This window comes from Delphinus delphis, chromosome 7 (genome assembly GCF_949987515.2).
Source record: "Delphinus delphis chromosome 7, mDelDel1.2, whole genome shotgun sequence".
Classification (NCBI taxonomy): Eukaryota; Metazoa; Chordata; class Mammalia; order Artiodactyla; family Delphinidae; genus Delphinus; species Delphinus delphis.
The window spans coordinates 3,160,832-3,232,121 of NC_082689.1; the positions used below are offsets into that span (position 1 = coordinate 3,160,832).

At 50.7% G+C, this 71,290-nt stretch overlaps 2 protein-coding genes across 2 annotated transcripts in view; both read right to left on the reverse strand.

Annotated features, from left to right (window-relative positions):
- Window positions 1-6,231: 6,231 nt before the first annotated feature.
- RAMP1 (receptor activity modifying protein 1) lies at window positions 6,232-53,749 on the reverse strand. The gene is made up of 3 exons (XM_060015847.1): window positions 53,388-53,749; window positions 37,221-37,359; window positions 6,232-6,850 (listed from the first exon to the last, which is right to left on the reverse strand). The coding sequence occupies exons 1-3, from the start codon at window positions 53,437-53,439 to the stop codon at window positions 6,595-6,597; spliced, it is 447 nt and encodes a 148-aa protein (XP_059871830.1). The 5' UTR covers window positions 53,440-53,749; the 3' UTR covers window positions 6,232-6,594.
- Window positions 53,750-67,177: 13,428 nt separating this feature from the next.
- The window catches only part of RBM44 (RNA binding motif protein 44), a 19,561-nt gene continuing 15,448 nt past the window's right edge, over window positions 67,178-71,290 (reverse strand). The window contains exons 13-14 of the mRNA XM_060017065.1: window positions 67,437-67,582; window positions 67,178-67,301 (exon numbers count right to left, since the gene is read on the reverse strand). Of these exons, the coding sequence (XP_059873048.1) occupies window positions 67,178-67,301; window positions 67,437-67,582 (270 nt within the window). The remainder of the gene's footprint in view (window positions 67,302-67,436; window positions 67,583-71,290) is intronic.

The window sequence follows — 71,290 nt, forward strand, 5'->3', positions numbered from 1 at the left end:
TTATTTTCTGGGGATTTCCATGACAAAGCTCTGGAGAAGGGGCCATTTACCTAGCTTGGGACACAAAGAAAGCCAGTTCATCTTATTTTTCAAATTAAAACTGTCCTCAGCTTCCCTGGCCAGCTTAGCGGAAATCTCTGTTGGCCTGTCAGGGAAGCCAAAGAAGGTTAGCTGCTTCCATGCAGCCCTCCAGGGGCCCACCTGCTCGGCTGGGCGCTCCTGGTGGGAAAACAGGAGGGTGATCGTTTGTGATGGTGTGTAATCCACCACTGTCCCTCTTTGACTTTACAGGCAGCCCCAGGGAAAGACTCATGAGAAGAGTGCAGAACACAGGTGGGCAGAGGGAGAGCAGTGCCCGGCGTGGTGATGTCACTTGTGCACATCACCCCTTGCCTCCCCAGCTCACCCTGGGCCTGAGCAGTGCCCCTCGGTGGGGAGGGCCCACAGCTCCTGCTTTCTTCCCTGACCCCACCCCACGGCGGACCCCTGAGCAGGGGGGCCCTGAGGAGCCCCACAGCTCCTGCCTGAGGTGGCCCTGGGGAGTCTGGCATCATCCCACGTGGCCCTGGCAGGTGCTCATTCTGCTGCCAAGGTTGGACGCCTCATGAGGCTCTTGCCCCCTGCCCGCACCTCTTCAGAGGATGGGCGACTCACAGGGCAATTCCAGGAACACTTCTCAAGGCATCTTAGAAACTCGTTTCCTGGAAAAGTCAACCATCTACTCAGTGACCCTCCAGGAGATAACGTGGGAGGGGCCCTCACAGCCCGGGGTGTGGGACGGAAGTGGTTGAGGGTGGCTTCTGCCCAGAGGACTAGGGCTGGGGGCCAGGACAGAGCTGCCAGAGGCCTCTGCTTACCTCACCCATGTGTGCACACACCCAGACATACGCACATTCATGGACACACACACACGCAAAGACACACACCCAGACATATGCACTGCACGGACACACACACACACGCAAAGACACACACTCAGACATACGCACATGCATGGACACACCCACCCACATGCAGACACACACCCAGACATACGCACGTGCACACACACACACACATGCAAAGACACACACCCAGACATACACACATGCACACACGCATGCACGTGCACACACACACACACGCACGGAGTGGTCCCTGGCTCTCAAAGGCAAACCTGAAGCAGCTGTTAGAGTGGTCTGTCTGTGGGAACAATGGCCTGTATCCTAGCCTTGGGGACAAGGCATTTTCTCAGGAGTTGCTGGGACACCCGGTCTCGTTCTATCACCTGATTGGCTGGGCTTTGGAAACAGCCTCTGCAGCAGGTTATTAGATGTTGTCCCCTCTCATGGCCCAGACAAAGGGGGGCCGAGGTGGCACCAGCTCTTGAGTGTGCTGGATTGAACAGTGTCCCCCCCCCAAATTCATGCTCACGTGGAACCTCAGCATGTGACCTTCCTTGGAAACAGGGTCTTTGCAGATGTAATTAGTTAAGTTAAAAAGAGGTCATGCTGGATTAGGGTGGGCCCGACCCAATGTGACTGGTGACCTTATAAGAAGGGATGACACGAAGACACACAGACAGAAGGTGGCAAGGACTGGTGGGACGCAGCTCGGAGCCGGGGAACACCGAGGAATGCCGACATGAGCAGAGGCTGGAAGAGGCGGGAGGGACCCTGCCCTGGAGCCCTGAGGGAGAGCGTGGCCCTGACAGGACCTCGATCTCGGGACGTCTAGCCTCCAGAAAACTGTGAGGGAAAACACATTCTGTCGTTTTTAAGCCACCTGGCTTGCGATAATTTGTTAAAGGCAGGCCTAGGAAACTACAATGGTCCTTTGGTATCCTCAGGGGATGGGGTCCAGGACCCCCATACATACCCAAATCTGCAGAGGCTCAAGCCCCTTGCAACTGACCCTCTATCTGAGGGTGCAGAAGGGCTGAGTGTAAGAAGAAAGTCATTTGTGTTTGTTTATATGTTTATTTATAATAAAATCTCAAACTAATAATACAAAAATTCTGCTTTGGCTTATTAATTCTCATTAAGCACCTTATTCACTGGTGTTGGGTTCTTTGCCCTCAGCCCCGTGATGTGCAGATGCCTGACCACAAACCCGGACTGGACGGAAAGCCCCTGGCGAGCAGAACCTGGCCTCCATGCCAGCCAAGACTGGTGACCTGACGAGGAAGAGGGAAACCTGAATGCTCTCTGGGTCCTCCTAAACCTCTACAGCAGAACTATTTCACTTGAAGGAAAGTTCCAGATCAGGTGCACATATACTCAAATGTACTTACAAACACACATTCCAAAGTCCAACCTAAATGTTTAAAAATTACCCACAATAGCCAAGCTGTGCAAACAACCTATATGTCCATCAAGAGATGAAGGGATAAACAAAGTGTGGTCTATCCATACAGCGGAATATTACTCAGCCTTAAAAAGGAGGAAATCTTGTCATATGTGACAACATGGATGAACCTTGAAGACATTATGCTAAATGAGATAAGCCGGTCAAAGAAAGACAAATACTGCAGAACTCTATTTACAAGAGGTACCGAAAATAGTCAAGTTCACAGAATCAAAGAGTGGGAGGGTGGTTGCCACGGGCTGGGGGGAGACGGAAATGGGAGCTGCTAATCAAGGGGCACAGAATTTCAGGGAAGCAACATCAATCAGTTCTGGAGACCTGGTGCACGGCATCGTGCCGACAGTGAACAAGACGCCACTGAACGCCTGAAACCGTGCTGAGAGGGTAGAGACCGCACGCCATGTGTGCATACAACAACGCAACATCTAGCGAAACTCTATCTAGCAAAAAAGATTCTGTCTCACACAGGTGGCCAACGGGCACATGAAAAGAGGCTCAACGTCGCTAATCATTAGAGAAATGCAAATCAAAACTACCTTGAGGTATCACCTCACACCTGTCAGAATGGCCATCATCAAAAAATCTACAGACAACAAATGCGGGAGAGGGTGTGGAGAAAAGGGAACCCTCCTGCACTGTTAGTGGGAATGTAAATTGATACAGCCACTATGGAGAACAGTATGGAGGTTCCTTAAAAACTACAAATAGAACTATCATACGACCCAGCAATCCCACTACTGGGCATATACCCTGAGAAAACCATAATTCAAAAAGAGTCATGTACCAAAATGTTCATTGCAGCTCTATTAACAATAGCCAGGACATGGAAGCAACCTCAATGTCCACTGACAGATGAATGGATAAAGAAGATGTGGTGCATATATACAAGGGAATATTACTCAGCCACAAGAAAGAATGAAATAATGCCATTTGCAGCAACATGGAGGGACCTAGATATTAGCATACTAAGTGAAATAAGCCATATAGACAAAGACAAATATCATATGACAGCACTTATATGTGGAATCTAAAAAAAATTATACAAATGAACTTATTTGCAAGACGGAAACAGACTCACAGACATGGAAAACAAACTTATGGTTACCAAAGGGGAAGGGGGGGTATAAATTAGGAGTCTGGGATTAGCAGATACAAACTACTATATATAAAATAGGTAAACAAGGTCTTACCGTATAGCACCGAGAACTATATTCAATATCTTGTAATAACCTATAATGGAAAACAATGTGAAAAGAATATATATACATATTTATAACTGAATCACTTTGCTATACACCAGAAACACAACATTGTAAATGAACTATACTTCAATAAAAAAAAATTTTGTCTCTAAAGACAAGACCCAATTTTTGTGTACTTTAAAACATATTTAATAAACCTGAAAAATACTTAAAAATGATCGATCACTGTTCTCTTCCGTTAGCTTGGATAATTTTAAAATAATGATATTGTTCAGCGTTAGTGACACGGGCTGTAAAACGTTTTAATACTAACAGCTACCATTGAGCGCGCAGCGTGTGCCTGCGCCCTGCGCGGGTAGTTTCTGAGGAGGAGCCCTCCATCACCGGGAGTGGGGCTGCCCCACGGCCCCCTGCCAGCCCAGCTACCCATCGGGCCTTTATCTGCAGGCCACACTCCACGAGGCCCTTCGCGAGAGCGGGGAGCGGGCGGGTCAAGGCAGGCCTGCTAGCCGGGGCTCCGGGCCGCGGGCTTTGGCGCAGGGACCCCCATGGCTTCCCTGACCCTCCTGAGATCCTCCTGGCATCTAGAACCTTCCCCAGCTCATAGGTGCCGTGCCAACAACAGCCTCACCAGAATCCCATGCGGGCGGAAACCTGGGGCTACGACATTTTACTTAATTAACGCATCCCCCTTCGAGGGAGACCCCATTACCCTCCCCACTTTATGGACGAGGAGGTGCGGGCACAGAGCCATGGGGGGGGACAGTAGGAAGGCTGTCGCGTGGCTGAGCTTGGCCTTTTCTGTCGGGTTTAACACCATTAGTCTTCATAGGCTATGATGGCAGGAAATACACTTCCAAAGGTTTGAAAACAGGTACCCAACTGTTTTTCCGGAACACGCGACATTCTGACTTCATGAAATTAGGGGACAGCTTTCAGAGCAGACCTTTCAGACGAGAACGCTCGGAAAACACATTCTTCCGATAAAACCGTCCTCTGCCTCGTAGGGACCAGCTCCCCTCAGTCCGTTTTCTTTCAAGTGAAAACGGTCATACGGGGCTACATATTGAAATGTGAGAAACAAGTGGCCTGCTGTCCCGCAGAAGGTTACTTTCCTTGGTCAAAACTGGAAAATCTCATTAACCTGCCGTCGGTGGTGCAGAAGAGAGTGGCCACTTAGGAAGACCTGAGGCAGGAGACGCCTTTCCACCAAGGACGACCCCGACCCCACCCCACGCACCTCCGGCCAGCAAAGCACGTGGGGAGGGACGGCCCGGTCCCTGAAGACGCCACAGTCGGAAAACTGACTCTGGAAGGACCCCTTGCTCAGCGCTGGGCCTTGGGCCGTGCGGCCTGCGGGCGAGGGCCTGCGGGGTTCGGGGGTCAGTGGTCAGGGGTCGGGCGCGCCCCGCGGTGCCGAAGGGGAGGAGTCCCCGCGAATAACCGCGAGCGGCAGGACTTGCAGGAGGGAAGCAGGGGCCGCGCTTCTGAAGCGCCGCCTCCGGCAAACGCACGTGTCACAAGTCACGGGGTGATTCCCCCGAGCCCGGCGGTGCTGTCCTTCCGCGTGCGCACCGCCGCCCTGCTGTCACTGGACAAGGCTCGTCGGGACCCGCCCCGCCCCCGGTCCCGCCCCCGGTCCCGCCCCCGGTCCCGCCCCCGGTCCCGCCCCCGGTCCCGCCCCGACCGCGGCACCCAGCTGCCGGCCCCGCCTGCTCCCGGCCGCCCCTCTGCCGGCCCCTTTCCGGGAGGAGGATCTACGCCCCCTGAGGCGTCTGCGTCCTCGGGGGCAGCTGCTCTGGCGCCGAGTCCGCGCCGTGGGGAGGCCGAGGAGCCGGGCCAGCCCGCCCTGGGCTCCGGAGTACGGACGCGGGACGCCCCGAGGGATGGCCCGTCGTCGCTGCAGGGGGCTGCCCAGGGGGACGGTCGGGGCTCTCGGGCCGGCGAGGCCCAGCCCCTGGCCCGTCGCCACTGGGGCGCCGTTGCGGGGGTCCGGCCCCTTCAGCCCCAGCGCGGGTTCAGCTAATGTTGAAGAGCTCGGGGGCCGTGGCCTTGGCCCCGTGTCTGGGTGGCTGTCCAGCTGGGAGGAGGGGAGGCCGACGCGGAGGGCAGTGGGCCTGAGAAGGGGCAGGTCCTGGGCCGGTGGCGCTGCAGCCAATTGGGGGCTGTAGGGACCTCAGAGGGGGGTTCTGAGCTCAGGAGCCATCTGGGAGGGACGGTGCAGGGAGCTCCCTTTGGAGATCCAGAACCTTCTGGAAGCTGGAGCTTGGGAAGCGGTGAATGTGGCGCAGCAGCAGCCTGGATGGGTGCAGAGGAAATAGCCGCTGAAACCCTGGGGGACAGAATGGAGGTGGGTGCCTGGACCGGGGGCTGGCGAGGCATCTTTGGGGAGGGGCCTCAGTAAAAACTGAGCAGACCTGGCCTCCTCCTGCCAGTCGCAGCCCATTAAGCCAGTAGTTCTAGACAGAGTGGCGGGGAGGGGGCCGGGGCCTCAGAATCCCGGGGAGCAGCTTCAGCGCACGCACAGCGCTCAGCCCCCCTGGGACCTCACCATCATCGTCCCCCATATAGGTACCTGTGAGGGCGCCTCTTGTCAGAGAAAGACAAAATCCAAAGGGGCTAGAGTTTCTCCCATCCTTCTACTCCTGAGGGTCCACATCCAGAAAGAATGACGCTTTCCAAATTCAAGGACATCCTTTAATCACAAACTACTTATCCATGATCGAGCCAGGGGTGGTTCCTAAACACCTTGGGAGACAGCTCAGAACCCTCCCCGGAAACACTGACAGCTATGCTCTGCTCCCTCCCAGCACCTGGGCTGCCCTCCCTAGGGTGGCTTCTAGGTCAATGCCTGTGCCGTGACCACGCCAGAATCCTGCTGTGAGCTCTTCTCGGGTAGAAGAAGAGGGGACCGGGGGTCTGCTCTGCCACCGGAGTCCCAGAAGCCTTGGCCAGGCTCGGCCCCCACGCCCACACTCTGGCCTGCCCGGCAGCCTCCATGAGCGACAGCCCTCCCCCTCCCCTGCTGGGCACGGGAGCCCCCAGCCTACACGATGCCCTCCAGGCGCCTGCTCCTCCAGACCACCAGTGCCGTCACGAGCAGGGTCACCAGGATGGGCACCACGATGAAGGGGCAGAGGACACTGCTGGGCGGGTCCTGCAAGGCCCTGCCTGAGACGGGGCAGTCTCTGAAGTAGTGCCGGTGGACGGAGAGGAAGAACCTGTCCACCGCCGCGTTGGGCCAGAAGCAGTCCAGCTTCTGCGCCACGTGCCTGGTGCAGTCCGAGAGCTCTTCGTAGCTCCTGCAGATGGAGAAGCAGGTCGTCAGTCCCTGGTGGGCAGGGGATCAAGGTGGGACTCCAGCCAGGGGCTCCCCACCTCACTCCCCACTGGGGCGAGCTCCCCCAAAGTCCAAGCCCTGAGGCGGTGGCCCTGGCTTGAGAGGCACAGGTCCTGCGCGGGTCCTGTGCGGGCTCCCTAGATGTCCTGCACGTGCTCACACCCCAGAAGGCAAGCTGGGGCTAAGGGATTCCAGGAGCTGGGATGCAGCACCAAGGGCAAACGAGAAGATGGACCAGCCAGGCGTCTTCAGAAGGCAGCCTGGGACAGCGAGCCCTCAGGCGTGGGCAGATGTGCAGCCTCTTGAGCCCCTTGCTGTCTGCATCACCCCGAGCAGACGCCCCCCAGCCTGAAAGCCCCCCAGGTGTCCACAGGACTCACCGTGAGGCCCCCCAGGCCTACCCTGACCTCGCACCCCCCCATCTTCCCACACTTGCTGAGGAGTTTCCCACAGCACTGTCACCCTGCACTGCAGCGGGTTACAGATTTATTTTGCTTATTGAGTGTAAACACCGTGAGGTCAGGGATGTTGTCTATTTCGTTCACCTCTGTAATCCCAGTACCTAGAAGAGTACCTGGCACATGGCAAGAACCAGTCAATTTTTTATAAAAAAATTGTGGTAAAATATAAAGAACATACAATTTACCATTTCAACCATTTTTAGCTGTACAGTCCAGTGGCATTAAGTACTATTCCATCGTCGTGCAACCGTCACCACCATCCATCTCCAGAACTATTTTATTGCCAAATAGAAACTCTGTCCCCACTGAACACTCACCCCCATTTCTCCCTCCAGTCCCTGGCAATTCCCATCTGTCTTCTGTCTCTATGAAACCTGACTACTCCAGGCACCTCATAAAAGTGGGCTCTACAATATTTGTCCTTTTGTGATTGGCTTATTTCACTGAACATAATGTCCTCCAGGTTCATCCATGTTGTAGCCTGGGTCAGAATTTCCTTCCTCTTTAAGGCTGAATAATATTCCATTGCTCGTACATACTTTATTTTGTTTATCCATTCATTGACGGACATTCAGGTTGCTTCCGTGTTTTAGCTATTGTGACGAATGCTGCTGCTATGAACATGGGGGTGCAATTATCTACTCGAGTCTCGGCTTTCAATTCTTTTGGCTGTATATCCAGAAGTGGAATTGCTGGATCATATCTTAAGTCTGTGTTTAATTTTTTGAGTAAATTGTTTTTTTAATTTAATTTTATTTATTTTTTAAAAACATTTATTTTTGGCTGCATTGGGTCTTTGTTGCTGCGTGCGGGCTTTCTCTAGTTGCAGCGAGAGGGGGCTACTCTTTGTTGTGGTGCGCGGGCATCTCATTGCGGTGGCTTCTCTTGTTGCAGAGCACGGGCTCTAAGTGCACGGGCTTCAGTAGTTGTGGCATGTGGGCTCAGCAGTTGTGGCTTGCGGGCTCTAGGTGTGCAGGTTCAGTAGTTGTGGCATACAGGCTTAGTAGTTGTGGCACGTGGTCTCAGTATTTGTGGTGCATGGGCTTAGTGCTCCACAGCAATGTGGGATCTTTCCGGACCAGGGCTCGAATCCGTGTCCCTGGCATTGACAGGCGGATTCTTAACCACCGCACCACCAAGGAAGCCCCTGTTTTTTAAGAAATGAAGATTCAGTGTTGGGGGAAATTAAAATGTATTCAGTAGTTTCCAGAAAGTGTCACTTCTGCTCAGGATGGAGAAAGCAACACAGAGTGTTGATCCCATATGAACAGCAAAAAAAGCTGAAGAAACTACAAAATCATACATTTTCTTGAGTCCATCAGAGAGCTGAGACTGCAAGGCAGCAAAGTAACCTGAGTTTCAAGGAGGAGAAAGACGCAGCTGCTGTACCAGCTACATAATAGCTGAACTGCCCAGGGTTTAGCGTGGGCTGGAGAGTCATTCTGGAATTTCTGGGGCCCCAGATGCGGTGAGCGGGGTTCCATGACCATCTGCTCTTTCCCATGAGGCTCCAGGGGGTGCTCGTGAGAAAGGTTAGGGGCAGGCAGGGGATTGGCTGCTGTTTGGGGCCAGGCACAAACACCACACATTTCCCAAACCCTTCTCACAGAAGCAGCAACAGGCTTGGGGCCCTGGGGGATGAGCAGCTGATCTTGATGAGCAGTGGCTTCAGCTGAACGGGCCTGAAGCCCTTCCTACTTCCTCAGACCCCGTGCCCACAGGGGTGCGTGGTTTTTCTAAGTGAACGAGGACTCGTGTTCCAAGTAGAAAACAGAAGTGGAAAAAGCCACGGGAAGTCAGGACAGACTGGGTCTCATTGTGAAAAAAATGAATTAGCACACGTCAAGGGCCTGGCACAAGGTAAGTGCAAGTGTGTCAGGTATTACTAAAAACCAAAGTCCAGACTTTTGAGCTGGTCGTCCATCAACCACAGGGCTGCATGTTACAAACACTAGCTTGAATGGTCGTCTTTTTCCCCACCTCAGACCCACTGAATCAACGTGTAGTTTTAGGTGTTCTGCAGACGCAGTGACACACAGTCAGTCCTAAATGTTGTTCCCTACGCTCTGCCTGAGGAGTGAAGCTGGGATGTCCCTAGAAGGAGGTGTTGCCACCTCCAGGCTGGCCAGCCAGGATGGGAAGGACCCCGACCCAGGGACCTGTGACACCGGGGACCCCACGCTGAGGCCACGCTGAGGCTGAGCCCGTGGTGGGCTATTCTGGGATGAGGCACTCTCTCCTTGAAATACCCTTCCAGTCTGCAAAGCCATCCCCGTCTAAAAATATCCCTAATGGGCAGTCGGCTGCCCACTTCATCCTGTTTATTTATACCGAAGTAACAGCTGAAACTTTCAACAAATATTGTGAGCCCTGTCAGCAGGGATGTGATAAAAGAATTTCCTCCAGAGGACAGACATTCTTCTGTTCAAAAGAACATTGTACTGACTGAAGGGGCCAAAATAATCATGAAAAAGTATGCTTGCTTTCACCCTCTATTTTCAGTTCTCATGTAATGGAATGATTATCCTTTTTCTTGGCCAGGACTTTCTATTGTGGGCCCCTAAGTGAACTTTGCTTGGAATGTTCCTGAACACTGTGGTGGGAGTAGTTTCCAATATATCTGGGTCCCAAGTCAAGGCTTCTGGTACCATGCTTCATGGTTGTTTGACAGGAAGGTGCCCACTGATGCCCACAGGGGAGTCGTCTGCTCTGGGGACACCAACTAGCCCTGTCTGGCCCCGACGTGGAGTATGTGACTCTGGGCCCTGGTGCCCCACAGAACTGGGTTCAAATCCAGCTCCACCTCTTATGCTGAGTGATCCCAAGGGCCGCATCTCACCCATCCAAACCTTGTTCTCTTTATTCAATGAAGAGACAGGTACCCACCTGACAGGGTTACTGGGCAGATCAAGTTAAACAAGGTCAAGGGCCTGATGTATAACAGGTGCCCCGTAAGTGGACAGCTTCCTGACAACTGGTGTGTGGCCCCTTAAGCGTCCATTTCTTATTCCATAAACTCGAGTAAACGTTGACCAGGCAATGTGTGTCTAAGCCCTCAGAATATCTGAGGAGGAACCACTATTTTGGTTCACTCTCTCTGGACCAGTATTTGCTTCCATCAACTCAGGACAATTCACAACCTGGTGGCTTCCAGCAGCTTTAAATACCTGCTGGGAGGAGGGGAGGTGGCACCCTCGGCACCCTGGCAGCCGGGGCAGGTGAAGGTGAACAGGGCCCATTTGAAGCCGGCCTGGGAAGCCTGACTAATAAGCAGGTGAAAAAAATGTCTAACCTCACTTTTAAGGAAAAAAAGAAGCAAACATCCAAATAGAATCCATTTTCAAATGAAGAATATACTCAGGACTTCCCTGGTGGTCTGTCAGGTAAGACTCTGCACTCCCAGTGCAGGGGGCCCAGGTTCCATCCCTGGTCTGGAAAATGGACCCCGCATGCCTGCCACAACTAAGAGTGCGCACGTCGCCACTAAGACCTGGCATAGCCAAAATAAATAAATAAATATAATAACAATAATAATAATAATAAAAGAACAAGGTAATTTAAAAAATGAGAATACTCAGTGCTGGTGAAGGTATAGTGAAATGAGGCAGGTGCTCGCATCATCGCTGGTAGAAGATAAACGGGTAAAATTTTTCCAAAAAGCAGTTCGGCAATTATGTATCGAGAACTTCAAAAATCACAGACAGCCTTTGAGCCAGTAACTCTATTTCTGGGAATTATCCTAAGTCAATCACATGAAATGTAGACAAAAATAATGTAAGAAAATGAACATTACAGATTTATAATTATGAAAAAGAGCAAACAACAGGACAGTGAGGAAAAAATTGCTTATAAGAGCCTCAGCTATGTAGCTATTAAAATGATATTTAGGAGGAGGAAAATATTTATGTTACAATGTTGAACAAAAGAAAAAGCAGTTGAGACCAAATTATACCAACAATGTGCTTTCAGCATAAAATGGTCCATGTAGGAGGGGAAGACCTCAGAATGTTAGGAGGAGTTGTCACCACTAGAGGGTAGTGATATGAAGGACTTTTATTCTCCTAGCTCCGCTTTCGGGGGCATTTTCCAAGTTTTCCGCAGTGAGCATACATTATTTTTATAATTATATTTTTAGACAGCTCACTGAGGAAAAGGCCTGCAGAAAACTGGACATCGAGGTCCCTGAATCTGCAGCCGTGGGGCGCACATTTCCTCGTGTCTGGGGCAGCGGGGGGCCTTCGGCGCAGGGGACTCGTGTGCTGTTCTAACTCCCGAGCTGCGTGGGGTAAACCCCGTCCCAGGCAGGGCAGCGTCCCCACCACGGTGACACCCTCTCTCCCACCCTCTGCTTCCAGCACAAGGGGTTCTCCCCTCGCCACTTCAGTGGAAGGAGCTCTGGGAACCCCCGCCTAGGGGACACCTGGCTGGCAGCCCTGCTCCAGGCGGCAGTGCTGGGGGCTGGGCCCCTCCGAGCGACATAATGCGTTAGCTCGGTGGCTCAGCCGCCATTGGGCCCTCGCACACCTTCAAGGCTGCAGAGCTCCCGATGTCCGCTCACTCCCCGAAGGTCCCCAGGGCCTGGGCGGGCCGGCGGCTTCGCTCCATCACTCGCCTCCTCCAGGGTCTGGGTTGCCTCCGGGGTGGAACGGACCTCCCTGCCGTCCCCGCACGGATGCTGCGGGGATTAGACGCCCGGTCCCGAGGGGCGTCCGGACCTGGGGGCAGGGAGGGCCCTGAGGGTAGGTGGGGGGGGACGCAGGGGTGGGCTTCGAGGGCAGGACCCCCTTTCGCACCCATCCCCGCCGGCTCCCCGCCCCAGGCGCCCAAGGACACTCGGCTCCCAGGAGCGGCCCGGCCTCCCGGCCTCCTTATAGGAAGGGCGAGGCTACCAGATGGCGCCCCCTTCCCGGGGACCTCCGCTCCTTGGTCCCTCCTCCCCTGATCCCTCTCCTAGGGACCCTCCCTCCTCCGCCTCACCTCGCCTCTCGCCGTCAGCACCCCGCTCGCTCCCTCCCTCGCCCCTGGCTCTCGAGACTTCTCCCTCATCAGCAGCCCGGCGCACCTGCCTCCGCTCTTCCCGCCAGGTGAGGGGCCTTGGCGCTCTGCAGCCCTCGCTCCTTCCCTCCTCCGCCGGCGCCCAGACTGCAACATCCGACACCCGTGACATCCCCACCCCCATCTGAAGCCTTGGTCCAGTGCACAACGGGCGTCCACACCTGACTCCCGGGATGCCCCCCACCCCAGCCCCATCTCTCATGCCTGGGAAGCCTTGCCCCCTCTGAGTTGCCATGGATCCCCCCATTTCCGGGCGTCCCCTCCCCTCCTCCAGCCCTGTCACTGTGCCCAGGAGTAGGGCAGAGTGACTAGCCTTGGCGGGTTATTACAACCACATTTCTAATACCAGCTTCCACTTCTCTGCACTGAGCATGGGCTGGGGCCTGGGCATCTCTGCTCCCCTTCTCCTCCCCCAACCCGCTTAGTCAGGGCAGCCATCAGCACCCTCCCCTGCTTTCCTCCTCTCTGAAGCCCTGGGCTCCATTCACCATTGGCTCTTGGGGCCACAGCCCTGGCCTCTGCCTTCCGCCTCCCCCAGCCCACTGTCCACACAGACTCACCCTTGCTTCAGGCCTTCAACGCTCCCTGCTGCACCTGTGCTGGATTCAAAAGCCCTCATGTGGCCCCCACCTCTCCACTCTCAACTGTACCCTCTCCCTTTCACTGGCCACCCTGGCTGATACTTCTGCCTCAGGACCTTTGCACAAGCTGCACTTGCTACTTGTAAGGCTCTTAACCCCATCTTTAAAGGTCGACATCTGTGTATCCCTCAAACGTCACCTCCTCAAACAGGTGTTTTCTTATGCTTCAACCTCACTTGGATCTCCGGCAAAGTGGGGTTTTCCATCATAGTTGTGTCTTACTTTGTACCTGTGCTTTCACTCTTGATTATTCACTCACTGTTGGTCTCAACAACTTGACTGCAAACACCATGAGGGCAGAGAGAGTGTAGGGAAAAAAAGTCCCACTCATCCTGTTCACAGCAGTCATCTCAAAGGCAAGAGAAACAAAGGCAGAAGGGACAGAATGAGACAGATCGGCCTGGAGATGTGAGTAGGACAGCAGGAGTGGTGGTCTTAGCAAACACAGCACATTCCAGTGCAAAAGACAGTAAACGGGAAGAGGGGGCGTTTCACACTGAGAAGAGCGTTATCGTAGCTTCATAGGACAAAGACAGCCTACCGCTGCGAGTAATCGCGACGGACTCAACAAAATCTTCAGGTTAGGTGAATAGAAACTAGCATAAAAGTGAAAAATAAAGTTAATAAGCCTGACTCACTGACTATATGAGGAAGTTTCTATCCTACAGAGAATCAACAATCTTTTCAAAAGTCCCTGGATCCTACTTAGGCTCAAAGAAAAACTTGACAAATTCTCAAAGTGGAGATTTTAAGTCAGTATTCTTTGACTATAATATTAGAAACTAGAAATTAGTAGGAAAAGGATAAATTTTAAAAAAATGGAATCCCTAGAAACAGAAGATCACTCATATAATTTTAGGGTCAAACAAAGATTTAAAAATTCAATGATAGGCTGTTAAGAAAAACCAATGGCAATGCTGCACGTGAAAATCAGTGAAATACAGGCAAAACTGAATTCTGAGAAAAATCTGCAGCTGTAAATTGTCTTATTACCAACCAAAAATAAATGAAAATAAATGAAGAATCCAAATCGAGACATTTAAACAAAGAAGCACAAAGTAAATCTCTGCAAAGGGCACATAATTTAAATGCATTAATAATTATTAAAAACTAATATTTATTGATATTTTAAAAAACATAAAACTGAAAAAGTAAATTCAACAGTTGATTCTTTAGAAAAATAGCTACAATGAAATCACATTTCTGGATAGTCTAATCCAGAAAAAAAGCAGAGAAAACACCACTGTACAAAACCTCAGATGAAAGATTAGAACAAGTATGAGATTAACGTGCAAAACATGTGTGTTAAAAATCGGAAAATCCTTGAGGAATTGGGATGCTTTTTGGGGAAACAATAAATTATGAAATCCTGATTTAAAAAGTAGAAAATCTGAGAAGAAAAAACAGAAAAAGTTGTTAAAGAATTACTTTCACAGAAGGTGCTAGGCCCGGGTAGTTCTTTCAAATTCTTAAGATCACACCTAGGGGCAGGACAGGAATAAAGACCCAGATGTAGAGAACGGACTTGAGGACACAGGGAGGGGGAAGGGTAAGCTGGGACGAAGTGAGAGAGTGGCATGGACATATATACACTACCAAACGTAAAATAGACAGCTAGTGGGAAGCAGCCGCATAGCGCAGGGAGATCAGCTCGGTGCTTTGTGTCCACCTAGAGGGGTGGGATAGGGAGGGTGGAAGACGCAACAGGGAGGAGATATGGGAATGTATGTATATGTATAGCTGATTCACTTTGTTATAAAGCAGAAACTAACACACCATTGTAAAGCAATTATACTCCAATGAAGATGTTAAAAAAAAATTCTTAAGATCACAGAAAAAGATGTCAAGCTTCCCAGTTCTTTGAAAAAGTTAACAAAACCCTGATCCCAAACCTCTTAAGATGACCTGCCCACGTGCCTCAGAGCACTCACAAACAAGCAACAGATGTTCACTTTCACTTATAAATAGACATAGAAGTCCTGTTTAAGCGGCTGGCAATTTTAAGCTAGCCATATACAACAGAATAAAGTAGGTTTACTTCAGGAATGCTTTAATGCTATTATGATAAAATCACACTTCGATCTGTCAAAGGAAAATAACATATAATCATTTCAATACACGTTGAGAAGGCATTTGATAAAACTGAACATTCCTTTCTGATTTTAAAAAACCCCAACCTTATAAAGCACCAAGAAGTTCTTCTTAATGTGATAAAAAAAAATCTCTCTCAAGCCAGTAGCAAACACCACATTTGCTACTGAGGCATTTTCATCACTGTCAGGAATCCATTTATTTAATTTTCAGGTGGCCAGGTCTGTCTTCTCCCTTGTGGTTTCCACCTTTGGCGTCAGGGCTCCCACCCAAGGCTTCATAAAAAGTCAGTCACCGCAGAGCCCTTCCAAAGCGGGGAGGGGCTGCCCGCGCATCGGGCTACTTCCTCTGGTGACAGAAAGCCACAGAGGGGCCTGGCCTATGCTAGGCTTGGAGCGAGCCTGCCCGCCAGCTCACCTCTGCAAAGGGCCTCTGACCACAGACAGGAGGGCCGAGTGGCCTTCAGGGTGGGTAACCAAGCCCACGTGGGGTACTTTTCCCACAACCCACGGTGGGCGCACGGGAGCTGCCTGGAGGCAGTGCAGGACAGGGCATCTTTTGTTTTTCTTGACGCTGCAGGGAGCATATAAGGAAGTCCTGTTAATGGTTTGATTCAAAACATTTCACTTCCGACCCTGGTGTCGTCTGGGAACGCGTGCTGGGCCGGCAGGACCCAAGCCGGCGGTGCACCTGGAGCCCACCCGCACCTCCGGGACTTGCAGTGGGGGTCGGTCTGTACAACGAAGACCTTCCTAAACCAGGCAGATCAGAGAGGTCCCATCAAGCTGGGAGAGTCCAATGAGACCAAGTGACAGGAGTCGTCACGCATTTCCGCCGGCCCAGGGCTGACCTACAGGACACCTCGCCAGGAACGTTTTGAAATCAGTGTGAGCACAGCGTGCAAACTCACACTTGCAGAGGAATGTTTCCAAGGTTCTGACTATGTTGTAGCACAGGGACTCCTGGCATCTGGGCCACCCCGTTCTCCCTGGGAGCACTGGGAATTGCCAGGAATGACAGCACTGGTGAGCCCGCGCTAGGAGGTGTCCACTAAGACTCTCGGATCAGTAAATGAACAGAACAACGCTACAGGCTTCATACAAAGCCTGCTGGACGGCGGAGGTAAATCCCATCTCCCATCTTCGTGACCAGCTCCCTGGCTAACCTGTACCACCCCGACTGCGGGCATTTGCTGAGCGAGGTGGACGGACACCATCCTCTCGGAAAATGAACGATACGAATAAACCGGAGAATCAAGAACCTTGGAGGGGTTTTCCAAGGCAAGAAGAGGAAGACAAATGGAAATGGGCTGGTTTTTTCCCCGCTGGGTAGGAGACAACAACCCCTCCGGAAACACTCCCAGCCCATCCGGAGGTACCGTCAGCGGAACAATGGTGGAAGCAAGGTGGTCGGGGAAGACGGTGGGACCCCACTGTTGAACAAGCTCTCTTTGGCCCCATCCTCGCCATGTCCCCTCCCACCCCGGGCCTTTGGCTTCACCCCTTCTGTCTTTCGCTCTCTCAGTCTCTCTTCTCCTGGCCTGGAGCCAGCCTGGCTGTCCCACCCCTGAGACGTTCCACCAAGGAAAATGTGTCAGTGGAGTTTGGGAGATGCTGCACAGGGAGGTTCCCCCCCCACACACAGTACAGACAGGCCCTGAGGGGCTTCGGGAACCCAGTCCTCGATTCCCCTAGAACCGCGTCCTTCTCCACCTGCTCCCCCAGGACCCCCACCCTGCGGACACGGAGGAGTGCGAGCCCGTCTCCTCTCTCACGGTCTTCTTTCTGGCTGCTTCTCAGCGCTCACTTAGGAATGACCTGCTCCCTGACCCTCAGGCCGGAAGGGATTTCACGCCTCCTCTTCCGGAGGGGTGTGGTTCTCCCAGCCCTGCTTCTACAGCAGGGAGGTGGGAGAGTCCTCTCGCTGCTGCCCCGGTCCTCCCAACCCCGCCTGCGGACATCCCGTTCTCCAACCTCCAACCCAGTACGTTGGGGATACACCTCCTGAACGCCACCTCTGCGCCCCGCGGCTCCCCTCCCCGTATCTCGCCCATCCCTCTGCTCGTGCTGCAGCTGCCCACTTACTGTCCGTCCTCCCCGGACTGAGACCTCAGGGAGGGCAGAGCTCAGCTCCCTGCTGTACTCCGGGCCCCGGGACAGGCGCACCGTAAGGCTCAGTGCACGATGGTCAACGGATGCTGTGTCTGCAACTCCAGGAGCCGCTCGGAGCCCTCGTTCCCCGAGCCTGGGCTGGGAGGGAGGGGGTGTTGGGGGTCACCGCCCCTTCCAGCCTGGGCTGCCCTGGGGCCCCAGTGTGGGCAGAGGAGCCCTGGGGGCATCTGGGGTTCTTGCCTGGATATGGGGTCTGCCGTGGGGAGTCCAAGGCCCCCAGTACACACACCTCTCAGAAGCACAGGCTGCAGCCCCTACGTTCAGAGCTGTCAGTGTTCCCATGGCAGCCCCACAACCGGGCCCTCGGACTCCGGGGAAGGAGCGGGCGAATGCCCTGAGCAGATTCTGCAGCTCGGCATCCAGACCGGCAGGCCAGGCCACCTGGAAGCAGTGAGGGCAGTCACGTGGGGGCTGGGCTGTGGGAGGGGCCGTGTGGGGCCCTGTGTGGAGTGGGAAGGGTGCCCCCTCCTCCAGGCAGTGCACGTGGCTTGGGTAGAGGAGCGCAAGCTAGATTTCAGCTTCTACCTCGGCTAGCTGCCCCGTGAAGCTGCTGTATGTCCCTGGGCAAGAGACTCAGGGTCTCTGAGCTGTGGACTCTCCATCCGGGCAGACAGCCCAGGGCTGAGATGGAGGCCAGGGAACCAATGCACGTGGGAGTGGTCCCCACTCCCCGACCCCCGTAGGGAGAAGCGCCCAACCAAGGCAACTGCTATCAACTGAGGACGCCAGTGCTTTCCGATGTTTCTGGAAGATTTCAACAGAGTTTGGTGGATAACCCAGAGCTCTGCCACCGCACGGGGCAGCTCGTGACCCAGCCCTGGTGTCCTGAGCTTGGCCCTGGTCAGGCCACGGCACCTGTTCCCTCTCCAGGGTCTGCAGACAGAGCATCAGCTCCTTGCTGGCCCCCAGGCTTCCTCAGCCGGGCCCAGCCTGCGAGACACACCCACGGGGCAGGAGCAGGAAGGCCTAGAGGGGGCGAAGGGGCTGCTGGGCACCGGGCTGGGAGATCAGGTTCTAGGGACCCAAGGCTGCAGAGACCGAGCGAGGCAGGTACCTGGACGGGGCGAGTGGTGCTCACCCTTCCGCGTCTCCAGACGCCCTACTGCAGTTGTGGGGCTGGTCGGACATCCACAGGGGGTTCTGGGCTCCTGCTGGGAGCACGTGCACGCTGGGCCCTGGGACAGGCCAGGCCCAGTTCTCATGCCCCGGGTGATGGATGGGCAGAGGGAGCTGTGGGCATGCAGAATGCGGACCCGCTCAGACTGGGCTATGCAGCCCACAGACCCCCGCAGCCGGCCGTGACCCCCGATGGCAACACGCTGCACCCCCGCGACAGCGGAAGGCCTGGCCCTCTGCCGTCCAGAGGACAGGACACACTACGGCTATTTACATGGAGACCCCTCACAGCTGCTCCCCCACTTACAGACCGGGGAGCTGGGGAGGGGCCCGAGCGACGGGCCCCAGGTGGCAGCGAGGTGGTGGCCCCGGGGCCCGCGTCGGCTCTGCATGGCTCCGCCACGTAGGCCGCTGTCCCCTGCTCCCCGCTGAAGCCCCTCCTGGGGAGGGGCACCCTGGCCTCTCGGCCTCCTCCCCTGCGCCTGTTCTGTGGGCCCTGCTCCGGGCAGGAAGGAATCTGGGCACCTCTGCTCAGGCCGGCAGGAAGCGAGAGGTCTCTAAATCCATCCCCGGCTCCGCATGCAGCTCGCCTGGGCACCAGGCTCTCCACGGGTGGCGGGGCACGATGCCTCCTCGGAGAACAGGCCGCCGCGGGAACCAGGCTCCAGGCTCATGGAGACAAAGCCACAGTTTTGAAATTCAGTGGGTGTCCTCTGAGGCCTGGCAGGTGGGGCGAGACTGGGCCCGCAGTGATCCCGCCCTGGGCTCTGAGAACGCTGGGGGCTATGCCCACCGTGGGCCCGGCCACACGTGACCCGCTCTGACCCGCTGCAACCCTGGGACCTCCTGGGACCCCTGGGCGGACACCCGGGTCTAGCAAGGTGAAGCCACCGGCCGGCCGCACCCGGGCCTGCCAGGGCCTCAGGGCTCCCGCCCTCCCTGGGACAGGGGTGAACACACGTGTCCGGGCGCCAGCATTAGGCAGGACAGCCGGGCGCTACATTTGGATACTAACACCCCGGGGACATTATCCTTGTGAAACAACGCTGGTGGCTGGAGGGTAGGGCTTCCTCCTCCAGTCCCCCCTCAGCCCTGCCCCCAGGGCCCTGTGGAGCACTGCTCTCTGCCCGCCCTGCCCAAGAGGCCCTTTGTCTCCCTGATGCACTGGATTCTCCTGAGGGAGCTTCCCAAAGGCTTGAAGGACCCACCCACATATCCCACTAGCTTGCTGCCTCTGTCAAGGTGGCCCCCTTCCCTCTGTGCCCCTCCTGCCCCACCCCCCCTTGTTCAGAGCTCAGGGCAACACTGAGTGTTGGGGAAGGGCCGTGGAACATTCCACACCACGGAACATCGACCAGTGGGGGACTCAGTACTGAGCCTCGGTGCTTCCCCCTTTAAAATGGAAACAGTGGTCCCGGGCTCACAGCAAGGGGTGTGAGTCCCCCCTCCCCGCCCCAGCAGGAGGCAGTCATGAGGCTAAGAAGCCCCCACTGAGGTGCCCACCACACCCCGCACACGGGTACCTGGCCATCCCTGACCTCACAGCTGTGGAGGAGCCTCTGTCTCTGAAGGAAAGCCCCCTGAGGGCAGGCACCGTTTGTCTCCCAGTCCAGCCCCGAGTGGGCACTGCAGGTGGGGGGAAGGAAGGGAGCGTGGCCTCTCCTAACTCGATGGGGCCACTGAGACCTGCCAGCAGGTGGGACATTCACGTGGAACTCCGCATGGGCCTGGCATGGGACACGCTGTCAGGAAACGTGAAACGGCCCGCCTGTCTGGTCAGGCGTGCAGACGCCAGGCTGGCGGGAGGGGAACACAAAGAAATGCCCCACCCTGGGCTGCTTCCAGGAAAGCATGCAGGGTAGCATCAGCGGTCACGCTGGCACGGCACGGCAGCCTGCATCCCCCAGGGTCCCATGAAGATGACCTCCGGGCAGGGTGGCACTATCCCAGGCCAGGTCACTGCACCACCAGGACAGGGGACAGTGGCCGTGGCTTCTCTGTACCCCGACAGCTTCTTGCCCTATCCTCGCCCTGGGCAGAAGGCCATGCCGGCTGGCAGGGTGACCCCTCACCAGGTTCCTGCAGGGTGGCCTTGACACCCAGTGGGGGGTTGCAGCTGGGGGCCATCCCTTCCTACTGCTGGGGTTCACCCCCAGGGAGCGTGAGGGGCTCCCCAGCAGCCAGGGTGCTGGGAGGAGGTGTGTCCAGGTCCCGAAGCCTAAACCCACAGGGCTGTGGCTCCAGGAAAGGGAGTCTGCTCCCTGCGGCCCCTGCTGCTGCCCAGTGGAGAAGAAACATAACCAAGTAGGGTAGGAGCAGGCCACCCCTGGCCCCCCGGCCTGGCGACACTCTGTCCCACCTCCCCAGGAACACGTGCCCGTGCAGGAGGGCAAGCCACTGTCACCCCCAGCGAGGGCAAAGCTCCCAGTCATCCTCAGGGGCTTCTTCGTGACCCCAAATCACCCTGGGACACAAGCTTGGACCAGAGGCAGCCCCAGCGCACCGGGAGGATGAAGACACATGGAAGTAAGTGTCACAGGGACCCTGCAGACCACGCTGGCTTCTGGGAGGAGGTCTCAAAACTCCCCCACCTGCTCTGGGACCAAGTGGAGAGGGGGTGTCAGGCATTGGTGCTGCCCATCGACTCATGGCCCCAGTGGTCCTGGCTGCCAGGGTATGAGGACATGTGTCTTGAGAGCTGCCCCCAGGCAGCCCTGACTCAGTCACGAGGGCTCCAGGCACACGTCCTGTGTGCCTGCCCTACGCCTCTGCCATCTCTTCCTGGTCCCATAATTCTAGCAACCCATGAGCAACCACGCCCGAAAAAAGGAGTTCATATTTAAAAGACAAACCAAAATCTCTTCTGCCTCCTCTGATAACATAATGAAAACCCAGAGACGATGGGACAACAGCTACGTGAACTTCAGAGAACAAGGCTGTTCATCGTAGGTTTATTATCCTGTCAAGCTGCCACTCGAGTACAAAGCCAGCGAAAAGCTCCTTGGAAATTTCTGAGGTCTGAGAAAGTACTAATTACATGGCTTATTTCTAGGGTCTACTTCAAATAGTTGCGTGAATTGAAAAGAGGCACGTGAAAGGGAATGATGATGTTAAAAATAATGACATGTTTGAGTTAACAGTCTATTTGCACAGATAAGTAACCAAGAGCCCTGTCAGATCAACAGTTATTACTGATAAAATTCAGAACAACAAAGAGTACAAAAAAAAACGAAATAGAGGCAGAGAGAAAGAAGTAGGGTTTAGAACATTAGCTGACATCAATGAGGAGAGGCAGAGAGGAAGAGATAGGTAGATAGACAGATAGATGGACTGCAGGATGGATAGATAGACAGGTAGGTAGGTAGACAGAGGTAGATAGATAGGATAGGTAGGTAGGTAGATGGATACAGATAAGTAGATAGAGGGATAGAGGGGTAGATAGATTAAGTAGATAAATGGATAGATACATAGATAGATAGACAGAATAGGTAGGTATGTAGGTAGATGGATACAGATAAGTAGATAGAGGGATAGATGGATAGAGGGGTAGATAGATAAGTAGATAGCTGGATAGATAGATAGATGGACAGACTGACAGACAGATATGGAGGAAGCCAAAACCCCAGAGACTCCTGCTCTTTCATCAAGTAGAAGCCAAAGTATGTCGTTTGATAACGTAAGCAAATCAGTACAGGAATAAGCACATCTGTGTTTCACATTTCATGGCCGGTTGAGTGAAAAAATAGCTTTGCCAATATTTCCACCTCCTTTAAAAGGTAAAAGAAGATACATCATGTTTCAACGATAGGGAGAAGAGGAAAGAAATCAGCAACCAAAAGTGGAGTGCCTGAAAATAGAACAGAAAGGACAAATATGATGTAATTTTCTTTGCTTCAAGGCTTGTCACTCTCCAGATGGAACAAATAAAAGCCAGCAATAAGCTGCCTGCAAGCGAGACGATAAAGACGGAATCAGACGGAAGCCCGAGAAGAGCTACCGGTAAACTCCAAGCAGCTGAAACACCAGGGTTTTGATGTTAATATGAACCCAAAGATCATTAAAGCGAAAAGTATTAAGTATGATGAGGAGACATATAATGATGTTTCATGGATGGTAACGGCTACATGATAACATGGAATCTCAATGTTATAAAAACAGAGCAAAATATAGACATAAGACCCGCTAGAAAAATAGAAACAATAACAATATGATTAGAATGGAAGAACCGAATCATCGTCGAGCACATAAAAAATTCAGAAACACACAAAGGGCTGGATAACACAACAACGCAGAATTCATGATTGTTTTGGTGGGAGTTAAACAGAATGAACAGAACATGCTTCATTTTTGAGTATTCATGGTATGTTCAGAGAAAGGTCATCATATACCAGATCTCAAAGAAAACCTCAATAAAAATACAAGAGCAGAAATGATTTGAGCTATGTTCTCTCACTACATCAAGAAGAGATTAAGAACCAAATAGAAATAAAACATATGAGAATTAAAACACACTTGCCTAGAAATAGAGACACAGATGCAGAGAACAAATGTATGGACACCAAGGGGGGAAAGTGGTGGTGGGGTGGTGGTGGGATGAATTGGGAGATTGGGATTGACATGTATACACTAACATGTATAAAATAGATGACTAATAAGAATGTGCTGTATAAAAAATAAATAAAATAAAATTCAAAAAATAAAAGAAAGAAAATACACTTGCCTAAAGAAAAAGCTGTAAACAAAACGAAAAGACAGCCCTCACAATGGGAGAAAATATTTCCAAACGAAGGGACCAACAAGGGTTTAATCTCTATACAAAGAGCTCATTCAGCTCAATATCAAAAAAACCCAAACAACCCAATCAAAAAATGGGCAGAAGATCTAAACAGACATTTCTCCTAAGAAGACACACAGATGGCCAAAAAGCACATGAAAAGATGCTCAACATCACTAATTATTAGAGAAATGCAAATCAAAACTGCAATGAGGTATCACATCACACAGGTCAGAATGGCCATCATCAAAAAATCTACAAACAATAAATGCTGGAGAGGGTGTGGAGAAAAGGGAACCCTCCTGCACTGTTGGAGGGAATGTAAATTGATACAACCATTATGGAGAACAGCACGGAGGTTCCTTAAAAAACTAAACATAGACTTACCATGTAATCCAGCAATCCCACTCCTGGGCTTATATCTGGAAAAACTATAATTTGAAAAGATACATGCGCCCCAGTGTTCACTGCAGCACTTTATACAATAGCCAAGACATGGAAGCAACCTAAACGTCCATCGACAGAAGAGTGGATAAAGAAGATGTGGTATATATATGCAATGCAACATTACTCAGCCATAAAAAGAATGAAATGATGCCATTTGCAGCAACATGGGTGGACCTAGAGATTGTCACACTGAGTGAAGTAAGTCAGACAGACAAATATCATATGATACTGCTTGTATGTGGAATTTAAAAAATGACACAAATGAACTTATTTACAAAACAGAAATAGAGTCACAGATGTAGAAAACAAACTTATGGTTACCAGGAGGGAAAGAGGGGGGAGGGATAAATTGGGAGATTGGGATTGACATTTACACACTACTATATATAAAATGGATAATTAATAAGGACCTACTGTACAGCACAGGGAACTCTACTCAGTACTCTGTAATGACCTGTATGGGAAAAGAATCTAAAAAAGAGTACAGGATACATGTATATGTATAACTGATTCACTTTGCTGTACACCTGAAACTAACACAACATTGTAAATCAGCTATAATCCAATAAAAAATTTTTATAAAAAGAAAAGAAAAAGCTGTCTGAAGAAGAAAATACCTGTCTATTAAGAAAAAAGGATGGAAAAACGGACATAAAATCTACAGAAAGTGAGGAAGGAGGTCCTTAGGAAGAATCATCAGGTTTAAATGCCTTTATTATGTTTAAAAAAGTGAGAAAAAATGATGAACTAAGCATCTAAATGATATCTTAGGAAAGAAGTACATATTTTTTAAAAGAGGTGAGAGTGAATGCTGAGTTAATGCCAAAAATTTAAAAGAGCCATTGTTACGTAAAGCCTAGCCTATTCTGTAAGGACTATAAATGGGCACAATTAATGAGGAAGTGGGCCTCCTGAGTTCCCTTTGATGATTGAGGTGGCATCCACCCAAAGGAAAAAAGGGGGAGAGAAACACGAAGATAAAACAAAACTTGGATATAGAGGATAGTAAACATTTAAAGGGATGCTACGCATCCTTGTGTTTTAGTGAGAAATCTGGAGGATACGGCCCAAATAAATATAGCTGAAATACAAATAGGAAATAAGAAACAGCCAAAATTCATCAATAGTGGAGGAAGAAACTGGAGAAAGGAATTCCCCAAACCACCCAGAGCTGATGGCTTCGATGATGAGTTCATTCCAACTTCCGAGGGAACATCAGTTATTTCCTACCCTTGACCCCAATCGTCAGCTGAACACATATATTCCATTAGGCCAATAGGAGTCTGATCCTAAAACCCGATTAAGGAAACTCGAACAGAGGGAAATCAGGAACTGTCAATCAAGAAAATGCCGTTATGGGACTTCCCCGAGGTCCAGCGGTTAGGACTTGGCGCTTCCATTGCAGGGACGCGCCGGTTCCATCCCTGGTCGGGGAACTGAGATCCCGCGTGCCGCACTGTGCAGCCAAAAAAATAAAGAAAAAGAAAAAGCTGTTATACTGTTTTCACCGGGGAGAAAACAGAGGCCCACAGAGAGTGTAAGCAGTGAAAGAATCAGCAGGATTCGGGCCCAGGTGGTCCTATCGGAGCTCCACACTTCTTCTTTCCCCACGCTTGTTTTTTCTACTGATTGCTAAAAGACAGCACCCAAAGGTAACAAGTGGTCAATCCAACTAGGCCAGCTGCCAATCCTCAGGACCTTGTGGGGGGGGGGGGGCCTGCGGGGATCCCCATGGGAAGGACTCTTGCAAACAGGTGACGCTTCCTGAGTTGACTGATTGATACTGGCCGGCTCAATTAAGATCTCAATAGGACTTTTTATGGAATTTGGCAAAATGGTTCTCCAGTTGTTTCAGCAACATAGGTGGAAAATATATCAAAGAGAGCACAACACAATGTGAAATATAACAAAAGTGAACACACTCGTCTCGGAGGACCTCTCCCAAATTGTAGAAAATATCATAAAGCCATGATAATTTAAGTGGTGGAATATGCCCCCAAAACATAGGTTAAAATCAACTGAAATAGACTCTAATGTGTACAAGAAGGTATTAAATGTGTTAAACTAAGAAGAACTGAACGACTGAGGTAGGAAAAACTGTTTAACAAATTATGTTAGGATAATCGAGATAGGAAGGATATAAATTTTAATTCATGGCTTAATGTAACTACCCACTGTGTTAAGAAGATAAACATTATTTCACAAAACAGAACAACTGAATAGAAAGAGAACATAAGATGTGTGGCCACGTGACTCGGCTGAATTTGTGGAACAGATAGGACCCCGCTAAATCACAGAGCTCTGGGGAGAGAGCGGGGGCACACGCTTAACTGAATAACTAACTGAAACATAGAAAATAAACATCACCAGAATAAACACAAATGGAACATGAAGCTATTTAGAACAAAATGACAGAGAGCTAATCTCTACCATAGTCAAGAGTTTGTAAAAGCAAATTAAAAATACCCCCAGCAGGGGCTTCCCTGGTGGCGCAGTGGTTGAGAGTCTGCCTGCCGATGCAGGGGACATGGGTTCGTGCCCCGGTCCGGGAAGATCCCACATGCCGCGGAGAGGCTGGGCCCGTGAGTCATGGCCGCTGAGCCTGCGCTCCGCAACGGGAGAGGCCACAACAGTGAGAGGCCTGCGTACTGCCAAAAAAAAAAGAAAAAAAAAATACCCCCAATGACTCAAGTATAAATAGCAAAGGTTAAGGTCAGATAATCTGTGTTTGAGAAAAAGCAAATTGCAAACAACTGAGGGAGAACAGCTCAATCCTCCTAGGGGCCAAAGATGGGCAAATTGAAACCAAAAGGAAATCTCATTTAAACCTGCAAAAATAGTCTCTACAAACTCAATACTCAGGAACCTATATGGAAATACATATTTTCCCATATGTTGCTGGTAATGTAAATTAGTGAAATTCTTTAAAAGGGCGACTGGGCCAAACCTATCAAGAACCACAGAATGTTCATGGCATGTGTTGTAGCAAGCCCACATGCAAGAATTCTTAAAGAAATTAGTCAAAAAGGAAGTAAGCCTCGGCGTACAAATCTCAGACCTAAGGCCTGTCCCGAGCGTGTCCTGCAGGGCCCCCTGCGCACAGGTGTCCAGGGCTTAAGTCCTGTACGACGCTTGGGTAGAAAGGTGACCTCCAAAGATGCCTGGGGCGTGGCTGCTGTGCTGCACCTCGGCTCCCGGACCCCTCCCACAGAAGACTCTGAGTGTGCTCGGGACAGGGGACCGCCACCTGGGTGACTGATGAGCGGGAGACCCTGTCACCGGGCTTGGGGCGGGGGCCCTGGTAGGCAGGGGGAGCGCTGGGGTAAAGACAGCATTACGAAGCGACGTCTGCTAGGATCCCCCCACCCAGCCTCCCCTGCCCACCAGAGCACACCCCATCCTCGTCTCCCATCACGAGCCCGCCCTGCCCCCTTCCGTGTGTGCGCAGCTCCCCTGACAGAGAAGTCCCATCTGCCTGGACGGTCCTGGGTTTCCCGGGCTGGGGGGAAGGGGGTGCCGCAGTGTATCCTGTGGGAGGTGGGGATGAACGCACAGAGCAGGGAGGCCCCGTCACCGGATGGGTTCCATCTGCCTGTCCCTCCGCTCAGGCCGGGATCTGCTGAGTGTCATCTCCTTATGACCTTATATGTTCTGACACTGGCCTGATTTGATACCCAAGCTGTGGAGATTGTGAAACAGGGCGGTTAATGGTTTGATGGAAAAAGACGTCACAGCAGGCCGGGTGCCAGGGCCCAGCGGTCAGTTAGCCTCGCATCTGGGGACATGCGTTCGTCCCCTCCCAGGGGAGCAGTGGAGAAGAAGGGAAGCTGAGGTCGACGGGGCAGCCCCAGGCGTGGACAGTGAGGGCCGGGCCCTCCTCCCCAGCTTCCAGCTCCTCGGTTGTGGGCTCGCAGGCGCATCGTCTGGGAGCTTCCTGAGACCCTCCTGCCGCTCACCCCCATCTCCAGGAGCCCAGCTCGGGGTGCTCGAAGCCCCAGACGGCGCCTGCCTGCCTTCTCCAGCATGCCTCGCCCCTGACATCGGTCCCATCGTCCCAGCCCTGGATCCGTCCCCCAGGCCAGCTGGGGCTGAGCTCCCCGGCCAGGGCGGAGGGGCCTGGCAGGCCTCCTGAGAGCCTCCGGCCCGCCAGCAACAGACAGGCCCGTGTTGGCGCCGCAGGGTCTCAGGGCGCACAGCGCACTCCTCCCCCGTGAGCTGGCATTCCCGAAGGCTCTGTCGCGATGCCATCTGGGTGCGGGCTTCAGGAAGCTGCCTTGGAGAGCGCGGGGCAAAGGGCGCCCCTTTCTTCTGCCCGCCCAGCGAGCCTGAGCACGTGCTGCCTCCTTGTCACAGCTGGGGCCTGACGCACCCGGGGTGGCTGCGGGGGGTCTCCCGCCCCACGGCCCACAGGCAGCAGCAGGTAGCGGCGTCTCCACACACCCAAAGAGCCAGCGGGAGGTGAAATGCAGCAGCAAAGGGCCGGGGAGAGCTGGGGAGACCCGCGGCCCCGTCCTCAGCCGCCTGCATGACCTCGCCCCCCCTTCTGGAAAGCCGTGTCTCCACCTCTTCCCCGAGGGCAGGAGCCCCAGCTGAGGCCGGGCCAGGGGACGGGACCGAGGCCTGAGCAGAGCCGGCTTGGCTTCTCAGGGTGAGCTGGGGGGTGTTCCTGGCACAGTCCCTCCCCAAAGGCCCCCAGAGGTCCAAGATCGGCTGCCAGCTGTCCGCAGTCCTGGGCTTGAGGGGGCGGCTGTGCTGCGGGACACCTGGAGGGTCCCCGGCATGCAGGTGGGCAGAGGGTGTGGGAGGGGCGTCTGTGCCAGGTCGTCCCGACAAGCGTGTGGCCCGAGCACGGGTGAGTATCAGGGCAGATCCTTGACAGACAACCCCCGAGGGCCCGGGGCCCAGATCCGAAAGCTCCCGGCTGTGAGGGGCGCGCAGGTGGGCTGACCTCCACGCCAGGCATCCTGCAGGGCTCCGGTGAGAGGCTTGCCCAGCACCCTGGGCGTGGGCCTCCCTGAGCCCCGGGCGGGATGGGCCGAGCACAGCAGGAACCCCAGGAGGGTGATGGCCGCTGCCCCAGAGAGACCTCCGTGGTTAAGGAAGATGCCCGCTCTCAGTTCCCATTGGGACCAAAACCAAAGCAGCTGTTCCAACGCTGCTGCTGAGCCGGAAGAACTTCCTGACTTGACCCTTTTCACGGGACACACAAAGAAGGCCCTTTGTTCCAACAGCAGGCCGGGGATCACGGCAGGCCCAGGAAAGACCCCGCGGTGGGTCAGCGCACCAGGCCTAAACCAACAGGCGCCTGGAACTGGGGGGCTAGGCCTGCAACCCACGGCTGCAGGAGCAGGTCTGCAAGCCTTCTGCACTGCTCTGGGTCCTTCACTTAACTCACTGGGCTGTTCCTCCACTCGCAGGCCAGAGACCCAGACTCATCGCTGGGCCGCGGCTCGCGCCAGGCTGGAGGACTCTCATGGCCCAGCATGGGGCCAGCGTGGCAGGGAGGGGTTCCCGGGAGCAGGCCACGGGGACCCGGGTCCCTTGGACCCCGAAGCTGATGTGCGCCGAGGCGGACATGGTCAGGGTTTACAGACATGGAGGCTTTGGGGCAGAGAGACTGGGATGAAGGTGAAGTTGGGCTCTCTGATGACCAGCCTCGGAAGGCGGTGCCCCGTGCCCCTGGGCCACCTCTGATCTCCTTGGATACTTCCCCAGCCCAGGTGACACCTTAGAGCCTGAAGCTGGGCAGGAAGTGGGGGAGCAGGGCTGCCCCCTGGTCTCCTAAATCCACCCGGCATTTCTTGTCTGGGGGAGAAAATCGATATGCAGTCACTTTAAAACCAGCCCTTTCCTGGTTGAGTTCTGCACGTTCCAGATTCCTCTCCCTCCCCAAACAACACCAACAGGAAGGTCTCTGGAAATGAGAGTTTCTGATGACACATTTCCCCAAGTCCTCTATAGCTTCCCCAATTAGATTACGTTCCCAGTTAATATGTTAAATTATGTTAAATTTCCGTTAGTGAACCAGGGCTGTACTTTAACGAGCTGACCTCTGGGACACGGTGGACTTGGCCTGGCGCACAGTGGGGAGCCTGCCCTGCTGGGCTCACTGGCCCTACAGGGACCCAGAGTGGGAATGGGTCAGACACCTGCGGAATCTGAGGCCCCCCCAAAGCATCCTCACACGGAAGGACTCAGGAGTAACCCCCGAGCCATTCTCACGACGGAGGAGCCAGGGGTCCCGGTCCAGGGCTGCTGGAGAGAGGGGCCTGCATTGGCTCAAACACAGAATCTCGCTGCGCAGCTCTGGTCGCAGGGTGAGCTCTAACTGTTGCAAACCTTGAAACGCAAAAACGAAGCAGGCCCACATGCCAGGGCAGGTCACTCAAGAATGTCCACTGTCCTCTTGTTAGAACAAGTCATCAGCCCTCTGCTCTCCCTCGAGAAATTCCTATCCGTGAGCAGCGATGCACAGATGCACAGCACCGTGAGAGCCGGCCAGCAGGGGCAGAAGCCCCGACGTACCCATGGCGGGCTTTATCCCCAAGTGTTCTGGAGTGTGCGTTCTATGCAAGACTGTCTGGCTCGCGTTCGTCTGTGTCACTTAGTGTGAAGGTGATCTCCTCTGACTTGCAGCTGTTTTGAACTGGAGTCTTTTCTGATTTCGGGAGAGCCCAGAAGGTTCCCTCTGACAGAGCAGAGCCGCACTGACGTCAGGGGGCAGGCACCAGGTGGCTCTGGCCCTAGCTGCGCTTGCTCTAGGGGCTTCCCACCCTCAGCTGCAGCCTGGCCCTGAACCCCAGACCCCAACAACGGCCCAGTACTGCTTGCTGGGCTGTGGCCTTTGCCTCACCCACAGGCCTTCGCTGCACTTGGCTTGGACAGGCGTCCTTCCCAACACCCGTGCCCTTTGCCAGACGCCCACCTGGCTTGTGGCCCTCCGGCTCCAGGAGAACCCCCTGAGCCACCGCCGCTGTCCGGCTCTCTGCCTGCTGGTCCCCACCTTGGGTCCCTGCTCTCCCGCTGGTCACTGCGCTCTGGTTGTGGTGATGGCCCTCCTGCTTACATCCTCACGACGCCTAGCCTTCTCTCTGGGTCCCTCTTCCGTTCTCCTTCCACCCAATCCTTTGGACAAGTTTGTCCACCCCCAAGACCCCCCAGACCTCCACTGTTCCAGGAGACCCTGGAAAGTCTGCCCTTGGCTCGAGCACCAGGCTTGGTATTGAAGCCGAGCAGGACCCTGTGGGGCTCCAGGGCACGGACGCCTTTCCATGTCCCCTGTTCTTGTTTGTAGGGACAAGACTCCAGCCTCCATAACCTTCCCTGAGTTCTAAGGCGCAGATTCAAACAGTTGCTAATCAGGGAAGGGAGGGGATGCAGAGACAAGGGAGGAGCGGCCAGGAAGCAGTAGAGCAGCCTTGGGCCAGGGTCCTGGTCCCTCCTCAAGGGACACATATAACAATGTATTTGAGATCTTTACAGAACTATAACCCCCAACAAATGGAAGATGTTGGCATTCTTCATTCCAGAGAACATCACAGTTTGATAACCTCATCAAGGGACCACCTGAGGCCAGATTAAAGGAACCAGAGCAGCTCATTAGGAGGAGAGCACCTGAGGCCAGAAAGGAGGGCAGCCTCGCAAGCACCCTGATCCTTATCAGCTACTGCACCCCTGATCCTTGGCTATAAAACCCCTCACCAGATCCTCCCCGGCTGCGACACGCAGTTTTTCAGGGCACAAGCCCGCTGTGTCCCCCTCTGCCTGGCAAAGCAATAAAGCTATTCTACTTCACCCAAAACTCTGTCTCCGAGATTCTATTTGGCACCTGTGCACAGAGGCCAAGCTTTCGGCATCATTATCCAATGCAAATGAACTTCACCAGGCCCACTGGATGTTGGCGGGGGCAGAGATGGCCACTGGAGGCCAGCATCCACCTCCCGGGGAGCCACGCTTATACAGAGAGCATCCCCACACTGCCCCCTGAGGTTCAGGAAGCGGCCACCTAGTGCCCTTGGGGAGTGTCAAGAGCTGGGACTTTGACTCAAAGAGACCTTCCTTACTAGCTGTGACCCTGGGCAGATACAGTGGGAATTACCACAGTTCTGCCTCTTCCTGAGTCGCTGCCTACTTAACTGAGATAGTGAATGTTCAGGGCTTAGCAGGATGCCCAGCTCACAGTAGGTGCTCAGTAAATGCGAGCTATAATAATAAACTCTTTTCTTGGACGGAGGGAACTGACAACTAAGTAAGCGTTCAGTAGGCAGTGAGCACCCACTGATGGTTCTGGAGGAGAAATTAATGCTGTCGATGCAACATGGGGAAGGCTTGAAAAGGGACCTTTTATAAAAGTATGAGTAAAATGCACAGGGAAACTTAGTAAAGGGCGAAGTGGCGTCTCCAATCACTGGGGGCAAAGATGGGTTCATGAATAAACAGGACAACGGGCAGCTCATCTGGAAGAAGACAAAATCTGCTTCATAGTTCACACCGCAAACCACAATTAACTGCAGGTAGACCAGGGGTTTAGATGTCGCCACTGAAGCCAGACACGAGCTCGAGAAGAAAACATGGCTGGATTCCTCTTGAATCTTGGTATAGGGAAAGGCTTTCCAACTATGACTCAGATCCAGAGGCGATAAAAGATCAACTCTCATGTGACTACTTAAAAAAAAAATTACGTGGCCCCAAAAATGCTGAAAACAAGTCGAAAGACAACTAACAAACTAGGAGAAAATATCTAACATGTATCACACACAAAGGGCTACTCTCTGTTCTGACTTACAAAGAACTCTCGAAAAAGGACCAGAAATGGTCTTGACAGAAAATGGGAAAAGACATGAACAAACAACTTGATTTGAGGATGGCCGTTAAACGTAGGAAAGATGTTCAGATTCACTTGTAACTGGAGACTGCAAATTAACACTCCACTCAGACACCAGTTCTCATTCATCCAACGGGGAACGTTCAACGTCTGATGACAGTCTGCTGGCGAGGCTTGGGGAAACGGGCCCTCCACTGCTGGCGGGGTGCAAACCGCTGCACCCTCAGGAGAGCCATGGGCAGTACTTAATAAAACCATGTGCGCCCTTACCGTTGACCTGAAGATACAGCTCCAACAACATGAAAATGCATCTGCACAAGGTCATTCACTTCAACGCTATCTGAAATTGGAGACTACTGGGAAAACCTAAATGCCTCTTCACAGGAAAGCGATGGAAACACTGTGCATGGTGGAGTATATTACCCAGCTGTAAAAATGAATGGGAACATTCTCTGTGCACTGATGAGGACTGATGTCCAGGATATACTTCTCAGTGAAAAAAGAAAACCCCAAGTGCAAAAAGAATATCTATAGTGTAGTATAAGAATAGCTATAGTATAGTATAGTATACTTATAGTATAGTATGAGAATATCTATAGTATCTTATCGTACAGTATGGTATAAAGATATCTATAGTATAGTATAAGAATATCTATATTATGGTATAGTACAGCATAAGAGTATTGATAGCATAGTGTAGTATAAGAATATCTATAGTAAAAGACTATCTAGAGTATAGTACAGTACAGCATAGTAGAAGACAATCTATGGAATAGTATAGGATAGGAATAGCTGTAGCACAGTATAGTATATCAGGTGGGCCAAAAGGTTCTTTCGGTTTTTCTTCTGTAAGATGACTCTAGTAGCACTTAGTTGTCTTTAACGTCATTGGAAACAACTGTGTTAGATTGTATGTGACAGCTGTCATATCAGCGTGCATTTAAAAAAAGACGTCAAATTGGTGAATTTCTGTGTAGCCATTTTAATATTGAAGATGGAAGAAAACAGCAACATTTTCGGCAAAAAAGGTAAAAATGCGACTGAAATGCACAAAAAGATTTGTGCAGTGTACGGAGAAGGTGCTGTGACTGATCGAACGTGTCAAAAGTGGTCTGCGAAGTTTCGTTCCGGAGATTTCTCACCGGACAATGCTTCACGGTCGGGTAGACCAACTGAAGTTGATAGCGAGCAAATTGAAACATTCGTTGAGAACAATCAGCGTTATACCACGCTGGAGACAGCCGACACACTCGAAATATACAAATCAAGCGCTGAAAATCACCTGCACCAGCTTGGTTATGTTCATCGCTTTGATGTTTGGGTTCCACATAAGTTAAGCGAAAAAGACCTTCTTGACCGTATTTCCGCATGCGATTCTCTGCTTAAATGTAACGAAAACGTTGTTTTTAAAACAAATTGTGATGGGCGATGAAAAGTGGACACCATACAATAACGTGGAATGGAAGAGATCGTGGGGCAAGCGAAATAAACCACCACCAACCACACCAAAGGCCGGTCTTCATCCAAAGAAGGTGATGTTGTATATATGGTGGAATTGGAAGGGAGTCCGCTATTATGAGCTCCTTCTGGAAAACCAAACGATTAATTCCAACAAGTACTGCTCCCAATTAGACCAACTGGACACAGTACTCACGAAAAGCATCCGGAATTAGTCAACAGAAAACGCATAATCTTCCAGCAGGATAACACAAGACCGCACGTTTCTTTGATGACCAGGCAAAAGCTGTTACAGCTTGGCTGGGAAGTTTTGATTCATCTGCCTTATTCACCAGACATTGCACCTTCGGATTTCCATTTATTTCAGTCTTTACAAAATTCTCTTAATGGAAAAAATGTCAATTCCCTGGAAGACTGTAAAAGGCACCTGGAACAGTTCTTTGTCCAAAAAGATAAAAAGTTTTGGGAAGACGGAATTATGAAGTTGCCTGAAAAATGGCAGAAGGTAGTGGAACAAAAGGGTGAATACGTTGTTCAATACAGTTCTTGGTGAAAATGAAAAATGTGGCTTTTATTTTTACTTAAAAACTGAAGGCACTTTTTGGCCAACCCAATACTTCATGTAAGAAAGAAGAGGATATAAGGAAAAAAATATGTCCACCTGCCCATTTGTACAAAGGAATACAAGGAGGAAAAACCGGAAGCTAATGAGACTGGTACCCACAGGGAGTGGGTGGGAAGGGGGTGAAAAGGATGGAGAAATGCAGTGGGGGGAAATGACACTTCTCGGAAGCTACCTTGAGGACAGCGTGATGGGCAGTTCTCTGCCTCAACCTGCCCAAGCTTTAGTTCCCAGTTACTCAACCAAACACCAACCCAGGTGTTGCTGGGGCAGTTCTGAGATGTGGTTCACCTCTACAACTAGCTGGCTTTAAGTAGAGAGATCCTCCCTGATTCTGGGAGGTGGGCTTCAGCCTCCAGCTGAAAGGCCTTAAGAGCAAGTTAAGAAACTCTGCCTCAAGGCTGCAGCCTTGGCTCCGCCCAAGCGCCTCCAGCCTCAGCCTGCGCCGCAGATTTGAACTTGACACACCCATGATCGTAAGCCAGTTCCTTGGAATAAGTAGCGTTATATATAGCTTTTCCCTACCCCAAGGTTAAAGGGGGGCTCTCCCGTGTTATTTTTCTTCTTGTGCTTGGGTGGTCTCACTGGTCACATCTAAATCCCTGGTAGGAATATATGTGTATGTTTATCTTGGCTTTTGAGCCTCATTCTTTAATCAAAGGAACCGGGGCTCCTTGGAAAAATGGCTGATTCCAGGGCTGGGGCAGAAAATGCACAAAACGAGCCTGGAGAATCTCATGGTGCCAGAAAGTAAGGAACGGCCCCCAAAGGATGCGGGGTGCGGGGGGTGTCAAGAGAACACAAAAGCCAATTTGAAGGTGCTGTAGCTGCCAAAGCTGGGACAATGTAAGGACCCCTGTGATGGTGTTGGCCCCACCCAGATAATCCACATACCCCCCGTCTCAGGGGCACCTGGGCAGCAGCCTTAGTTCCATCTGCAACTTACCTCCCCGTCACCGTGTACTGTACCATATTCCCAGGTCCCAGGATTAGGATGTGGTCACCTCTAGGGGCTGTTATTCTGCTGACCACAGACCCCGGGGCTGGCTGGCCCCAGCCGATTTGCCGAGATGCTCTCAGGATGAGGACTTCTGCTTCTTCCTCCCACAATTATCTTGATTTTCTTTTTAAATAAAGACATTTCCTAGCAACCTCACCTCCACCCCCGGCTTCTATTTTCAGCTGTATCACCACACAGCTCAGCTCGGATGATGGCAAACTCTGGGGCCCGGGTGATAATGACTCCTGTCTGCACTCTAAGCGGAGTCGGAAACCGTCTGCGGTGGCTTCGTTTCCAGTAACATGTCACCACTGCTTCGTTCAGAACGTCACTTGCCAATTGCGTTACCTCTTCTGCGAGGCCACCTGTTTGGAATCTGTCTACACGAATCACTTGCCCAGAGCTGGGGTCGGGGACGGGGGCATGTTGTTCCCCAGGGACCCTCGTGGTGTTTTCTCTGCGTCATAATAATGTGCACTCTTTAATTTAAACACGAATCACTCAGCGGAGGCAGAAAGCCAATTAGCCTCAAGAACAGGCTCTGCTGATTTTGAACATCCTGCCCCCCACCACCCCGGCCCCGCTTTGATTTCTAACCCCGCCCCCCTTTGATTTCTAACTCATGACTGATTTCTCAGCTCAGAAAAGGAGACCCTGAAGTCTGGGAAGAGGCAGCGGAGAAGGAGGAGGGTGAGGAAACCCCACCTGGCCCGGCGCCCGCTCGGCCTCTGCTCAGACCCTGGAGGGCCGTGCGGGTTCCATGTTAATTGCAGGGGCAGGAAGCCAGCACCCCCGCGCCCAGCTCCTGTGTGTCCTGCGCTGTGCTGTAAACCGAGGTGCAGGTCTTTGTACAGAGGACATCGGAGCCCAGGCTGGAAACCCACAGACACTCTGCGGACCCTGCTCGCCTGGCAGGGTCGGCCGCCCACCTGTGATCTTGGCATCTGGAGGGTATTTCTCTTTGCCTTTCCTCGCCCACTGGAGCCCTCTGATGCTCCCGGGCCCTGAACGCTGAAGCAGAAACACAACCTGGGATAGCGCCTGCAGACACACCAAGTTATGATCTTTGCTCCAGAAGACGGAGGGGACGGGGCCTGGGCAGGGAGAGACGCCGACCCCGCTGAGCGGCCGAGGGGCCAGGGATGAGCCCTGTGGGGCAGGAAGAAGGACGTCTTGGCAGAAGGACTGAGTCAGGAAGGGGAAGGGGCTCAGCTCGAGCTGGGCCGCCCATGGTTCCAGGAAGCTCCGAGCCCCGAGCAGGCAGGAAGGACAGCCCTGGCCGGACCACAGGGATGGAGGGAAGCTGCGGGTACAGCCCTGCACTCGGGGGGCTCCTGTCACAGGGACTCGGCCCGGCCGCTAGACCTTTGCTCCCGGCTCCCGGCCTCCCAGACCGGACAAGGACCAAACGGAACCCTCCGCCCGCCGCCTGCCACGCTGGCGCCCGCCACCCACCGTGACCCCAGGTCGCCGCGCTCAGGCCTCCTCCACCCCACCGTCCACGCTCACCTGGCAGGGGCGCCCTCCTTCGCCCTCACCCTGGACCCAGCCCGTGGCGCATCCACACCCTGGACTTTGGTGAAGAACCGCAACCGCGGCCTTGAAGGAAACCCTCTCACCGGCCCCGCGGCCCCGCCCCCGACACGCCCCCACGCCGGAGACGCGGACTCACCCGATGGTCTTGCCCCAGTCGCACCACAGCGGCCTCCCGACGGCCTCCATGTCCACCTGGAACTGGGCGAGGCAGAGCTCGTGGAGGAGGGTGCTGAAGGTGGCGTCCTGGCAAGCGGTGGCCATGAAGAGGTGGCTCACTGCAACGACAGCCCCCAGACGACTGTCACCCTCTGGCCTCGCCGGGCCCGCCTGCCCCCACTGTGGGTCAGGGACTCTCATGTCCACAGCTCACATCCATCGGGGCTCCCAGCCCAGGGCCCGCCGGGGAGCCCCGTCCGACTCTGAGGCCACCAGGATGCCCTGGGGTCCCCGTGATCCCTGGAGGGGGCATCTAGGCTCCAACTGGATCATTTCTTCGTCAGTTGTTTCTGGACCCAGGAAAGGCCCTGCCTGCTAATAGCGGGTCTGATGATGAGGTCTCCCTGGGCGACAGCGACAGAGTGGGGACCGCACTTCCTCTTGTCCGGGGCACAGAGTCTGACTCTCACATACTGTTTCATCCTCACACCACTCCCGACATGGTTCCCAAGGCCTGCCCTTCACTGACATGGAAACTGCGGCTGCGAGAACAGCTTGCTGGGACCGGACCCTGGTTCATCACCCGCGAGGCCACCAGGCCCCTGCTGGGGAGTGAGGAGGAATCAGCCCGGCCCAGGGAGGGCCAGCGGCACAGGGTCCTGGAGCCCGCCGCCCGCCCCTCTTCCTGCGGCACCTGCGGGCTGCACTGCAGCACCCAGCACTGAGCTCACATCCTCTGTGTCTGGATGTTCACCAGTTAGAAACCACCAAGCAGACACACTGTCACGTGAAATGTTTCTACCCTCCCGCCTTGATGAAGGTACAGTCAGAAATTACAAATGGCCAAGCAGTGCCCTGCACGAAGCAAACTTCACTCATTTCCCCCAAGCCCAAGCCTGGCTCCCGTGGACGCCAGGCAGGTGAGGAAGCTTCTCCACTGGGTCCTCCCCCCGCCAGGCCTCCTCCCCCTCCCCTCTTCAGGCTGAACGTCCACTGTCCACCTTCTTGCTGCTCTTTGGGGTGGGGTCGGGGTCCTTGCATTCCCTGCTTGGGCTCTGCCTGCAGGCACCCACCCGCCCCGCTGGCAGGCCCTTCCAAATCCCTGGGGGGAGGGGCTGTGCTGGGGATTCTTGGACTCAGGGACATGGGTGGACGGCAAGCTGTCACTTGAGGCGCTCGGGCCTGGTAGGGGTGTGCGCTCAGGTGGGAGCCCCTGGCCCCTCGGACTCCTCCCCCTCCACCTCTGTCTTCCCAGAGTAAAATGCAGAGGAGCTGGTTCTCCAGTCCCTACAATATTCGGGCGCTGCTCAAAGCTCTTTACGACTACCCTGAGGTGGGGTCCTATGGTGATCATCGCCTTACAGATGGGAACTGGGGATTCGGGGCTCAGAAGCAGGCCCAAGGTCCGAGCACTGGAAGCGGTGTAGACTAGACTGAACTAGCCCTGCCCCCGTCGGGGCCTGCACCCAGCCGACTCCCAGACCGCGAGGCTCGGGCCGGAAGCAGGAAGTGGGGCAGCAGGCCTGACCTGTCCTCTGCTGCAGATCTCGGGGAGGGGGTAAGTGAGGAAGGTGGGGCGTGGCCAGAGAGGTGGTGACGGCAGGGGGCTGGGAAGAGCCATTCTAGTGTTCGACTCTGGGGGCTCAAGAGTTACTGCATGGGGGGACGAGGCGGGGGGGATGGGTAGGTAGGCGGGTGGGGGGATGGGTAAATGGCTGGGTGGGTGGATGGCTGAGCGGCTGGGCAGGTGGACAGGAGGGTAGATGAAGGAGTTCACACACCACAGACGGGGCTCTGACCGGCCCACGGTGGGCAGAACGGAGAGACGAACGGGAAGCTGAAGGCCCGGCCGGGGCAGAGGGGAGGACGGGTTCTCAGAGGAAGCCTGTGGACTTGGGAGAGGGGCAGGTGGACAGTGGTGCTGGTTACAGGTAACAGCGACGGGCTGCCTTAAACAGAAGTGAAGGGCAGGCCGGGCACAGGGGCCCCTCACAGGCAGGAAGAGCATGCTCCGTCCCTGCCCCGCTGAGAGTCTGAGGCGAGGGAGCTGGTGGGGGGCCCCGGAGCCTGTGCAGGGCACTGACCTCCTGCCAGAGCCTGTGCGCCTGGAAGCCGGGCCGAAGTGCACGAGAGCCATCCCCTCCCGGCACGGCTGGTTCTCAGCACGGCGGGGACTGGTGGCCAGTGACAAGCACGCCGTGTCCGGCAGCGTCGGAGACTTGGGGTTGGGGAGGGCTGTGGTCAGAGGGAGCCGCGACGAGGCCTCTCCGCTCTCCCGGGGGACGCGATGGCGGGGGCTCCACACGCTTCCCCAGGATCCCCGTGACGACCCCGCGCCCCTGGATTCCACGTCCCCCGACATGTGACGGGGTGGGAGGCTAACGAGCCCATTTACCTAATTTAAGTGACAGACTCCAGGCTGGACACATCTCGGCAGGGGGGCCAAGCTAACAAAGTGACATTTCATAGCAGTAAAAGTACAACTCTGTGATTAATTACAAATAAAACCGCAAACGCAGGGAACCCACGGCACATGGAAGTGGAGATGAGACCAGTGGCAGGAGCTGGAAGCAGCCTTGGGCTGCACCTGCCTGCACGCTGAGGTGCCTGCTTGCGCACCCGCCGCCTGGAGGGTCCCACTGTCCCCCAGGCCTGGACAGGCAGGCCGGGGGCCTGGAAGCCGCTCAGATGGGGAGGACCCCCGGGGGTTTTAGCTCGAGAATCCGGGAGTAATGGGGGGGAACGGAGAAGATGAAAGGCTGGCAAGAGGGAAAGCCCTTCGGAGGAGCCCCCAGGAGAGGACGGGGGGCGGGCACAGGGCTGACCCGCTCTCGACACCCTGGGAAGGGGCGCCCGGCTGGGTGTGAAGGAGTGAGGCCCCCGGGGCGCTCAGGGGGCCGGGGAGGGAGACGCGGGAGCCTCTGAAAGCCCGAGTTCACGCTGCTTCCCAACAGCCCGGGTGTGGCCCCCTCAGGGTCCACACGGCGCGCACGTGCGCCCGAGGGCCAGCCGTGGGGACGGGGCAGCTCCCCACCCCTGCCCTCTCAGCACACCCCGAGAAAGCCCACCTGCGCCGGGGGTCGCAGGGAGCTCAGGAAGTCTTAGACACAGACTCAGGGAGGAGCTGCAGCCTCATTCTGAAGGTCGGTCACCCCTCCGTGTGTCCCCCGCTCCTCACTGCTCGTGGCATCCTCTCTGCACTCCCCACCTGGACTGCCCTTCCTGGCAAAGCTCAGGCTCAAATGTTGCCCGTCCTCCTCCCTAAGGTCCCAGCACCCCCCGCCCCACCTCTACATCTAGTGCCTTGTTTAGGGCGGGCGGACGGTTCTTTCTTTTCTCAGAACCGCTTTGCTGTCCTCTCCTCGCCCACTCTTTCTGACTCACGCGGATGTCCTCCCTGGCACCCAGCGGCTCTGCGTGTTAATATTTGTCAGGTGAACCAGATGGTGACGCCCAGTTTACCAGTGGACATTCTACGTGGGAGTGAAGCATGGTGCCTCGGACTGTCCCAAGGAGGTTCAGGAAGTGCAGCGGGCTCCCCTTCTGCTCTGGAAGGGCTGGTTTACAGCGAATGAAGATGAACGCGCACCTCAGGGCACTGGGTGCTCGCGACAGAAAGCCATGGGCTGATGTGAGCGCTGGAGGGATCTGATCTAAGGGTGCTGGGTGGCTCCCGAGTCCCTGGAATGTCAGGGAAGCAGGGGCCCACAAGCCCCAGAGGGGGGTGGGTGGGGGCCAGAGGCCGAGGGCCTAGTTGGAATGGGTTCCGAGGGACGTGTCCTCAGGCCACAGTCCCCCCTGTGAGGCGGTCCCTCCCTGACGCTCGGGTCGGCCTCTTCCTGCTACCCCCTCCTCTGGGCTGCACACATCCAGCAGCCACCTGCCGCCGCCCGGCCGGCTCAGGGCCTGGGTGGCCACCCTGACCTTCGGCCTCAGTGGTCACACTCTAGCCCGCACTGTCTGTGCGCCGCCCTGCCCTGGGCTGGCTGCAGGGCCTGCCCTGTGGCCTTGACCCGGCCTGGCTCTGGGCTGGTCCCTGGGCGGCAGCTCCCACCTCTCTGTGAGCCACTGTCTGTCTCCCGAGGGCGGGACCTCTGCTCCCTGGACACCCCTACCCCGCTGCCCTTTCTCTCCTGCCCTGGGGGAGCCCAGAGCCGCTGTTCCCTTTGCCATCGTTCCTACAACTGGGATGAGGCTGGGCAAGCTGTTTGTGTGAATCTGGAAACCAGTTTCATTTTTAAGTAGAGGAGAATGACACTTAGATTTACAAACAAAAAGAGCCTGATGTGGTTTCTTTCATTGGGAAGAGAGGAAACGTTATGGTTTTAACATGGAATAAAATTGCCCAAAGTTTTAAAACCAGCTGTTTGGGGCCAGATGGGTTCCAATCCTGTGTCATTGCAAATTTAACCATTCATAACTCATGTCTTTAAAAGGCCGAGTGCAAGGCTGCCGGGCGGACAGCAGCGAGTCGAGGCAGGACTTTCCCTGGTGTCTGCATCGTTCAGTCCAGCGAGCCTGGCGGCGCCTCGAGAAACAGCTGGAAAATGTCCCTGACGCGAGGAGAAATGGCAGTGAGATCCCTACGGCCACGTGCCTGGGGCCAGAAAGATGGGACGGCAGCCTCCCCACGGGGGACCTCGGGGCTCTGGGGCATTTGGGTTTTCTAACGAGAGATGAGGGCTCAGAAGTGAGGACCTGATAGGTGTTGTTCCATGCCTGTGCCCTTGGCCTGTGGGCGCACGTCTGCAGGACGGGCCCATCCTGCTGCCACTCATCCCACCCCAAGTTTGCAGAGATGGAGCCGCAGACTCACACGGTCCTCCCAGGGCTGGGGTGACTGGTGGGAGGTGAGCCGAGGGAAGGGCACCTGCTGGGGGGCCTGCTCATCAGAGTGACCGGCTGGGGGCTGAATTCAGAGCCCGTGAGCCTCCAGGGCCCCCAGCACACTGCCCACCCCCACCCCCAGGCCAGGCCCAGAGGAGGCCTCGCCACCTCTCGGCCACAGTTTCTTTCTCTGTGAAATGGGAACGTCCCACACCAGGTGGGCAAACAGGCCTGGCTTCCAGAAGACGTGTTCACAGAACCAACCCCACCTCAAGACGAGTGGCCCTCCCTGTGGATTTGCAAACTGAGTGGCCCTTAGCGACTCACAGGAAGTGCGAGCCTGACCCCAGGGCCCAGAGGGGTGATGGGAGAGGGCAGGAGGGGGAGGGGCCAAAGGCACGGGACACTTCTGGAGGTGACGGATATACATGCTCACGGTCTTGGGTCCACGTGGGTGTGTACCTATGCCAGAACCTTCCAAATGCTACACTTTAAACATCCAGTTTATTCTCCGTCAGTTACACCTCAATAAAAACAGTAAATCTGAAGGGCATGTCGAGTGGGTTGTCTCTGAGTGGTGTAATCACAGATGACCTTTATTTTCTGCTTTATGCTCTTCTACGTTTTCCACAGGTTAAAAGTATAATTTCTAAAATATTCTCTCTGTATTCTGTCCAGACCTTTTCCTAATAGCTATCGGAAAAATCCTTGCTAGGCATGTTCTTGCTGAATCACTTTTTGCTCACCCAGCTAGGGCCAGCAGGGTGAAAAAACCCACTTCCAGGACTCTCCTGGGTACAGCCACTTGGGAGCAAAATGCCCAGGCAGCTACATGCCTGGCCTGTCACTGAATGCCCCAGAGGATGATGTAAACAGAACTTGGTTTGAACATGTTACCTTCAGCCTTTCTCAGTCTACTCTGGAAAAAGAAAACAAAAACCCAAACGACAAAATGAAAACACAGGAACTCTGTGTGTCCAGTAAAAACTCCTACTCAACCCTCAAGGCCCAGTGAACCATCACCTCCTCTGCCCTGCTCAGCACAGAGCCCTCTCTGACCGTGCATCGCGCCGTCTTCTAACCCTTGGTGAGCCACCGAGGGGCCTCGGAGACTGCGTCTTCTGCACACCCAGCGCCGGCCCTCAGCAGGCTTCTGGCTGACGGCACACTCACTGAAGGAGCAGATGTGCTGGGGCACACCGCACTCCTGGCCAGGGACAGCTCTCTTAACTTTCACGGTCTGTTCTGGCTTCTAGAAAGTGCAGAGTGGTTTGGGCCTCAACCTGTCCTCAGCCAGCAACTTGTGAGCTGCTTCTCTCTCCTCCCTGCTTAAATACTCTGTTGATTTCATCCCCTTCTGGAGGGTTTTGGGGACTGCGTAATGTGATACCAGGTCATATTTCGGTGCCTCGAGGTGCCTGTGTGTCTGTCAAGAGCCACTGTCTGTCTTCTCTTTGGAAGCGGGTTGGTATAAATGGAGAATGCAGATCAGGCTCTAGATGGGTTACACATCAACTGCAAAAGGCCTGCTACTTCCCCTCCCACTGCCACATGCTGGGAAGGCCCCATCAAAGGTGGTGACAGCTGCAGTTCACGTGGCCAGCTCCTGTCCTAAGCCCTCTACGGGCATCAGCTTATTAAATCCTTGCAAGTAACAAACAGGGCAGGTATTAGTCTCTCATTTTACACATGGGGACAGAGGGGCCCTGAGAGGCTAGGTAACCTGCTCAGAGCCACACAGCCCAGGAGTGGTGGAGCTGGGGTGCAACCCCTGGCATGCTCATCTCAGACCACGTGGGAGAGATGCTGAGGGCGGCCACCTCGACGCCAGGGACCCTGAAAGCAGCCCCAAAGGCTATAGATGATCCATGTCTGCTGAGGCTTTGAGGGCCTCGAACCAAGTCACCTCTGCAGGTGGGCTTCCCCAGGGCCACCTCCCCATGAGCGGCCTGGAGGGGTCTCACTGGAGAGGTGGGAGTCCCATGAGATGGATGCCTGGCCGCGTGCAGGCGCCCCGAAGGACATGAGGTCAAGCCAAGAGCCAGCGGCCGAGCTGCCTCTTCCCGGCACCGGGTCCACCTAATCCCAGGGGACCAGCATTTTCTACCTGAGCAGGTACAGCCGACTCAAGCCCATTGCTCCCACTAAAATCACTGGTGTCCTTAAGGAACACGTGGTGCCCTCAGAGGAAAGCAAAAGGATTTTCATGGTTTTAGAAACTAATTTCAACGTCTCACTTGTTAAGGGAGTCTATCTTTGCATGCTTTTCTGACACGTAGATGAATCACTGCACAGCGACTGGAGAAGCACATCCCAGCGAACTTACCGACAGTGGCTGGGCCAAGAGAGCCTGGAGACGACCTCTCCAGAGGATGGAGAGCCTGGGGCCCAAGGGAGGAGCTCCCCAGCCCATCTGAGTGCCCATTCCTGCCGCCCGCGAGTCGGGGTCTCCTGAACTGGCTCCATCGGTTACCACGCTCCGTCGTTGGCGGGCCGGAGGGTCCCTGTGCCAGCCCCTGAGTGGGTGCCGTGGTCCCTCCAGCATTCCCCACGTGGCCCCTGGGCATCTCCCCACTGCCAGGCTCCGTCACATTGAACTTCCTCTAGAGCGAAAGCCCCTCGGCTTCCCCTGAGCTCTTCCTCTCCCGTCTCTGTTCCATCTAAGGCCCTCTCTCTGCAGGAGGTCAGCTGGTCCAGCTCGCCCCCTGTCCCAGGATGCTCTCCATGCCTGGCAAGAGGAATTCCCGCCCTTGCCACCCTCTGAGCAGCTAGTCAAGGGCTGAGAGAGCGCAGGAAGAGTCCCCTCCTCCCGGCCCAGGGGCCCTTCCACTTCCCCCTCAAGCAGCAACTTGCTCCAATGAAGCCCTCACCTAGAAGATTCTCCTGTCACCTGATTTTCATCCTTGCCGTCAGCCTGCAGACCCACCGTCCCCTTGCTCTGGCCCAGCGATGCTGCTTCCCCTCCTCCCTCCCCTCCTTGAAGTGCCTGCTCTGTGCTGGATGTGGGAGGACCTGTCGATGTGTGCCCTGAATCCACGAGAAAACAGGATGCTAAATGAGATCAAACGCCTAAGTGATGCAGAATAACACCCAAAACGTGGGCAATAGAGTCAGACAAATGTAAGACCAAAAAATAATAAAGCACAGTACCATCCCTGACAAAGTCAAATTCCACCTGGAAAGAAAGAAAGGGCATCCCACACCCATCAGGACAGCTACCGTCAAAAAACCAGGAAAGAACAAGTGCTGCTGAGGATGTGGTGACATCGGAACCCTTGGGCACTGCTGGTGGGAATGGAAAATGGTGCAGCTACTGTGGAAAACAGTAGAGCAGTTCCTCAAAATAGTAAACATAGAACTACCATACGATCCAGCAATTCCACTTCTGGGTATTCACTCAAGAAAATTGAAAACAGGGTCTCTAAGAGATAACTTGCACACCTGTGTTCATAGCAGCGTTATTCACAATCGCCAGAAGGTGGACGCAATCCAGGGGTCATCGAGAGATGAATGGATAAACAAAATGTGGTATATACGTAGGAGGGAACGTTATTCAGCCTCAAAAAAGAAGGAAATTGTGACACGTGCCATAGCATGAATGAAGACATAATGCTAAGTGAATAAGCCACTCACAAAAAGACAAATACTATATGATTCCAATTCATGTGAGGTACCTACAGTAGTCAGAATCAAAGAGACAGAAAGTAGAAAGGTGGTTGCCAGGGGCTGGGGGAAGGGGATGGGGAGTTAGTGCTTCGTGGGTAGAGTAACATTTTGGGAAGATGCAAAAGTTCTGGAGGTGGGTGGTGACAATGATTGCAGGACAATGTGAATAGCCTCAATGCCACAGAACTGTAACCATCTTAAAATGGTTAAGATGGTAAATTTTATATGTATTCTACCACAATTAAAAGTAAAAACAAATAAAATTAAAAAACAATAAAGAGGGGCTTCCTTGGTGACGCAGTGGTTGAGAGTACGCCTGCCGATGCGGGGGACGCGGGTTCGTGCCCCGGTCTGGGAAGATCCCACGTGCCGCAGAGCAGCTGGGCCCATGAGCCATGGCCGCTGAGCCTGCGCGTCCGGAGCCTGTGCTCCGCAACGGGAGAGGCCACAACAGTGAGAGGCCCGCGTACCACAAAAAAAAAACAAAACAAAAAAAACAACAATAAAGAGGACACAGAAGGTTATGCTATAAGAACTCCTCACGTGGATGTGACTGGCAGAGATTAGGTGTGTGAATTCCCCACTGTCCCAGTGGCACAGAACGTGCAGGAACTCAGCGACAGAAAAGTGAATCAGAGAAGCAGCGTGGGGTTGAAACACAGTTCTCACAGCCCTGACACAGCTGGGGGACTACAATAAGTAAGGATACGTAAGTAATATGGTTTAAGATGATGACTAGAATCAACACATAAAAACTCCACACTCGGAAATTCCCTGGCCGTCCAGTAGTTAGGACTCGGTGCTTGCACTGCTGAGGGCCCGGGGTTTGATCCCTGGTTGAGGAACTAGGATCCGGCAAGCTGCTCAGCACGGCCAAAAAACAAACAAACAAACAAAACTCCACACTCTTTTTGTGGGTTTAGGGGCCTTTTACAAAAGGGAAATTCTGCAAGGCCCAGAACGATGCCTTCACTCGCACTAAGCCGTGGCGGTGGTCTACGACTGCTTCCTGACCACGGAGTGTCGGGGGAGAAACCAAAAGGCTGAGTCACTGGGATTGTTCAAAACTTGCTTCCAAATAAGTCATATTTTAAGAAGATATAAAACCCACAAAGAAAGAAAATCAAGAAAATGTTAGCAACGGGCACAAGACAGAAAGAAATTCAGGGGCTGCAGCCATGATGCCAAAGAACAAGTTTCATTCCTGAGAAAGACAGAACAAAAACAAATGGATTTGGCATTCAAGGGAAATGAACTGGTTCTTCTGGGGGGAGGGGAGGGGTCTAATAACAGAGATAAATCACTGTCTCTTCTGATCGAGAGATGACAGGAAAATGCCAATTCAGACCAGACATGGCAAACATATGTCCACAGATACAGTGGGAAATAGAAAAATAAGATGCCTATATTAATGATATATTGGATAAAATGGACAAGTTCACAGGAAAATGTGAAACATCATCACTATAAGAAATAGGAAACCCAAGAGGACCAAGACCCACGAAAGACACTGAAAACGTTCTCGGTTATCTTTCCTGCCAAACAGGGCCCCACTCGATGGTTTTGCAAGTGAAAATGAAGGTCCTTCAGGTCCTGGAGGAGCTGATCTTTCACATCATCTCAACTGCCCTGACGCAGACAGAAAGAGTGAACGTTCACAAACCTCTTTTGGGAAGAAACCCCGGTGCTGCTAATAAAACCCACCAAAGAAAGTGCAGAGCACTCTCACTTAGGAATAGCAAAGCATAACTCAGAATAAGCAGTGGGCAGCAGACTCCCAAGTCTGCTGAAAGCCAGCACAGGGACCCAAGGAACACTCCATTCATCCCAGAAATGCAGGAAGGTTCACACTGGTGAACCCCTTCTCCACCTGGGGCCCCATTTCACCAGTGCCAGCAGCCCGCCCCTCAAGGAGGGAACTCAGAGCTCTGCACACTGCCAAGGAAGAAATGATTCTTCCTTAACGTCACAAAAGAGTATTTCACACATGGAAAGAAGACTCATTCTCTATCCCTTCCCCTCCCTGTCTCTAGCAAACATAAAATAAAATTAAAAAAGCATCTTGCCCAAAGGAGAAAGACTGAAGGTTTGAGGCACTGTTGCCCTCAGCCAGGAATGAAGGAAGGCAGCTGCGGCCACACCCCCTACTCAGCAGAGAGTCACCCTCCAGCCCAGCTGGAGCGGGGAACCAAGAGTGTCAACGTGGGGAGGAGGTGACACCCTTCCTTACAGATGATCTAATGATCTATCTGAAAAAGCCAAGGGGGAGAAGAACGAAAACAAAACAAGAAGCTGGCACCGTTAGAAACCACGTGCACAAAGACCGCCAAGTGTAAAACAAACGCACAAAAAAGGAGCTTATGTTCCAGCAAAGACCAGATAGAAGATAAATTGGGGGAGATATCCCAGTCATAGAGCAGCCAGAAACCACAAGATTTCTAGAAATTGAAGAAGTAATCTGCAGGAGAAAAGGAATCCTGTGGGTGGGGTGGAGGACAGACTGAACAGGTGGTCTTGTTAAAATCCTCCCAGATCAGTCAACAAATCAGGGCAATCACCATTCAAATCCCAACAGCCACTTAGCTAGAAAATCAGCAGGCATTCCAGATGAATCAGAGTTCTGCATGTCTAAAACCCCAGCACAGGAGGACACCCTCAGTAGGCAGCACTCTGGGTGAGCCCTCTCTGCACCTTCTCAGAGGACCTGACCTTCTCCAGGCTGCACTAGCTGTCACCTCTTCCACACTCGCCCCTGCCAACTGCCTTCCCCAGTCTCTGTCTCAGCCTCTCCTCGGCCTCGGCCTCCCCTCCCCGGCCTCCATCGGGAGCCTGCGCCCCACCTGCATCCACACCCCCGGGGCCATCCCTTCTATCCGAGGCTCTCACACCATCTTGACACGGATGCCGCCCCACACGTCTCTCCCAGCCACACTTCTTCTGTGCCCTGCAGACACCTGCCTACTTGCCACCATCCCTGAGTGTCCAAGGGGACGTGTCACCCAATGTGGCTGCTGTGGATAGGGCCGCCAGCTTTAGCAAATAAAACTACAGGACGCCCAGTTAAACTGGAATGGCAGGTAAACGAGTTCTTTTTAGTATAAGTATGTCCCAAATATTGCTTGAGACACTCTTATACTAAAACAATTTGTCGCTTCACTGACACTGAATTTAAGCAGGGGCCTTATGACTTCCTGGAAGCCTCAGCTGTGATGCGCCAGCTCTCTGGCCGCTGCCTGCTAGGTACCCAGCTCTTCTGCATTCCTCACTGCTCCCTCCCTTCCCACAGCCGAGCCCTCTGTCCACCTGTGGAACCCTCTGGAGCCTCTCCACTCCTTCCAGCTCAGCCCCACCTTCCCGCGCCCTGTCTCCCACCTCCAGCCCCCGCCCAGCTCCCGCTGGGCTCCAGCACAGCAGCCCAGGGCTCTTTAAACCATTTGTTCCATCTCGTCACCGCATTTAATATCCTCCAGGTCTGCCCATTGCCCTCGCAACGAAATCTGAACTGCTCCCCTTGGCCTGGAGGATTGGGTCCTCCTGTAGCTTGGCTCAAAGCCCTCTTCCCCTCATGCTTCCATCACAAAGGCTTCTGGAAAGTTCCAAGGCCTTTGCATAACTCTTCTTGTGCTCTGGAGCGCTCTTCCCGACTCCCGGGGGCTTGAGATCTGGGGCCCCGCCGCCCGCGGCTTTTACTTCTTTCTGCACAGATGGCACCTTCGCGTACGTGGCTCAACGGGCGCGCGGCTTCTCAGCCTTGGCACCGTGGGCGTTTTGTGCTGGACGCTTCTTCGTGTGGGGCTGCAGCGGGCAGCCCCCAGCAGTAGGCTGTGTAGCGGCACCCCTGGCTTCTACCTACTAGAAGCCCCTTCCAGGCCTGACACCCTGGGGCCCACTTGTGTTCTGTACCAGGTAGAAGTTACCAGGAGAAATTAGTGCTTCCCCGATGCTCCCTTATCTGTCCCTCCACCCAGCCCGCAGCCATCCTTCCTCTCGCAAATGGACCCTGGAATCTTCTGGAGGCAATACAGGCATATGCAGAGAGCACCAACCTGGGGTGTCAGTGTCACCAAGTTTCTGTTACCTGACTACGCCTTTCAGGCCTCTTCCCCCGTAACATGGATTTGCTATGTGATACATGAACTGCTTTCATTCCAGCCGACAATTGGCCTGAGTCTGTGACAGTAAGGCAAGCGTTATCATTCAGTCATTTGCTGGGTAAACTGCTGCCCTTGGGCCTCTCAGGTGAGGTCTGGCTCAGGAGAACCCTTCCTGGTCAGCCTGTTGGGTGTCGGGGTGCAGAGCCCCAGGGAGCAGGGTGGGCACTGCCCGGCTGGGCCGTGGAGGGCAGAGGGATGCGGGCCAGGTCTCCGGTCCCACAGAATCGACCGTGGGAACTGCACGCGGGAGGGAGGGCGCCATCGTGGAGGGAAATAAAGGAGACACTGTGAGGCCTAACGAGGAATAAATAAGAACGGCTTGGCTGTGATGCGCCGCTCGGGCCCACGGGGTCCCCTGCTCCCCCGCCGGGACTTGGCAGTTGATCCTGCTTGAATGAAGCTGCTTAGCGTCTGTGTTTTGAATGATGACTGAAGTGATGTCTTAGAAAACACTAAAATAGAACAATCTTAGGGAAAAAACTTCTTTCTCCACCGACAACAATACCGTCATTATGTTACAAAGAATAAGTTCCTGTTTAGGTTGGGAGCCTCCTCCTGCCGCTGTGTTGACATAACCCTCCTCGCTAAGAACAAACGCATTCTCTAGAAATGTTACCCAGACCCAAGGTCATCCATCCTGGAGCAGGGAGGGCTGGTGCCAAGGACATCCCTGTAGGGGCTCCGTGTGTGTTGTGTGTGTGTGTGTGTGGAGGGCTGGTGGCTGGGCCTGGGGACAGGACAGACCCCCAGCAGCATCGTGTTTGTCTCCATCTGCCAGGAAGAAAGTGAAGAGCCAGGGGCGGGCGGGCACAGGGCCAGGGTAGGCGCTAAGGCCAGAGCAGCCGCCCCATCTCCCCTTCACCCCTCCTAAGGCTGCAGCGTCTCCTCCTCGGGTCTTCCCGGAGTCCCCAGCAGAGCAAGAGGCTCTTGGGCAGGGATCCCACAGCCCTCAGGCGTGTGCCCTTCTCAGAACCCCGTGAGCCTCTGCCACATATCAGGCACTGTTCTGCAAGGGACACGGCTGGCTCAGATGTGATGGGGTTACAGGATTGAAAAGTTCACCTCTCGGGGCTCAATCTAGGCTCAATGAGGAGAGGTCCTGCCTGCGTCTGTCAGCTTGGACAGGTGCCCTACGCCCAGTCCCCCGAGGTTCCTGGGATGCGATCTGGCACCTGGCACTCACATCCAGCCAAGAGGAGAGAGTCAGAAGGCTCCAGGAGAAGACGGATCGCTCAGTCTGGGTCCCGTGCTCCTCCCTGAGATGAGCCTGGGGGGGCGGGCTGGGGCCGGGGCCCTCTGAGTGGGGAGCCCTCCGTGCCAGGTGGACCTTGGGAAAGATGGGCTCTGTGCCCGAAGGAGTGGGATGCTGGTGGGCAAACCCGCGGGGCTACACGGTCGGCAGCTCAGCATCTTCACTGGAATTCACACCGCATGGGGCGCCCACATCGCACACTCTGCCAGACAGCACGTCTGAGTAGAAGCTGTGAAACTGCTTCATCCCGGGAGAAAAAAATCAGGAGGAACAGACTTTCCGAACTAGCTATTTGCCTTAAGTAAGGATTCCACCTACAACATTTCCTTGACGTGTTGCTATCACCACTTCCAATGAGGGCATAAACATCTCTCAACAGCCCTGGCCTGGGACTGACACTACGCACACCGACTGGCATGCACCTATGGAAGGAAGACAAAACCCAGAAACTTCTCCCTGCACCTAAATAGAATAGAGAGGGTAATAAACAAACACACCACGTCGATTAGCAAAAAGAATCCTTCCGATTTGGACTCCAGGATTAGAACCGCCTCCAGACGTCAAACAGCACGGTAATCTGCAGTTGTCACATTGACTGCATTTCCTGTGACACCCCGGTCGGTTCCCAACAGTTATACTTGCATTTATACAGAGTCACATATTTCAATAAATATAGCAGCCTTGCAAGAAAACCCCCAACCGCCCCCAGCATGCCAGGGAAGGTGCGTGTTTCCCAGGACAGATGACAGATGAGTTCATAGAGGACAGTGTCAGCCAGCCCTCCTGAGTAAAGGTGGACTCATAAAAACAGGAGCTTACAATGAAGTCATCATAGACTAACTCTGGGTCCTCTGGAAACGCCCTTCTTTTCAGATTGATGAAAAACAAGAAATGCCACCTTGCTTTTCTGGGTAGCAAAATCTTCATCACCATGGAGATCTAGCTCACGTCACCACTTGGGAAGAAAACTGTGTGCTCCTGTAATTCTTCTAATTACCGCTGGGCTCCAATGACACTAATTAACGGATAACCTCATAAAGCCTGTGTTTCTTTTTCCAAGATGTAACATTAGCCAGACCTCTCAGAATAATGTTAAGATTCTAGGATTTTAAACTTCCACCAGAACATGTATTATTTTCTTGGTAAGCAAGGAAGGTCTTTATATGTGACCATGAAATAGTGTTTTATTTATACAAGCTTTAGAGGGTGCAGTTTCTGGACAGCTGTAAAGAACATTTATTTATTTATGTTTAAGAAATGAGCCAACCCAGCTCTCTAACTTGCTAAAACAGAAATGTTCATTTCTTAGGAAACTAAAACAGTGAGTTCCACATCAAGCCCATAGATCCCAATGTAAAAGAAGAGAATAATATTATTATAAGACTGGGCTTTTCACATAGCTTCAGCCAAAACACTTAGGTGGCAAGATCAGCTTTCAGATTACACTCTACTGAAGCAGATACTAAGGGTTTTAGGCAGATCCAACACTCCTTGGCGAGGTGTGCGAATAGGGAGATTGGAATTGCAGCCCCTCTTGTCCCAGGTTTCCCAGGGCCGCTGCATTCTTTCACTTTAAAAGATCTATTTAGTTTTTATTAAAAGGTAACTAACTAAATACACGAAATGAGTCCAGCAGTTAAAGCAGTTTAGGAAGGTTTCTTAGCATTTTGTGAGAACATTTTGGACAGGGAAGTGAAGATGACAATTTCTCGTGAAATTTTGCTAAGGCTGGTGCAGGTTCCTGTCACCACTGGGTTTCCATCTAGTCCCTCAAAACAGAAAGCCGAGCGCGTCCCGCCCCCTCACCAAGGGTCCCTCTTTGAACTTCTATTAGCCAGAAGTGACAAGTCAACGACAAACAACAACAAGCTGTGGCGATGTCCCCGAAGAGGACAGAGAACATCTGCAAAGGAGGCTTTACTGGCAAATCAGCAACTGCTGCCTGTGACAGTCAGATTCTCAGTTTTAACTAAGTTTCTAGGTAAATGGCCCGTGGTCTGATTCCGAAACCCTGAAACGGCCGCACCCGCAGGCCAGAGCCGGGAGCAGAGGTGCGGGAAGGGGGGCCGCGCGGCCGCTGTTTCCTTCTGAGCCGAGAGCTCCCGTGGGGCCGGGGTGGGTGGGGGGAAGCGCCCGCCCCTCCAGAGCCCGCGACGCCTCCGAAGCCGCCCCTTCCCCTGAGGGAGGCGCCGCCCGCGGCCCCGTCCCGAGCCGGACCCGGGGTGGCCGGGACCCCCGCCCTACTCACCCAGGAGCAGCCAGAGGCCGCGCCGCGGGAGGCCGCGCAGGCCCCGGGCCATGTCCGCAGCCGAGTCCGCCCGTCGCGCGCCCCGCCGAGGAGTGAGCCCGCCGGGCGGCGCGCCGAGGGCGGGGGCGGGAGCGGAGCGGGCGGGAGGCGGCGGCAGTGCGGCCCGCCGGGGATGGCGGGGGGGCGCCGGGACCCAAAGGGAAGGCCGACAGCGGGGGAGCCGGGCTGGCCAGCACCTGCCAGCGGGGCGCCGGGGCAGAGGCTGAACCTGCGAGGCGGCCCGGCCCTCGGCGAGTAGCCCTGAGCGCGCGGAGCGAGCGCGGGGCCGGGACCCTTCCCGGGCGAGCGCACACTCGGGCTCCGGGGAACGCTCCTGAAGTGTTTGACAAACAGACGCTTGTTTAACTAGGGCGGCTCTTCTAGACAGGGCATCTCCATGTCAACCCGGGCACCATCCCTCCTCCTCTCCCTGGGTTACAACCGCCCACTCCTACCTCGGGGGTGTGCTCTGCAAAAGGCCAAGGTGCAGGCACTGGGGATCCTGAGAGGACAAAACCAGTCCCGGGGCCTGAGGAGACTCAGAGTAACCAAAATCGGACCCATAGGTCCAATGAGGAACTGGAAAGACAAGATGAGGAACAGGGTGCGGGCGCAGGGGAGGAGGTGCACGAAGGTCCTGGGGCTGGAGGGAAGAGGGCTGTTTGGGGGGACAGAAAGGTGGCCCTGGTGGACTTGCTGCCGAGAATGGGTGGTGAGAGGCAGAGGAGGCTGGGAAGGCCTCATTCTGACTCTGAACTTGTGTAGAAAGAGAAAGGGCACATGAGAGCCCCGGGAAGCCTGAGGGAGCGCAGATTTCCCCAGCTTGCTTGCTCACACCTGAACTGGGAGGCATCAGCCCAGCATAGCTGAGCTGACCTGGGCTCTCTAAGCTCTTCTGGTGGCTGGAATTCACCTTGCAGTGGTTCCTTCTTGTAACAAACTCTTCCAAGAACTCTGAGCAATTGAGTAAACTTATGCTCACGCTAAGGAATCAGCCACTGCCCTAGGGAGGAGGAAGAATCACTAGCCGGAGAGCAACTCACATCTTTGTGGCTGAAGCCTCATACACGTAGCAGAGTGCCTCACGCAGGATTCTGCGGTCAGTCCATGTGGGCTGACTCAACGCTTCCCTCTGCTGAATGAAAGGGAACAGGGCCACCTGCTGTCGGCTCAGAGAACAGGCAGCAGCTGACAGCCAGGTGGTTGGGAGGGCACTCAGGGCCAGCATGCCTACAACCTGGGGGTCCCAAGTGTCCTGATAGGGGTCTGTGTCAGATGGTGGCGGAGGCCACGTGCGCTCTTGAGTTGAGTAGCCCCTCTTCCCAGACCTTAGGAAGATACACCCCAGCGGGTGGCCTGGCCTCTCTATTCATTTAAGAAACTTCTGAGCCCCAACTGTGTGCAAGACTGTGCTGCATAAACAAGGCAGGTCCTGCACTTCAGATGGTGGATCTAGTGAGGAACGTCCAGATCTAAGTAACATGAATGCTGTGACACAGGAACCACACGTATGGGGCCTGGTGCGCCTGGCTCAGCTGCAGTGTAAGAAGCCTTGAGGGCTGGGTAGAGGAGTGTGTGAGGGGCTGCAGGCCAGAGTAAAGAGCCAGTGACCGGGGACCAGGCCAAGTGGGAAAGGCACTGTTACGGGAGATGAGTGGGGCCCGGCCCAAGCCTGTGAACCCTATACTGGGGACAGCCAGTCGCTGGTTAGGGAGAAGAGCGGGCGTCTCTGCTGCTCTCAGACTCGCCCTCCGCTCACCCTTTTGAGTCACCCTTTCCACCCTTGGCCTGCGGGCCTCCTTGCATCATCTTCTGGTCAGCTCCTTCTTCATTACCCCAGGTACCTTCATTAACCTGGGACCCCACTGGGGTCAGCAGGAACCATTCTTTGCAACATGTTCTTTGAGGCTCAACTGCAACAGGAGGCATGGGCTGAGCAGAGGAAGCCCTCTGCCTTTTCTCCTCCATTTTCTCACACTCACCACCCTAACAGACACATGCGCCTAGCAAGACAAAGTGTTATTTCTCAAGTTCATGTGCTTAGGCAGTTCACAGTTCTCTTGGGAATGCCAAAGCCAAGAGGTATGCACACCATGGCACTTTCTCCCCTAATGGTTTTCTTTTCTGCACCTTGGGTCTGGGTAAGAGATGCCCCAGTAATTACGATGGGTTTTCCCTTCTGCAGAGGTAGGAAAGTGGGACAAACTCTTCAACACTTGTTCCTGTAGCTGTGACACATATCTAAGGGTTGACAGTTTTGCCCTGGCTAGATTTTGTCTGATGTATCTGTATTTCTAGCTGGTAGCATGGAAAATCATTCCTCTCCCTGGGCACCTCCATCTACATGGATGTTAGGTTAAACAATGGAAGAGTTGAGAAAATGGCCAAGTGCTTTACTGTATGCACAGTAGGGTTAAGGACACAATCTAGATAGTTCAAAAAGACCTGGTCAACTTTACTAAAAATTCAAAATTAAAAGAAGGCTTCTGTTTCCAGCCATGATGAAATAAGAGGGGCTGGATTTACCCTCCCCACTTCAACTAAAAAACTGGACCAAACAGATCGTCACACTGGACCACAGGAGAGGGATCCCTAAGAGATGGAAAACAGCTCTATTACAAATACATAACACAACCACACTGAAGGGGATCAGGAATAAAAGACAGAACCTAAGTAAGTTTAGAGAATGATATTCTGACTGCACACTCTAAGGATACAGACAAAAAGAACTTTACACAAATGCTGTGCTCCAGGTAGTAAAGGCTTCTCCCAGGGTCTGGTTTAGCAATGCTGTCATGATTTGGTGTGTGTGCTAGGTCTGAATAAACAACTACAGCTGTGTCTGGGTGCACAGATTGACAGAAATGCATACATTTCCTAGTTCTCTCTGCTGAGAGGGCCTACGACCAACTCCAACAGCAGGAGCACATCTACTGACCAGATCTTGGTTTCTAAACATCATTCTCAAAGAAAAGGAAACACAGCTTGTTGGAGAAGTGGCTGATTCCAGGGCTGGGGCAGGGAACATATAAGATGAGCCTAAAATATTCTGTGGTGCCAGAAAATAAGCAAGTACTTGGAAAAGGATGGTGATTTTCAAAGACAAAGAACCCAACCCAAAGAAGCTCCTAATGCCTACAGCTGGAATCATCTGAGCGACAAAATAAGCAATGATAGTGTTATAACTCACAGAACAAAATGAACATCACTGAGTCCATATTGAAATAAATAACTGAATAAATACATGGGGGAGAAAGGACAGGTTTTCCTTATGGAACAATTCTAAGTAATAAATGTAGAAGGAAAGAAAGACATACAAAATCATCATTAGACAAACACCACAAGAATAACTGTTTCAGGCAAGATTGGCTGATGGATGCTAAACCAGTGAGCAAAAGTTTTAGGAGAAACATACTTACATACCATCAAAGCTCTCTCTCAATTACGAAGGAGAAATAGTAATACAAATAAAATACAGTGGAGGAGCCCAACAGAGGCCGCCATAACCAAGTGATGAAGGATAGTATCACCTGCAGGAGATGGATCATGTACCCCAGATATGAAGTACTGAAGACCTCTTCTGTGGTCTTCTTTATCAAAAAATGCATAACCTCAATCTCATCAGGAGAAAACAGCTGATAAATCAAAACTGACAGGCATTTTATAAAAATAGCTGATCAAATACTCATCAGAAGTGTCAAGGTCATGGAAGACAGGAAAATAACTTAGGAACTGTCCCAGACTGGAGGGGATGGAGAAAACACAGTAACTAAATACAATGTGGGACACTGGAGTGGGTCCTGAAGCAGAAAAAGAACATTAGGGGTTAAAACTGGTGAAATCTTAATAAGATCTGTGGTGAGTAGTATTGCACCAATGTTAATTTCCCAGTTTTGATCATTTTACTGTGGTTATGTAAACTGTTAACATTACAGGAAGCCCAACCAAGGGCATACATGAACTCTCTGTACTATTTTTGCAACTTTTCTGTAAATCTAAAATTGTTGCTAAGTAAAAAGTTAAGAGCGTATAACAAACACTTAATTTGAACACTGCTTGTGTGCCTATTTCCCAGAAGTTCAGTGAACACTGTAACCATCCCTACTTAGCTGTGTGTGTGTGTGTGTGTGTGTGTGTGTGTGTGTGTGTGTGTGTGTGTGTGTGTGTGTGTGTGTGTGTTTGGCGGAGGAGGGAATCAGGGAGGGAGAGGTAGGAAGAGAGAAAAAAAAGAAAGAGAAAAAGAAGAAAAGGCTCTTGATCCAGTTATATCTGAATTAATTTCTGGAAGTGTCACTTATGTGAGTTAAGTTTACTTTTTTTGTGCTTTGGCTAGTTTGATTTGTGTTTCTATCATTTGTAATCAAGTACCCCCTAACATGGCAACTTACGGCCTGCTTCATTCTAAGAAATTTTCAGGCAGGTTATAGACGTTCATAGAAGAGAAAAAAAAGATAATCAAGAAAGGAGAATGAAAGCAAAACAGCAAGATACTACAACAAAGTCAGGGTAAAGTTACAACACAGAAAGATGCATCGCTGCACACTGCTTGATGACCGCGCTACCGGAAGCAGCAACCCTTGACACGCTCTTATATTGTAACAAGTACTGTGGCAAACGCTTTACTTTACTCCATGCCTAGGAGGGCAGATAATTCTTGTATCTCCATTTTACACACCAGACAACTGAGGCACAGGGAAATTATATAACTTGTCCAAGGCTAAACACAGCAGACAAACTTGGGGCAGGAATCTGAATCAAGAAAATCTGGCTTCAGAACCTGCCTTCTTAAACAGTAAACTGTTAGAAATGATGCGCAAGTCTGACTCTCAGCTTCCTCGCAGGAACACCGAAGTTGTTTATAACGATGTCCATAATATACATAACAATGACATTCTCTGATCTGTCAGGGGACTATCGCTATCAACCCTAAGTATCACGATGTTATTAAGATAAAAGTTCTATATAAATACGAAGAGGTGGTGGTTTATTTAATACTCATAGCTCACACCTACCTTATCCCCAAGAATCCAAATTCAGGCAAAGATACACTGAACCTATAAGCAGTCTTATACTGTTCCTAGCAGTTCTCTAGAGGTAACAATTATAGCTTCATTAGTTTTCTATTGCTGATGTAACAGATCACCACTAGCTTGGCGGCTTAAACAATACAGATTTATTATCTCATACTTCTGTAAGTCAGAAGTCAGAGACAGGTTTCACCAGGCTAAAATCAACATGTCGGCAGGGCTGCACTGCTGCTGGTAGCTCTAGGGGACAATGTTCCCTTGCCTTTTCCAGCTGCTAGAGTCCACTTGCAATCCTTGGCTCCTAGCCACCTTCCTCCATCTTCAAAGCCAGTAACAGTGGGTGAAGCCCTTCTCGAAATGCCATTTCTCCGGTTCTCTCTTCTGCCCACCCAGATAATCCAGGATCATCTTCCCATCTCAAGGTCAGTTGATTAGCAACCTTACTTGCTTCTGTACCCTTAACTCCCTTTTGCCATGTGACGCATTCACAGGTGTGGGCATGAAGACTGGTCAGCTTGGAGGGCCACTGCTTTGCTGACCACAGGAGCTAACACTTATTAAACATTTTACTATATGCCAGATAGATACTTTGCAATAAGTAACAATGATCAATAATGAAAAAAAGTTAAGTCAATATATGCAGAACTCTGGCTGAAGAACTATTTTTTAAAAAAGAAACTACCTGTAATATTGAGCTTCTCAGTTACACATATTTATCTCTTTGGACTAGAATTAACATTGGCATTAGGCAGAGCCAACTGGGAATTTTTAGTCCCACTTTTTTGGTGATAGTCTCAGGGTACTCTACAACATTCCAGGTCTCTGGTTATCTGCAAACACAATTACCTGTATATCCTATTTGGTACAGCTAAAGTGCTCTTTGGTGTCCTAGTAATACAGTATGATAGAAAAATGCTTCTGAGCAATAATTAAGTCTGCTAAAATTATCTGAAACTTTGCTGGTTGAAGATATTTGGAAACCTGGATAATTTGACCAGTCTTTTAAATTCTCTAACGATTTATTATAATTAACCAATGTCAAATTAGAGATCTTAGAGAATAAGATAAATATTGCTTTTTCACTTGCGGTTCCAAAGATTCATGAATTTCTCCAGTTTCTACATTTTACTTGGGAAGCTTAATAACAGTGATCCATTTACATGGTCATGGCTAAAAGCCCTTTGATCTAAAAGTTGCCTGATCTTTACATACCTTTAGGTTTTGAAGAGGACACCTTTATTTCAAAAAACCTCAAAGTTATAATTTCAAATGATCCTTTCTATATTTTCAATTACTAAATTGAATTCAGTAATTTGGTCTCCATGTATTCTAAAAGAGAATTCCATTGAATTAAAATCCTTTTAGAAACAAACGACTAGAGGTATACTTCTCATGGCTGCTAGTATGTTAAAAATAATGTCTAATCCATGTTTCAACTTTATTAAAAAAGGTTACTCTGAATGTAGCCTTTTAATATAAATAAGCGTATGATTGAACAGATAGGAAGCAACCTCCATAAGTCTAGGATTCTACTAACTTCATGTATGGCCAAAACTAGAGAATCATCTACTAACTTGATGATTTTCAAGTTTCATTTAATCGAGTCCTTTAAAAAAACTTTTTTAAATTAATTAATTTTTGGCTGCCCTGAGTCTTTGTTGCTGCACACGGGCTTTCCCTAGTTGTGGTGAGCGGGGGCTACTCTTCGTTGTGGTGCCCGGGCTTCTCATTGCGGTGGCTTCTCTTGTTGCGGAGCACAGGCTCTAGGCGCGTGTGCTCAGTAGTTGTGGTGCATGGACTTAGTTGCTCCACGGCATGTGGGATCTTCCAGGACCAGGGCTTGAACCCATGTTCCCTGCATTGGCAGGTGGATTCTTAACCACTGTGCCACCAGGGAAGTCCCCCCTCAATTTTTTTTTAACATCCTGGAACCCAATTTCTGGTAGACGTTTGGACTGGGTCTGGTAATAACCGGAGACAAATTAATATACGAAATAAGCCTAAAAAGTCCACGAAAGAGGAAAAATTTGAAATGCAATAGTTTGATCTATAGCCTTACTGTCCATTCGTATTCCATATAAACACTGGTAGGTAATTTACACTTAGAAAATGCCACCAAACCTGCAGAAAGTATTAAATTTTACTATAGATTCTACCTTTATTAAATATAAGTACACCAAATATAAATGTTAAATGGGTAACTTTTAATCAAGCAATACCAACTAAATATTGAATGCTCTAAACATTGTAAACATCTGAAGAAGAAAATGCACATTTGTTCATCTTACTACTAGTAAAACTGCAACTTTAAACAGTATGTTACTTTTAAAAGTAAGCAATTAAAGAAATTTGTTAACAGATAAAGCATAAAATTAGGTCTTGAAAAGTGTTCCAATTTACACTCTAACCTAATATAACAGAACTTATTACAAAATGAACATAACATGGTGACCATTTAAATTTAAGTACTTTACCAAAGTTCACTCTTCCTAGTGAAAGCAGGGAAAATACATCTAAATGTTTAATACTAAAGTCATAAAAATGCATTAAATGTATCACAACAATAATTTAATCATTTTGGAAACTTAAAAATATACATATTCCAAAATGTACACCTGTAGACTCAGTGTATTTGCTATCCTATGGTCCAATATAAGAGTCTTAAGACAACTGAAAAGTGGAACTAAGAACTTCAGGTAAATTATATTTTTCATGTATGAAATAATAATAAACCTTTTCTTGGTCAATATTTAAAAAACTGATTTAACACAGAGTTTTAAAAATGACACCATTTCTGTTTCTGATCCAAAACATACTGCTTTAAGTCTCTAAGTAACAAGTTTGAAATACAAAGTTTATAAACATTAAAAATGATCTTTTAATTATATATAGAGAGATCTTTATATTGTAGAAACAACAGTTGCTGGATTTTAAGAGAGGGCTATATAAGTAGAATATTATAAACAGCTAAACCCATTTACCAAGCCTATTTAATTGCATAATTTTGCTGTTACCACAATTTTTCCCTAAGTGCTGTAGAACATTCTCTGCAGGAGGGAACTCATGCTTTCCAAAGAAATTCTATAGGTGAAGAAAAGAAGGAAGAAATCAACAATAAAATGTGATATGCTAAATCTAAAATTCCAGAGAAGTATATAGTTATCAGTACATTCTACTACTAAACCAACCATTGTAATTAAACCGATTTATATATAAACAAACATCATATATACTTATTTACCATTAAGTTCTACCCCTTGACTAAGCGTAACACTAAACTCAGTAAATACTCAGAAGTGGAACTGTTGGATCATGTGATAATTGTAGTTTAATATTTTGAGGAAGTGTCATACCATTTTCCACAGTGGCTGCACTATCTTACATTCCCATCAGCAATGCACAAAGTTCCCAATTTCTCCACATCCTCACCAACATTTATTATTTTCTGGTTTTTTGCGGGGATACCAGCCATCCTAATGGGTATGAAGTGGGTATCCCATTGGGGTTTTTTTTTTTTTTTAATAAATTTATTTTTGGCTGTGTTGGGTCTTCGTTGTCACGTGTGGGCTTTCTCTAGTTGCGGCGAGCAGGGGCTACTCTTCGTTGCGGTGCGCGGGTTTCTCATTGCAGTGGCTTCTCTTGTTGCGAGGCACGCAGGCTTCAGTAGTTGTGGCATGTGGGCTCAGTAGTTGTGGCTCGCAGGCTCTAGAGCGCAGACTGAGTAGTTGTGGCGTACAGGCCTAGTTCCTCCACAGCATGTGGGATCTTCCCGGACCTGGGCTCGAACCCATGTCCCCTGCATTGGCAGGCGGATTTTCAACCACTGCGCCACCAGGGAAGTCCCCCCCATTGTGGTTCTGATTGCATTTCCTTAGTGACTAGTGATAATGCGCCTCTTTTCATGTGCTTATTGGCCATTTGCATATCTTCTTTGGAGAAATGTCTATTCAAATCCTTTGTCCATTTTTAAATTGGGCTTTCGTTGTTGAGTTGTAGGTATTCTTTATATATCTGTACAGATAAGATATATAGATAGGTAGATACAGATACGTGATAGATATATAGCTATATTCTTAATATCCTTATCAGATAATATGGTTTACAAATATTTCCTCTTATTCTGTGGGTTGCCTTTTCACTGCTGATAATGTCCTTTAATGCACAAAAGTTTTAAATTTTGATGAAGTTTAATTTATCTATCTTTTCTTTTGTTGTCTGTTTTTGGTGTCATATCCAAGAAATCAATGCCAAATCCAATGTTGTGAAGTTTTTCCTGTGTTTTCTTCTAAGAGTTTTACAGTTTTAGGTCTTACGTTTAGGTAATTTGATCCATTTTGAGTTAGTTTTTGTATACAGTGTAAGGCAGGAGTCCCCAACCTTTCTGGCACCAGGGATTGGTTTCATGGAAGACAGTTTTCCCACGGGGGTGGGGTGGGGGAGGGAGTGGGATGGTTTAGGCGGTAATGTGAGTGATGGTTTAGGGAGTAATGCAAGCAATGGGGAGCAGCAGACGAAGTTCTGCTAAGCTAGCAAGAGGCTCACCTCCTGCTGTGCGGCCTGGCTCCTAACAGGCCATGGACCGATACTGGTCCCCGGGGGTTGGGGAACCCTGGTGTAAGATAAGGGTCCAACTCTACCCCAGAGATTACAACTATATTTATCATAGTCTGATATCAACTGGTATGTGTAGAAAAGAATTAACATAGCAGGCCTGAGATGACAGTCATCCGTAGAAAGCCCTGCTTGCAAGGCTGGCCCTGGAGTCTAGGAACTTAGTTCCCACCAATCCTAGTAGTGACAAGAGTGGCTCACTGTGCCAGAACTGTAGAAACAATGTAGTTTGTGCTGAACAGCTGCTTTCCTTCTGAGAGTCTGCAACCTTTGGTACATGCTAGATGTTGGGTACCTATGTGCCCAGCCTCCAACAAAAATATTAGACACTGAATCTCTAATGAGGGTAGACAACATTTCTTATGAGTTGTCATAACTCATTACTTGAGGAAACAAGCAGGTCTTATGTGACTCTACTCGGGGGAGGACTCTTCGAAGCTTGTGCCTGATTTCCTCCAGACATCACCCTATGTGCCTCTTCCCTTTGCTGGTTTTGCTCTGTATCCTTTCATTGCCATAAGTCATAGCCATGAGTACAACTATATACTGAGTCATGTGAGTTCTCCTAATGAATCACTAAGCCTAGGGGGTGGTCAATTTATATGCTACTATTGTCATACATGTTAATTATATTAGACCCTATAAAATACCATTATTCTTGTTTTATACAGTATTAGTTGATATAAACATTTTGATCTTCAGTACATCTGCATCTCTGACCTTTCATCTAAAATCACTTTCCTTCTTCCTAGAAAACACTGTTCAGTATTTTCTTTAATACAATGGGTCTTCTAAGTAACAAATTATCTTAGTTTTTAATTGGGTAAAAATGTATTTATTTCATTTATTCTTGAAGGCTCTTTTCCTGAGTATAGAATCCTAGTTGGTAGAATTATTTGGTGGCTTCTGTTGAGAATCAGATGTCAGTTTAATTGTTGCACTCTTAACGTAATTTTTTTTCCCTCTAGCTGCTTTATAGATTTTCTTTTTGCTTTGAGTTTTCAAGAAGTTTTTGTGTGTGTGTGTGTGTGCGCATGTATTGCCTTTTATTTCTCTTGTGTATCCCTTATTCATAAAGCTTTGGGGCTCAATACATGGTTTTGATTGACTTTCAGCAGCTTTGCATGGTGGTCACAAGGACCATATTCAGGCAGTTTTTCTGATGCACTGAAGTCTTACTTTCCCTGCTTGGGATTTGAAAGGGCTTTACTACATTTCTGGCTTAATTTTTTTCATCATTAAAAATTTTTTTTCAAATATTGTATCTGACCGATTTTCTCCCTCTTCTTTTTTTGGTTAAAACTCCAGTCGCACAAATAATTAGGCTTTCTTGGTACGTCTTTATGTTTCTTGCATTCTCTTTTGTGTTTTCCATCCTTTTACCTCTGTGTGTCATTCCATAATTTTTCTGACCTTTCTAATTCTCTAATTTGTCTAATATGCTGTAGAACCTATTAACTGAGTTATTCATTTAAGTAATTCTATTTTTTATTAATGGAATTTCCATTTTAAAAATATTTCCAGTTCTATACTAGAATTCTCAAGCCTGTCTTTTGCCTCCTTGAGCATAACACATCTGAATTAATTAGCTTTTGCTGTGTAACAAATCACCTTCAAAACTTAGTAGCTTGAAACAATGACCACCTACTATTTAGCCTCTAGTTCTGCCAGTTAGCAATGGGCTGGACTCATTTTGGTGATTTGTCTTATCTTGGTTGGGCTCACTCATGCATCTGTGGGCAGCTGCCAGGTTGGGTATGTTATCTGCTGATCTATGCTAGATTCTGTCCCATATTTAAGGGCAGCTGGCTGTAGGCTGGAATGTCTTAGCTATCCTCCATGTACAGGTGGTCCTCCATATCTGTGAGTTCTGCATCTGCAGATTCAACCAACCTTGGATTGAAAATATTTGAAAAAAAAAAATTCCAAAAGGCAAAACTTGAATTTGCTGTGTTCTGGCAACTGTTTACAGCATTTATATTGTATTTACAACTATTCACATAGTATTTACAATTGTCTTAGGTATTACAAATAACCTAGAGATGATCTGAAGTATACGGGAGGATGTGTGTGGGTTGTATGCAAGTACTAAGCCATACTACGTAAGATATTTGGGCAACCTCGAATTTTGGTACCCGCGGTGGGTGGGTGTGGGGGGAGGTCCTGAAACCAATCCCCCACGGATGCTGAGGGGTGACTGTAGCCTCTTATCCTCTAGCAGGCACCCTGGGTGTCTCCATGTGGCTGCAGCAAATTTCCGAGAGAGCAGAATGATCAAGGGCTCTTGAGGACCAGGCTTGGGAATGGCATAACTTGTCAAAGCAAGTGTAAAGGTCAGCCCAGATTCAGGGGGTGGGAAAACAGACTCCACTTCTTGATCAGAGGAGCTTCCAAGTCACACTGCAAAGGGGCATGGTTATAGGGAAAGGAATAATTGTGGCTGTTTTTGCAAACAATCTATCACATACAAGTATGGTTTTTAAAAGTGTGTCTGGGGGATTCCCTGGTGGCACAGTTTAAGAATCCACCTGCCAATGCAGGGGACACGAGTTCGAGCCCTGGTCCGGGATCCCACGTGCTATGGAGCAACTAAGCCCGTGTGCTACAGCTACTGAAGCCCGTGCGCCTAGAGCCCGTGCGCCACAATGAGAAGCCACCGCAATGAGAAGCCTGCGCACCGCGACAAAAGAAAGCCCACGCGCAGCAACGAAGACCCAACATGGCCAAAACTAAGTAAATAAAATAATTAAATTTATTAAAAATAAAAGTTTGATAACTCAATTAGCTGGAGTCCCTGTGGGTAATTTCTATTACCTGGTGTTCATGCTAGTTTTCATTCATGTGGTCTCATTTCATTTATGATTAGTTATTTTTGATTGTATACTCTTATTTACAAAATTATTAGTATATGCAAAAATTTTGGTAGAAACAATTTGAGGCCTAAAATGATACTACCTTCTTCCAGAGGATTCTTACCTTCATTTCTTCTAGGTGCATGGCAGAGCTAGTAACCCCAGATCATCTCAATCTAACTTAGGTTCTGAAGCTGAGTTACAGTCCCTCAGAGGAACTATCTACTTCTGGTTCAAAGTTACTCCTGGAGTAGAGTAACCCACTGGTGTCCCAACTCTACTGCTGAGGCCCCACCCCCCTGGCTTCAGTGCTATCAGAAGGGTCCCTTTAAACTCCTAGCTGCCCCACATGCAAACAGTATTGGGGGAAAGTGGTCCCAAACAATGGGCATATTTCCCTGAGACTAATCTTCTCTTATACTGGCCAGATAATTTATCGTATCTTGACAGTTCTCCAGTACCTTCAAGCAGATGTCTATATATTTATTCAGCTTTTCTAACGGTTCTCCATGGAAAGTTGGCTTTACTCACCTGGACAGCTATAACTAGAAACAAATCCCCAACCACTATTTTATAAACAGGGATTCTATGTTTGTGTGTGGTAATTTAAAAATACATACACAAATTCTTTGATACACCTTTCTTCAAAAGCGTGGGCTGCACGTAGTGACTTGCATCTGATGGAATGTGGTAGAAACGACAGAGTGTGACTCCTGAAGTTAGGTCACAGAAAATACTTCAGCTTCCATCTTGCTCTCTCTCTCTCTCTGATGGCTCTTACTCTGAAGAAGCCAGGTGTCATGTTGTAAAGACACTCAAGCAGCCCTACGGCAAGGCCCATGTGGTGAGAAACAGAGGCCTCCCGCCAACAGCCATGGGAATGAGCCGTCTTACAAACAGGTCTTCCAGTCCCAATCAAGCCTCCTGATGACCACAGCCCAGGCCAACATCTTGACTGCAACATCACGAGAATTGCTAAACTAAAACCACCCAGCTATGCCATACCTGAATCCTGACCTGTGAACTCTGAGATGATAAATGTTGCTTAAGCCAAACAATTTTGGGGTAATTTAACATTACCCCAAATAGTTTTGCATTAATAGTTTACAAATACAGTATGCTTGTTTTTAGCTTCTATGTTACTTTATTATTTTCAATATAATATTTTTATTTGAAAAGAAAATGGAATCCATAGCTTAAAATGTTTACTATTTAAATATGAAAGGTATGACTGACTTACCTCTTATTGCTTCTTTTCTACCTAACGGGAAGCAGAGTTTTCCAAAACAGAGGAAGTCATTCTCACAATAGCATTAACAGACAGGCCACTGAGAGAGCCTTTATGATGCATTCTAACCTCCTGAAGAGCGTTTATAATGTGATCTCTGTGCCAAAGGAAGACACGCATGAGCATCTGCCCTCTCCAAAGCAGCACATTCTAGATATGGCTACGGTACTGAAAGGAGCGGTAGTTTACTCACAACTTATAAAACCACTTAAAGTGCAATTGTAGTCACTACCTGCCAACTTTCGGATGTAGTTCAGCCAGTCTCTCCACGATCTTGGTAAAGCTACGCAGGTTCGATGTATTTGGAGGTACAAATTGAATAGGTGCATCAGGTAGTAATTTAGTGGATCCAATCTGTTTACAATTCTTCTTGACACCCTAAATAAACATTTTTAAAGTTTTATTTAAGTCAGTAACGATTACATAGAAATAATCCAGCTTATTCTAAATTTAAAAATTACAAATAGTAAAATCAAAATTCCTAAGATATTTACGTTGATTTGGGATTAGTTTTTCTACCAAGTAATTTTACTTGAGATGTATTCAGGGCCATTTATTTAAAAAATGCCAAATACATGATGAAGTATAATATATGGGCTATGTCGAAATTAGCTTTTCTCAAACAGGATTCTCATCTGATCCACAGAACACAAAAAATGATGTTAACTATTTTCTCAATTTTCCCTAAGATAGGACATAACTATTCCATTCTAGGTGCGTAGGAGAGAGAGTCATTTGCTATATACAATGGATATCTTAGGCTTAGGACATGAAGGCTGAATTCTCTTACCCAACCTGACAGAGAAAGGCTGGTCTACATAGTAATTATATGTACATATTTATATCGTATATTCTATATCTTATTTACTAAATGTTCAATGTACACAAACTATATGCCCAGAACATGCTGGAGTGGGGGGGGGGGGTGGGGAAACTAGTGCTATAAAAAAGAACCTCCATCACTTATGTATCTTATAATTCAACTGAAGAGACAAAATTAAAATGATCAATTAATTACTATTAGCCATGCAAGTAGGATATAAATTATATGAAACCACTGTACATCCCATACAAGTTCAACAAAGGAGGAGCGGATACGTTCAAACCTAGATGAAACGTCAGGGTAAGATATACAAAATATTAGATCTGTCACATCAGAATAGTACATATTTTACTTATTTGCTTATTGCCTTATCTCCTTCATTAGATTTAAGCTCTGTAACAGCACAGATTTTTGTCTGTTTTGTTCACTGCCTCTTTCCCAGTGCCTACAATAGTGTACACAGTTGGTATACTGTTTATTGAATAAATAATTTTGGGATACAATAAGTTTAAATAGTAGTTGGAACCACAGAGAGGATGGGTTTCCCAAGAAAGAGCCAAACTGCTAGTAAATAACAGTAGCTACTATTTACGGAGTACATTCTCCATGACAGGCACTGTTCCAAAGCATTTTCTGAATTAAACTCATTTAAAGCTCACAACATTTGTGAGGCAGGAACACTTACCCCCATTTTATTTTTTATTCTTTTTAAATGACTATTTATTTTATTTATTTATGGCTGCATTGGGTCTTCGTTGCTGCATGTGGGCTTTCTCTAGTTGCGGCGAGCGGGGGCTACTCTTCGTTGCGGAGCATAGGCTTCTCATTGTGGTGGCTTCCCTTGTTGCAGAGCACGGGCTCTAGGAGCGCAGGCTTCAGTAGTTGTGGCACTCGGGCTCAGTAGTTGTGGTGCACGGGCTTCGTTGCTCCATGGCATGAGGGATCCTCCTGGATCAAGGCTCGAACCTGTGTCCCCTGCATTGGCAGGCAGGTTCTTAACCACTGTGCCACCAGGGAAGTGCCTATCCCCATTTTAAAATAAGGAAGCTCAGACACAGAGGGCAGTAACTCGCCCAGCCCATGAGTAGGTAGCAAAGCCAGGTTATGAATCTGTTGTTCTTAATCATCACTACCTCTTATTATAGACGATAAATATTTTCTAAATGAATGAACATAATGAAAAAATGTTGAGAATCTGAGAAGAAAGGTGACAATAAACTGCTAGAAAAGTAAGAGTATAGTTTAACAAAGACAGCAGTAAGAGCTGCCCTGTCCACACACTCTAAGACAACATACTCCTACCCTAGCCCACGGTGCCCTATTTATTTATGACACATAACCTTCCCTCTACCAACTCCATGACCTGCTTCCTCAGCTAACAAGACCAAGAGTGGTGTTACCTGAACTCATGAACACCAAAATCATGCGCTGGATCAGACTCCCTGTCTAAAGAATGTGGAATTGGAACAGAGCAAACGAGTTAGTCAAATGATGACAGGAGCTTGAACTGAAAAGTACTGTAGAGTTAGAGTTAAGCAAAATAAAGCCTAATGGAGGAAGAGAGAAGTCACGAGCTGACAGAGAAAGCCAGTGTGCAGAGAGAAACAGGAGGATGGAGCTTACAGGCATGCAGAGGCAAGAAACCAGGGGCACTACCTGAGAGAGGCAGGGAGGAGCCATAGCTCCCAAATTTCCAGCTCAAGCGCCCGTAGCCTGACTGCCTGTTTCCTTCCTTCCTATTGTGGACTGAGGTTATGCACCAAAAAACCCATCCTAAACACGAAGTGTCACTGAGATGAAAGGAAAAGAGATGAAAGGAAAAGAGTTGAAAGAAAGGAATGACCGGCACCAAATAGGCTAAGTGGTCAAAAAGAAGGTAGATAGGGCGAAAGACCAATAAAAATGTCATTAGTGACTATAGAAAGAGCACTGTAAGTAAAATTTTAGAGACTGGGGTCAGATTATTAGGATGAAGAAGAGAAACAATCAAAGAAACCCAGACATTGGGTATAAACTACCTGGTTGGGAAGTTTGGCAGGGAAAACACAGAACAAATAAGGACGGTAACTTCAAAAGAATGAAAAGTCAAGTGAAAATGTGGTTCGGATTAAGAAGAGTTGTGCATAACTGTGAGTGGAGAAAGGTCTGTGAGTACAGAAATGGCACTAATGGTACAGAAAAATAATGGGATAACTCCAGGAATTAGGAAAGGATAGGGTAAAGGACATAGGGAAAAGAGATCCCTTTATCTTATTGTTATGGAAAAAACCAAAATTCAGTTATTCAACAAATATTTATTCTTTCATCCATTTATTAAAAAGGAATTTTCTCTGATCTGTAGAGTCAAACTAATTCCAGTAAAAATCCAAGGACTTTTCTAATAGATAGTGACAAGCAGAATTATGACATTTATACAGAAAGGCAAAGAGACTAGAAGAGCCAAAATAAATTTTGAAAAAGAATGAAGTTGGACTTACTATTTCAAGACTTACTATAAAGCCATTATGATCAAGATAGTGTAGTACTGGTGGAAAGTTTAAGAGATAGAAGAGAACAGAGAGTCTAGAAATAGATCCACACAAATATGGTCAATTTTTTTGACAAAGGCACAAAGATAATTCAGTGGAGACAGGATAGGCTTTTCAACAATGATGCTGGAACAATTCCATACACAACACAAAAACAGAACCAAAAAACCAAAACCACCTCAATTCATATCCCACACATTATAAAATTAACTCAAAAGCTTTGTGACAATGGGTTATGCAAAGATTTCTTAGATACAACATTAAAAACACAAGTTAAGGGACTTCCCTGGTGGTGTGGTGGTTAAGAATCCGCCTGACAATGCAGGGGACATGGGTTTGATCCCTGGTCCAGGAAGATCCCACATGCTGCAGAACAACTAAGCCCGTGTGCCACAACTACTGAACATGTGCTCTAGAGCCCGCGAGCCACGACTACTGAGCCTGTGAGCCACAACTACTGAAGCCTGTGCACTGCAATTACCAAGCCCATGTGCTGCAGCTACTGAAGCCCATGCGCTCTAGGGTCCTCATGCCGCAACTACTGAGCCAGCATGCTGCAACTACTGCAGCCCGCGCACCTAGAGCCCGTGCTCCACAACGAGAAGCCACCGCAACGAGAAGCCCACGCACTGCAACAAAAAGTAGCCCCCACTCGCCACAACTAGAGAAAGCCCGTGTGCAGCAACGAAGACCCAACACAGCCAAAAAACCCACAAAAAAACAAACAAAAAACCC

What these genes read in the sequence shown, in the direction of transcription:
- RAMP1 (XM_060015847.1), bottom strand. Translation starts at nt 53,439, where the DNA reads ATGGCCCGGGGCCTGCGCGGCCTCCCGCGGCGCGGCCTCTGGCTGCTC. An exon ending in CGGCCTCTGGCTGCTCCTGG is followed by an intron (nt 37,360 to 53,387) that starts GTGAGTAGGGCG and finishes CTGTCGTTGCAG; the next exon opens with TGAGCCACCTCTTCATGGCC. An exon ending in GACTGGGGCAAGACCATCGG is followed by an intron (nt 6,851 to 37,220) that starts GTGAGTCCGCGT and finishes CTCCATCTGCAG; the next exon opens with GAGCTACGAAGAGCTCTCGG.